The following is a 72,089-nucleotide window of genomic DNA, read 5'->3' as shown; positions in this document are numbered from 1 at the left end:
CCCCCACTGGCACACCAACGATGGGGCAGGATTCCTCCCCCCACTGGCACACCAACGATGGGGCAGGATTCCTCCCCCCACTGGCACACCAACGATGGGGCAGGATTCCTCCCCCCACTGGCACACCAACGACGGGGCACGATTCCTCCCCCCACTGGCACACCAACGACGGGGCACGATTCCTCCCCCCACTGGCACACCAACGACGGGGCACGATTCCTCCCCCCACTGAAAATGTTTTTTTTTCAAGATTTACGTGTTTTTGTTTTTTGATAGCGCCAAAAATAAAAAGCGCACAGGTGATCAAATAAAGGACGTAAATTTTGTTTGGGTACAGCATTGCATGACCGCGCAATTATCATTTGAATTAGTGCAGCGCCAAACAGCAAAAAAAGGCCTGGTCATTAAGGGGGGTAAATCCTCTGGAGCTCAAGTGGTTAAAAGGAAAGTATGGCCAAAGGCTTTTTGCTGAGGAGGCACTTGTGAGGTTGTGCTCCTGAGCCAGGTCGTGTGCATCCATAGACACACAGTGCAGCTCGGCCATGCTTCTCCTCTTCTCTGAGTACCCCCCCTCAGCAAGTCAGCTGCCAAGGGGGCACTCATGTGGTCTGGCTCCTGAAACAGGCTGTGTGTGTCCGTAGACACATGCAGCGTAACATAGCCACGCTCTTTCTCTTCTTCAAGCACCCGCTCAGCAAGTCAGCTGCCAAGGGGGGCACTCGTGTGGTCTGGCTCCTGAAACAGGCTGTGTGTGTCCGTAGACACATGCAGCGTAACATAGCCACGCTCTTTCTCTTCTTCAAGCACCCGCTCAGCAAGTCAGCTGCCAAGGGGGGCACTCGTGTGGTCTGGCTCCTGAAACAGGCTGTGTGTGTCCGTAGACACATGCAGTGTAACATAGCCACGCTCCTTCTCTTCTCCAAGCACCCGCTCAGCAAGTCCGATGTGCCAAGGGGGGCACTCATGTGGTCTGGCTCCTGAAACAGGCTGTGTGTGTCTGTAGACACATGCAGTGTAACATAGCCACGCTCCTTCTCTTCTCCAAGCACCCGCTCAGCAAGTCAGATGCCAAGGGGGCACTCGTGTGGTCTGGCTCCTGAAACAGGCTGTGTGTGTCCGTAGACACATGCAGTGTAACATAGCCACGCTCCTTCTCTTCTTCAAGCACCCGCTCAGCAATCTGGCTGTTGAGGGGGCACTCGTGAGGTCGTAGTCTCTGCGTTCATATTCAGTTTGTCAGTGACTTCAGGACGACCTACTTCTGAAGCCACCTCTTCTTTTTTTTCTCCTCCTTGTCAGTTGTTGACTTTGGACGCACCAGTTTAAGAAACCAGCACCTCCTCTTCTTTTTCTTCTCGTCCCTCTCATCATCTGTGGGGGACTTTAGGCAGAACAATTTGTATAGCCAGTTCTTCTTCGCTTTCTTCTTCTTTGATACAGTCTCTAGGTGTTGGAGATTCTGCCTTGCTGTTTCCAGGGGTAGATGGTTATCAAGCTCCAGGGGATCTAGTATGTTTCCAGACTTTTGAATGGCACAGACAAATGCATTTTCTATGCCAAGTAAAGCCTTATAATGCTGTCGGGTCAGCATGCCCCTGACAAAAGCTTGAATCTTTATAATGGCTTGCAGTTTGGCCCTGTACCGCTTACGGGCCAGCTTACCCCTGATGAGAGACTGTATTAGCACAATGGCTTTCTCTTCTGACTCCACAACTTTAGGTGTTTCAACTGTGCAAGACATAGGTGAAGTTCTAAAATAGATAAAAAAAAGAAATTGTTAGGATAACATGAATTAACAAAAGTAGAGTTTGAGGCTTGGAAAGAAGGATGTTTATGTCCCTTTTTTCCCTCCTCTTTCTTTTAATTTTTTGGGGTATTTTTACTTGAGGGACAGATACCACATATAAATGGGCTCAGCTGTATTGTATTAATGTCTATACAGTATAACCTGGCATGCTTTGCTGATGATCTGTATTGTTGCTATGTAAGATGTGATATGATATAGCATTTCTATACTGTATTTTAAGGGGTCTGTTTATATAAAAAAAACCTCTATGAATTTCTCAGCATTTGTCCAATAATAAACATAATGGGGCAGATTTACTAAAACTGGAGCAATCAATCTGGTGCAGTTCTGCATGGTAGCCAATCAGCTTCTAACTTCAGCTTGTTCAGTTAAGCTTTGGCAATAGAACCTGAAAGCTGATTGGAGCTTCCCCTCCATCTGCACCAGATTTTGCACCCTCCAGTTTTAGTAAATAACCCCTCCCCCACTGTGTTGAATATCTATATCCTCTCATTGTTAGCTCCATCTAACGGTCATAACACAGCATTTTTCTAAACGACCTCAATCAGGGGAATAATGCATAATGACCACTAGATGAAGCTGATAACATACATATTAGACACATTACAGGGATTACATGCAGCGACTATGCAAATGTGTTTTTATAAATAGATTTTTAAGTGTCTAGGAAACGGAAAGGGTTGTGGTATAAAGAAGACAAAAACGGAATATGGAGAGACTATGCTTGTATGTACGTATTGTGCACTATTGTCTCTGTATGAAGCCGTGCCTAATCTTTGGTTCTGTGATAACTATATCGGAATATTTCAATTAAAAAAAATATCTGTAAGACAAAATAGGTGAAGGGGAACTTACTTTTTGTAGAAGAGCAGATAGGCCTCCTGTTTTAGGACTTTTTGAATGTTGCTTAGGGATACCTCGTTGTCATTCATCTTATACCACAGATTATCACCAGCCTTTACATAGGCATAGTAATGTCCATATGTGCAAGAGCGTCCTCTGTGCACAATCACAGCATATAGGTTGTAGATGACATGCTCATTAGGCCTCGAGGTGTATGCCCCAATGTCAAGGGTCTCCGGATATTGAATTTTCTGTAAAACAAAAAGAAAAGCATATATTAGGCAATGTAACAGTTTTTAAAAAAAAAATCCAAATATGCCACACAAAGGACCTTACAATATAAAATCCGTAATTCAATCAACTTACTTTTGTCAGCTTTGATCCAGTGAACATGTTGAACCTCATCATATTAATGGTGAGGATGTTCGGCGCGTCATGGATGGTACTTCTCATTTCAGCTGATACAAACCGATGACACCTAAAGAAACAAGAAAATTGATGTTAGAATATAGTTCTTGGGTTTCGTTCTCCATTAAGGCCCCTTTCACAGGGGGTGGACACTGCATGCTCAGTGGGGGTTCTGTCCGCTGATCCCTCACTAAGCAGACACAGCCTGCTCTGCTCTATAGGCAGTTAGATGTAAACAGGCTGGCTGTCCATTTATACCCGACTTCCTGCTGATCCGATCATATGATCCCCTTCCGTTTGTTTTTAGCTGATCTGATTGAAGGTAGGTGGGTGTAAACAGACACAAGTCTCTTTACATCCGCCGCTCCGTACAGGAGAATGTTGGGTCCAGCTAACAAACAGACAGGTGGACCCTATCGGACCACTTGTGTGAAAGGGGACTAAAAGTTCTGCTCAGATACTGTCTGTCACTAGGACTGGAGTTGCCACTGGATATATAATGAAATGGATTGCCCACTTTCACTGAACCAAGATGGTGTACACCGGAACTCCCCCCTCCACTGTTATAGGCAGGTATCTTCTACAGAGAGATTTTTATACATATATCTATATCTGAATGGTTATCAAAAACTTACCCATTGCATCGGTATGCGTTGTTTCCCTCCAATCTATCCACTTGGGTGAATTTTTCCAGAGATTGTAGAATCGTATTTGATGACTAAAAAAAACAAACAAAAAGCATTATTTATAGCAAGTGATAAAAACACATAAATATAGTTCCCTAACATTCCTCAACTTTTGCTCTTTATAAGAAAAACATCTTTACTGCAATATCCACCCTACGTAAGAAATGGGGAAATGTCAGCATCTCTATCAACCAAGCTGCAAAATCATTTCATTTTCTACTGAAAAATGAAATGATTGTCTATAAAGTGTGCTGACTTTTCAAGGATACGTTCACCTTTGGGAACATGTTACATGTTCCACCTGTTTGTAGGGTGAAACATGTAACATGTTCCCACTCCTGCAGCTCTCCCCCCCCCTCCTTGTAATAGCAGGCCAGGAATCCTCTCCCCACATCTGCTGTCACAACTTGACAAGAGCGCAGCTGCATCATTCGTTCATTCTTTCAGAGTTCTGTAAATGAGAGAACATTGCAGCTGACGGCTTGTAGTTCTCAATGAACTATGAGGGCGCTGGTAGTCCATTGATTCTTCCTGCTCTCCTGCTATGTGAAGACTTTGCAGGAGGCTGAGATTGCGCATGCGATCTGCTGATTGCACGTGCAATGATCTGCAGGCTATTTCGAAAAAATAAATGACATTTTTTTATCTGCAAAAAAATGTGCATTACTTTACTTTATTTTTTCAAAAGGTGAAGTTGTCCTTTAAACAAAATATAACTTAATATTAAATTTAAAGTATAACTAGGCAAAACTTTTGTTGTGGATAGAGTGGAGATGGGTAAGAACACCTGTTAGTTTTTATTGCTGTCTGATTCACCCTCTCCATTTGTCCCATTTACCATTATCAAAAAGTAAAGGAAAATCCCAGAACAGTAAGAGCTGAGATATCATCCTACGAGTAGACTAGTTTTGGTGACCAATGGATTCCCTTAAAATTTGCAGGGATTTCCTCTCCCTTCCTGTTTTTGACTATGGCACAGGAAATGATGGGAAATCTCCCCAATGGGACACAGATAGCAAAAAAAACCCTTCCTTATTCTATTCTGAAAAAAAAAACGTTTTGCCTTTAGTTCTACTTTAATATTTTATGCTCCAATCTAATATTAAAATAAATAGCCTGGTGTGATGGCCTGGTTGGTGCTGGGAGATGGAGGACAGTTTTTTTTTTTACATGAGTCCTCCTAGAGCAGCAATTGCCGGCAGATACCCCTGCAGAGTAACAACTATACTTTAGTGGTGGGTCACAAGCTGCTGCATTTGCCCGGTGCACATTCATCCTATTGTGAAGAGGGTGATTGTGACTGAGGAATGCAAGGTGAATGCTGTGAAATTTCCCATAGGTGCATTTCAGTAAAAATATTCACTGGTCCAATATCCTGGTGAATCTTTAAAAAATAGACACCTTTCCAAAAATAAATCAAACAAATAATCAGTTAGCTACTCTCATAGGTGTGCCATGGACCAATGAAGTTGCTAAACTGCAGCTTGACTGCCAATGTACAGAGAAAAGTAAAAATTCTAACGTTAACCCATGTTATAGTATAAAATGTATATGATATTTACGTTTATATCCAGAGGGATGTTCAGGAATTCCTCAAATCTGCTGGATGTGTAATGACAACTCTGACAAACCACTGCAACAGAAAAAAAATCAAGTTAGATTCATATTAATGAACAAAAATTAAATGTAAAATCTTCATACACAAAGGATTATCTAAATAAAGCAATGTGATGAGATTTAGTGACGCACAAACTTACCTTGTGTTTGCAAAGTGCCATAAAATATACGGTCAATAAGACTGATGTTGTTGTCCTCGTTCTGGGCAGAATCAAAGATAGATGAATTCCGCAGGTGACCAATCAGATACATCAGAAATTCATGGGCGTCTTCTTGTTGCCCAAGCTCAAAATGCGGTGCAATAACTAAAAGGAAAAAAAGAAAACAGGGAGATATGTTAGAATTAAATCACATCATAACATACTAATATATGACTACGCACACTTGAAGTGGTTGTAAACCCTTACCTATACCCAATGAAGTGACTAGCCTCAGTTGATACACAGAAAAAAAATCATCCCACATCGGTTGTACCAGATTATCTGCAGCTGTTTGTCCTGTACATCCTTGTAAAACTCAGAAGAAAAGGAGTTTTCACAGACGCACAAAGCAGGGGGTGGGGAGCTGCAGTTACACACTGTACAAGAGCTCTGAGAGCTGATTGGAGGAAAGGGACACCCCCCCCCCCCCTCTACACAGCACACAGGAACAACATTGAGGCTGTCAAATCTGCTGGAGCTCCCTCCCCTGTCACTTTTATAGCTCTTGGTGTCAGGAAGACTTGTCAGAAATGACACATGCAAATGACAGGATCAGGACAGCAGAGAGAAATGACAATTCATGCTTTGGAGAGAGGCAAGTAAACACAATAGAAATATGTGCTTTGTTCAGATTTCATGTCTGAGGTTTACAACCACTTTAAAGAGAACAGTTCAATTTTCCAACTTCATTCCTCTCCCCCACCACTTTGTTCTCCCATTGGAAATACCCGGTGGTTCTGAGTATGGGGAAGCATGTCACTGTATTCCCTTCGTTCCAGGATGCTGGGCCCAGACCTAATCAGCCAGTTACCAGGCCCAAACACCATCAGGTACTGGAGGGAAGCAGGTCCTTAAAGGATATGTTCACATTTTGAAACAAAAAAATAATAAATGCTTAACTTTTTTACAGGTAAAAAAAAAGCATTTATTATTTATTTTCTAAGGCGCCTGCAGAGCATTGCGCCTGTGATCAGCATATGGTGTGTGCAATCTCAGGCTCCTGCAAACTCTCAGCATAGCTGTCTGCCTGCACCTCATATGGGCAGGCAGTTACTTGAGAGCAGGAAGATCAATGAACTATGAGAGCGCTCACCAGCTCCCTGATAGTTCATTGAGAGCTATAAGCCATCAGTCACAATGGCTGACAGTACATGTAGGCATTCATTCACAGCAAACTGCATGAATGACTTGGCCTGGTGGGCACAGCTCTGTACGGCTGTGCTGGCTTCAAATTGTAAGAGTGGGTGCAGGGAGAGAATCAGCCGCCCGCTGTCACAGAAAGGGGGAAATCAGGAGGGCGGATGGGGTGGAGAGGCTGCAGTTGCTGGAACATGTTAAATGTTCCACTCATTTTTAGGGTCAAACATGTAACATGTTCCAAAGGTGAACTTATCCTTTAACCCTGTATAAGCTCCAGGTCAAATGTAAAAAAGGTGTGTTGGGGAGTCCGGCAAGGGGATGCCACATTTTCCCTGAATGTGCAAAGTTAGGGATTCTTTTAGAGCCCATTAACATATTGCTGTTTTTGTGCATTGTGTTGGTATGCATTTTGTCATGTGTCGATATGCATTGCATTAAGGCACCCCATTAATCTTTAATTTGCTTCTTGACAGGTACCTGCCAATGCCTTAGAGGTACACAGCAAGTAGCTAACCTAGACATTTCCCCTAATCTTCAGTGAGAATGGATCATAGTTATGAATCTGAGTGCATAGGCATTCAAGGTGTATAGTGTATCAGAGAAAATACTTACATGTTAGGTTGTCCGTCACTAATTCGGGGCTGATGACATTACCCGATTCCGCAAAAGCAATGGATGTGTGCAACTCCATTACACACATCATGCACAATCCTTCTGTACAGCCTAAAATTAAAACAGAAAAAGAAAACCATTAAACACAAGTAACAAAACACACAAATATAAGTTATAGAAAAAGCAGCGTCAGGATCTTTGTGCTCCATTGTCGTCTACGGGAGACCATGCAATCAGATTGTAACCTGCGTGGCCAGCATGCTTGACTGCTTCAGTCCATCAGGTTCCACACAAAACTTTTACCAAAATATTAGGGGTACATGAACAAAGAAGCAGTATGGTCACACCACTGCCATACTGCTGCTTAAAGACATAGGTGTCCGTTTATGAACCAGCGGTAATAGATCGCTGCTCAGTTCTCCGGCATTCTCAGAGAACACAGTTCTCCTGTGAATGCAGTTTATGAAGCAGTTCTCTGAACGAAGGGAGGACGGTCTCCAAACGCTGGAGAACGGTCTACAAACGCTGGAAAACGACTAATTTTACTATAATCTCGTGAGATTACAGTAAAAGATCAGTTTACTAAGCAGAGGTAAATTATCTCTGCTTAGTTTTCGGTCCCTCTGATTCTCCAGCTCTGGGCTGGAGAATCTGGAGGGAGAACACAGATCTCCAGTGAAGGGCTGACATGATCTCCTGAGTGTCATAAACTGTGAATGACCAGAGAATAGCTGAGATCTGTTGAATCGCAGCTATTCTCTGTGTCATAAACGGACACCTAAGTCCACCATTTAAGTAAAAATCGTAAGTGCGCCCATATTGATAAAAGAAACAATGTGCATTTATTATTATATATTTTTTACATTGGAGCCTGCAGAGCATTGCAACTACTATTGCAGATGCATCACGCAGGCTCCTGCAGACTCTTGCTCTAACCCCGTGACCATACAGAGGTATGCACCTACCATTATGGGGCTTGAGGAAGTCATCAACGAGCTACAAGTGTGGCAATGTGTGCTTCATTGAGATCTACAAGTCCCTCTACCGTACAATATGGTCCACGGCGTGTATGGCTGAAAGAGAAGAGAGCGTTATCCATGATCTCTTATGAATAGCCCCTCATTTTCTATTTCTGATAACACCATCCATGATAGAAGTCAGCCTTTTGCTGGTCAGTCGGTGATCCTCATCATACCAATAGAAATCATGGACTCCTATAGCAGTTAAGAGTGACCATTAGTAAGTAAAGACTGAACAGCAGCAGGCTGTGTGTAAGGAATCTGCAAATCCCCGACAGCTAAGAGTGATATAAAGTTGTAATGATCACTTACATTTCTGGCAATGCGCTCCAGAGAGTAGATATTCCGCGAGTGGTGCAGTGTGGGTGAGACACTGCAGCACTGAGTTGGCAAAGCAGGTGTTACCAAGGTTCAGGAGCCCGGCTCCAACCATGGCCACAGTCTGCCTAGACATGATGTTATCCAACGAAGTCATTCTTCAATTGGTAAGTTTACCACGCTATAAAAAAAAAATATAATGTTAGTATTCTCATTCCTCAGTTTTAGTAATTTGATGATTAATATATACTATATAATGTTCGCTATCAACGCTCTATTATACCCTAAGACTCAATTCACACTGGCGGCGAATGGGGCGCTAAAAGCAGGCGGTAGATTTTGACCAAAATCCCACCTCCAAATTTACATGGCAGCAGAGGGGGGAGTCCGTATCTCCATTACTGTGGTACTTTGCTTCACGGTGCAGACAATTTACTTTGGCATTTTAATGTTGGACAGGAGGCACCACCCTAAGATTTGGAGGAGGCCCACACTGAGATTTCATGGGCTGATGTTATAGGAAAATGCACAGTTATGACATCTGAACCAGACCCCAGTGGGCACCCCAAAGTGATCTCATTTATTGCCACAAATTGCTGGAAATCAAGAAACCTGCCAGTATTGAGGGGTTCAACTAAATGAAGATGTGCTGAGTCTTATAAAATCACCCAACTGAAGCCAAGTGTAAAGCAGCCCATAGATTAAGCAATTTTCTTTCCTTGCAAAATCACTCGATTCCCCTATCAGTCAGTGTTGATGGGGAATCCCTCCTGCAGCGCTATTGTGTTCTGCCAGCAGGGGGGGTTTCCTGGCTGGCAGAACACAGTGATTACTTTTAGCTGCTATATCCATCGGCACTAATCGCATGTAAAAAACTCCAACAGGTTGGTTGTATCCCAAGCTGATTGATGGATCGAATTGGGTGCAACCAGCCTGCCCATAGATGGATTGAATATTGGTCAGTCCCTGCTGAGATTCAATCCATCTATGGCTGGATTAAATTGGAGGTCCAGTGTTTTCTGCACACTGTGAATGGTCCCACAGTATTCTGCAACCTGTCAGGTGTCCCCGAAGACTGAGGAGATGGGGGGACACATGACTGCATGACTACTATACTCCTGGTTAAAGCTCTGTGAATGCTAGCCTCACATTACAATAAACCAGAATTGGATTTCCAAAAACTACAAATCCCCCTGAAGCTACAGACTGAATTTATAGGTGTCACATGCCCCTTCCCTTACCCCCCCCCCCCCCCCGAAAATAGGGATAACAACCTCCATTAGTTACTCCTGCCACCTTTCCTGGTCACACACCTCCCCATTGAAATAAATGGAAAAACATGCTAAAAATACATCCAAAGTGCAACATGCTTGTGGCAAGTGCAGTCCAGTGATATGGGGGAAAAACCTATGTAAAAGCATCAAAAACGCAGTGTGCTGTGCCAAACATGCATATATGTTTTTTTCAGCAAAGCAGTGTGAAAGATCCTCTAATATCTGCCCCAATACAAACTGACAGCATTGGGGGTCAGTGAAATTTAACCCCCCCCCATTCCCTATTATTGGTGGCCCCTCCAAAATAATCTCACAACATGGTGGTCGGTGGCCCTTCGCAGATTAAACTTCTGTCAGCCTGGACTTCCCCTCCCCCGCATTATTTTTAAACAAATAACAGTTTTAGCTCAGGCATAAAATACCAGAAATGGCTGCAATGAAGATACATAAACTCCTGATAAATCCTGGCCTCACCTTACCAATGACTACAAAATATGGGAAAAATTATTTTTAGGCGGATGAGATTTCTACCTTTTATGTTCAGCGAGGTCTAGCACTGGTATGTAGATGAAAAGAAAAAGCTAATGAAAGCTCTTCTGATCACCTGAATACTCTGACTGTTCTGCAACGCTCCTCCACTCCTTCTCTCTCCGATGACTAACAGTATCTGAAGGTAGCACCCGGAGCTCTGCAATTCCCTTGTCTGGGATGTCACTAGGCTCCGCCCACTTAGTGATGTCACTAGGCTCCACCCACTTTCTGGCAGTTGGCGGCCATCTTGTGTGGGAAAAGCTGCCCATGCAGAACTGACAGTCATAGGGATTAAAGCGGTAGTAAGCGCTCCCAATTCTTTTCTGCTTTTAATATGTTTCCTTAAATCCAGTTATTAACAAATATTACACACTGGAATGCCGTCCAGAAGAGATTTTACTGGTTTGTGAAGTTTAAAATAATTTCTCCTGGGATTCAGTGGCAGCACCTTAGGTGTGGTTTCTGTGAGACCGCACTGCTTTGTATTTCCAACCTTTCTACAGCTCTTGCCGAAATATTGCTCATATATATATATATAAAATTCCCTGAAGGATTACATTGCTTTGCACTGAAACTGCATTGTATGCAATGGCTAGATATCATGGATAAAATCAAAACATGCTAAACCTCCTGAAACCAATCTCACAATTGGGTCAGCAGTAATTACCCCCCCCCCAAAAAAAAACAATCCCACAATTAATGGTGGTCGCTGGCATTTAACCCCCCCACCCTATGTTCCATCATTGATGGTCAGTGACTCTTTAGGGCCCTTTCACACTGATCAGTTGTTCTGTTAAAGTGGTTCTAAAGCCTTCAGGTTTTCGCCGTAATGCATTCTATACATATGACATGATTGTTATTGTAATAAACCAAAAACCCCAAAGCTTTAATGTTGCTTTAATAAAGCAGAAGAGAAATGCATGAAAAATGCATCCCTTTGAACCCTATGGAGCTCTTCACACTGGTCAGTTGTGTTTCTAAATGTCCTCCCTAATGCAAATTTGGTGCGGTAAAAAAAAAAATATAACGCACCTCCCTATTGTAATGAATGGAAGACGCTATAAAAACGCATCAAAAGTGCAACATGCCTGTGAAAAGGGCTTTAATCTAGTCCAGTCATATGGGGAAAACTCAATGCAAACGCATCAAAAACACAATGAACTGTGTGAATGAACCTCTATTACCTGCCCAATACAAACTGACAGCATTGGTGGTCAGGGGCATTTAACCCCCCCCATTCCCTATTATTGGTGGCCCCTCCAAAATAATCCCACAACAGACTAAACTTCTAACTGTCAGCCTGGACTTCCCCTCCCCCACATTGTTTTTATACAAATAACAGTTATTTTGAGCTCAGGCAGAAAATACCAGAAATGGCTGCAATGAAGATACATAAACTCCTGATAAATCCTGGCCTCACCTTACCAATGACTACAAAATATGGGAAAAATTATTTTTAGGCGGATGAGATTTCTACCTTTTATGTTCAGCGAGGTCTAGCACTGGTATGTAGATGAAAAGAAAAAGCTAATGAAAGCTCTTCTGATCACCTGAATACTCTGACTGTTCTGCAACGCTCCTCCACTCCTTCTCTCTCCGATGACTAACAGTATCTGAAGGTATCTCCCGGAGCTCTGCAATTCCCTTGTCTGGGATGTCACTAGGCTCCGCCCACTCAGTGATGTCACTAGGCCCCACCCACTTTCTGGCAGTTGGCGGCCATCTTGTGTGGGAAAAGCTGCCCATGCAGAACTGACAGTCATAGGGATTAAAGCGGTAGTAAGCGCTCCCAATTCTATTCTGCTTTTAATATGTTTCCTTAAATCCAGTTATTAACAAATATTACACACTGGAATGCCGTCCAGAAGAGATTTTACTGGTTTGTGAAGTTTAAAATAATTTCTCCTGGGATTCAGTGGCACCACCTTAGGTGTGGTTTCTGTGAGACCGCACTGCTTTGTATTTCCAACCTTTCTACAGCTCTTGCTGAAATATTGCTCATATATATATATATAAAATTCCCTGAAGGATTACATTGTTTTGCACTGAAATTGCATTGTATGCAATGGCTAGATATCATGGATAAAATCAAAACATGCTAAACCCCCTGAAACCAATCTCACAATTGGGTCAGCAGTAATTACCCCCCCCCAAAAAAAAAAACAATCCCACAATTAATGGTGGTCGCTGGCATTTAACCCCCCCCCCCCCCCACCCTATGTTCCATCATTGATGGTCAGTGACTCTTTAGGGCCCTTTCACACTGATCAGTTGTTCTGTTAAAGTGGTTCTAAAGCCTTCAGGTTTTCACCGTAATGCATTCTATACATATGACATGATTGTTATTGTAATAAACCAAAAACCCCAAAGCTTTAATGTTGCTTTAATAAAGCAGAAGAGAAATGCATGAAAAATGCATCCCTTTGAACCCTATGGAGCTCTTCACACTGGTCAGTTGTGTTTCTAAATGTCCTGCCTAATGCATATTTGGTGCGGTAAAAAAAAATAACGCACCTCCCTATTGTAATGAATGGAAGACACTATAAAAATGCATCAAAAGTGCAACATGCCTGTGAAAAGGGCTTTAATCTAGTCCAGTCATATGGGGAAAACTCAATGCAAACGCATCAAAAACACAATGAACTGTGTGAATGAACCTCTATTACCTGCCCAATACAAACTGACAGCATTGGGGGTCAGTGGCATTTAACCCCCCCCATTCCCTATTATTGGTGGCCCCTCCAAAATAATCCCACAACAGACTAAATTTCTAACTGTCAGCCTGGACTTCCCCTCCCCCACATTATTTTTGAACAAATAACAGTTATTTTTAGCTCAGGCAGAAAATACCAGAAATGGCTGCAATGAAGATACATAAACTCCTGATAAATCCTGGCCTCACCTTACCAATGACTACAAAATATGGGAAAAATTATTTTTAAGCGGATGAAATTTGTACCTTTATGTTCAGCGAGGTCTAGCACTGGTATGTAGATGAAAAGAAAAAGCTAATGAAAGCTCTTCTGATCACCTGAATACTCTGACTGTTCTGCAACGCTCCTCCACTCCTTCTCTCTCCGATGACTAACAGTATCTGAAGGTATCTCCCGGAGCTCTGCAATTCCCTTGTCTGGGATGTCACTAGGCTCCGCCCACTCAGTGATGTCACTCGGCCCCACCCACTTTCTGGCAGTTGGCGGCCATCTTGTGTGGGAAAAGCTGCCCATGCAGAACTGACAGTCATAGGGATTAAAGCGGTAGTAAGCGCTCCCAATTCTATTCTGCTTTTAATATGTTTCCTTAAATCCAGTTATTAACAAATATTACACACTGGAATGCCGTCCAGAAGAGATTTTACTGGTTTGTGAAGTTTAAAATAATTTCTCCTGGGATTCAGTGGCTCCACCTTAGGTGTTGTTTCTGTGAGACCGCACTGCTTTGTATTTCCAACCTTTCTACAGCTCTTGCTGAAATATTGCTCATATATATATATAAAATTCCCTGAAGGATTACATTGTATGCAATGGCTAGATCTCTTAGATAAAAATCAAAACATGCTAGCCCACGCGGAACTGACAATCACAAGTGTTAATGGGAAAAATGAGTCCAGCTTGCCCGAATGGTGTGACATTTATCTGACTGTTTTATAGAAAGGCCCTACAGTGTATGCTGATTTGTACAGGGCTGATACAAAGTGCAAAGCAGGTCGATCCAAAAAACAGCATAAATTGCACCATCTGTTAACTTTTCTTTACAAAAGGCTAGATTCACATTTGAGCGTGGCATCTTTAGGCGTTTTTTGTGCATTGTCCCGTGATTTCCTGTGAATTTATGCGCATTTCATACAGCGTTTTTCAGGCGTTGTTGAGCTTTGGTGTTTTTTTATTAGCCAATAGAGAAAAATATCATCTGTTGCATCATTTTCACCTTTTTAAGCTTTTCTAGCAGCTTTTATCTCTCCTTTATTATTATTAATTTATTATCTTTTTAAGGTGTTAAGAAAAATAATACTAATGAATAAATAAATGTAAAACAAAATAAATACACAAATAAATAAAAATAATCATAAATAAATAAAATAAATGAATAATATAGAATAATACATAAATAATAATTATCCCCTAACCTTAACCCCTTTTCTTAATAATAATCGTAAATAAACACCCAACCCTAAATAAACAAATAAATTGTTATTATTAATAATAATTATAATAATAATAATAAAAGTATATTTTTGTTATACTGTGTTGTGTAATATTAATATTATTCATAATGTATTTAATATATTTTTTGTTAGGGTTAGAGCAGGGGCGGACTGACCATTTGGAAACTCGGGAACTGCCCGAGGGCCCGGGGTTAGTAGGGGGCCTTATGAGATCCCCTGGTACCTTTTTCATAGACTTTTTTGAGTTTTGGCAAGGACACAGGGGCCCCATGATTCCCTATAGCCAGAGGGCCCCATGAGTTGTCAGTCCGCCCCTGGGTTAGAGGGTTAAGAGCCCAGTCACACTGGATGCGATTTACCATGCCATGCGAGTTTCAAATTGCATGGCAAGTCGCACCCTCTTGTCCGCAATTAAAGCGATATCAGTGCAATTCCGACTTGGAGTCGCACCGATTTCTAAGGTAGTACATGTACTACTTTAGGTGCAACTTGCATAGATATCTATGTCTTGCAAACCACAGATGTCTTGCAAGTAACACCGTAAGTCGGACTGACATCCTACATTGAAATCGTGCGACTTTACTGGAAGTCACACAAATATAAAGTCGGATCAGTGTGACCGGGGACTAAGGGTTAATTATTATTTATTATTACATATTATTATTTTATTTATTGTTTATGATTATTTATATTTATTTGTGTATTTATCTTTATTTTGCATTTATTTATTCATATATTAGTACGATTTTTTTAAAACATTTTTTAATTTGAAGAGAAAAAGATGCAAAAACGCGAGGCAAAACATGCAAAAACACGCAAATCTCGCGTTTCCATGAATTTTCTTTGCAAATACAAATGCTCAAAAACGCTCAAATCAGGCAGACACCACTACAGGCGTAAGGCAACTCGTTATGCAGATGTAAACCATCTCTACTGAGAATATTTGATTTTTTTCCCTCAAGCAGTGTGGAGCTTCAGGCTTCGAGCTACAAATCGTGTGAATGAGGCATAAACGCTTCATGAAGTGCAGCAAAGTCCATTGCACACATTTATTTTCCTAATTGGGACAACAATATTATTTGGAAGTGGAACTAAACTCTCTAAATTAACAATTTTTATCCTATTCTGCTAGCCTTAATAAATAGAGAGGGAAGTATATTATATTTGTTTTAATTATTTTTAATGCTTCTTCAGTGGTTCCTGGCTTCTGGCCTAGGCCATAATAATATCATACATCCCAGGAGACTTCATGGGCTTTTGGAGGAGGGGAGAGGGCTTTCTCAGCTAAGCACGCCTTCCTTCCAGCATGCCTGAGCTAAGGGCATATGGATTCCAGGAAGTAATTTTTGACATGAATAATCTGTCTTTACTCAAGATGGCTGCAGCTAGAAATACTAGTGGGGGTGTTTTTAAAGTGATATCTCAACATAATATAGCATGGAGACATTGCTGGATGGGGGAGTTTGATTTGAATGTTAAATATGAATTAAATAGTGTCTTCAGTTTGCGGTGCTAATTTTTTAGTAATTTTTTTAATTAAAGCTGATCTCCACCTTTTGATTTATCTTTACATAGTAAATTCACTTTACATACTATGTCCTTCACTAACCTGTGAGGCTGCTGGATGTGCGGTATAAAGCAGGGGCGGACTGATAACTCATGGGGCCCCCGGGCAATAGGGGATCATGGGGCCCCTGTGTCCTTGCCCAATTCAAAAAAGCCTATGAAAAAGGTACCAGGGGCATCTCATGGGGCCCCCTACTGACCCCGGGCTCTTGGGCAGTGCCCGAGTTTCCAAATGGTCAGTCCGCCCCTGGTATAAAGTGTATGTAGGTGCGGCTGTATATAGCATACCGCATTGTGTTCCGGGCTGGAGCCAAGACTTCCAGTTTCATTCCCAGAACACAGTAGAATCTATCACAGCAGTGCTCAGCCACTCAGAGTAAGCAACGTATTCTATCAATTAATTTAACGCTTCCTCTGATTGGCTGAGTCAGAGAGGTGGGCTGATGATGTCACAACCTCTGCTAGTAAAAGGCAGTTTTGTTTTCATTGATAGAATACATTGCTTACTCTGAATGGCTGAGTCAGAGAGGTGGGCTGATGATGTCACAACCTCTGCTAGTAAAAGGAAGCTTTGTTTTCATTGATAGAATACATTGCTTACTCTGAATGGCTGAGCGCTGCTGTGATAGACCCTTCTGTGTTCCAGGTATGAAACTGGAAGTCTCGGCTCCAGCCCGGAACACAGTGTGGTATGTTACATACAGCCACAGCTACATACAGTTGATACCACACATCCAGCAACCTCTCAGGTTAGTGAGGGAAATGGTTTGTTTGGGCCAAGCTTGCGCAAACAAACTAAAAAAAAAAGTATAATATAATAAAAGTAAAGTATATCAAAAGGTGGAGATCAGCTTTAAAATAACAAACATTTTATACCCACCTGCTCTATGTGATGGTTTTGCACAGGGGGGCTCCAAACCTCCCCCTTCTAGGGTCTCCCAGTGGTGCTCCTGGCTTCTCCTCTTCTTGATAGGCCCCCAGTGGAAACACTTTCCTATGGGGGCTCACCTGTTGGCTCGCTCCGGACTGTAGTTGGGAAGCTAAGGGTGAGAGGTACAGTGCTGAGCTATACTACACTGTCAGCAGTGTAAGGAAAAAACAGCAATGCGTTTCTGGGCATCTAGCCCCTTTCTCAGCCTCCATCCACTTAAATGGGTTGTGTTTGGTGGCGGTGCTGCCCTTCCAAACGCAACAGGGGGTTTAATTTTTGCCCTGCCCATGAAACAAAGCTCACAGCCGTGGAATGTGTACAGTCCTGAGTGGCTGCATGCCCTTTTTTAGATTTGTGGTCAGGGGGTGGTAGAATCATGGCAGAATTGTATGTTTGTACCACCTCCTGGCTGCATGTCTGAATGAGCCCTTATGGTGCCAGGAGTTCTGGGGCACATGATAATTGTTTGAATTACATGGCCGACCATGCGAAATGTCAAAACACTGGGATAAAGAAGTAAAAATGTCATTATATGTGGGTGGCAAAGGACCCCACCCCTGGATCAGATCAGTTTGGCCTCCTAAATACCATTAAAGTTCAATCAAACTCTCAGTTTAAAAGAGCTAAATACATTCCAGGTGCATCAAAACATTAAATATTTTACAGTTCGCTTTCTTGCAAACGTCCATCCCTTGCTAGCATGCTGAAGGCCTTTGCTTTACGAGGGGAAGCATTGATCTATCTGCAGAGGTTCACCACATGTTCTGCTAAATCAGAACCAGAGCTCTTCAATTAGCAGGAAGCAAGATGTTTGCTGAGTGCAGTGCTAAAGGTCTGATAACATTGGCCATGTAAGACTTCTGCAGTGAGACCACTGCTTCCACACACAGATCAAGGGTCCTTTTCTGCAATCTGCTGGCAAGACACAGGCTTTTCCACTCATATCTGCTGTAGAAAGAAAGCAAATTGTAAGATACTGAACATCTTTTGCTTTGGAAATGTATTTAGCTGATTTATACTGAAAGTTCAACTAGGCTTTAAATCAAAGTAGTATTAAATGGTGATACAACAATATATCAGCCGCCAAAATTTATCGGCCAAAAATAGGTTTATTGGGGTTTTGCCAATAGAAAAAAAAATAGATGCCAAATGATAATTGACGTCACTGAAAATCATGTCCCCTTGACTTGAAGGCAAAATCGCATTCCATTGACTTCAATGCAAAATCACGTCCCATTGACTACAATGCAAAATCACGTCCCGTAAGGAGCAAGCACCTTCTTCATTACTGCCCTCGGAATCAGGGAAACTTTAAAAGCAGCTGCTGTATCTCCATGTTTGGTGCCTCATTGCAGGATGAAATGGAAAAAAAAGAAGAAAATGAAATCATAATGTAACCTGGGGAAAAAGATCTTAACCGTAATAAAAGTCAGCTGACAACCTCAATTGCCTACATTCAGCTACTTTTTCGGAAGTAGTCACACAGCTCTAATGTGCTGAATATAGCAAAATATTTCTGGTGAGACAAGCAAAGTGGCTAATAAAGCTACATCCATACAGACACATGAGGGCAGCCAAGGGTGGCTGCTGGCGAGAATCGCTAGATTCTTGCCAGCGGTACTGAATGCCGCCTGCACACTCTGTTTGTCTATGGCTACTTTGTACATATCAATGGTCAGCGCAGTCACTATTCACGCGTAATTTTGCAGTTGCATGCAAATGGAGCCTCTGGCCAATGCTGGACGCAGCTGGTGTGTGTCCTGGCTCAGCATTTCTGTGGAGATTCGGCTACAGCTAATTGGCCAGTTTGTGGCTATAGCGCAGAGTGTTGCTGCATCCAGAGATGGTGTTTAGCCATCTCTCATTGCAACTGGCTCACCAGCTTTTTTATTTGTACCAGCACAGCAGAAAGCACTCTCCAGGACTGGCACCAATGGATGCAAATATGTACTCTCGGCAGGTCACAATGATGAATACGATACTAATCCTGTCCATTTCATGTCATGTCCATGTCTATTGGGTGGGTGGAGCTTAAAGTTGAACTCCAGGTATGATCTGTATAAGCTGCTTACCTTGGGCCAACTTGGCAAGATGTAAGTATGTATTTCACATACCTGAGGGAAGCTAGCAATCACTGTAATAGTTGGCACCACTGCAGTGATAGCTGAGAACTTCCAGTTCCTGCTCTGGATCCCCTCTGTTAACTCAGAAGAGGAGGTTACTCACTCAGCACCGCTACTATTCACACAACATCTTTTTATTAAATGAATACAAAGCATTCTTTGATTGGATAAGGTGGAGAGATGAATCAGTGGTCATGATCTCCACCTCATCCAATAGGAGAACAATTTGTATTCATCGACAAATATACAAGGCTTTCTTTGAATGGCAGCAGTGCCAAGCAAGTGACCCCCTCTTTGGCCAGTTTTGCAAAAAAAAGAAGCCACTTACACAAAACCTGAGCAGGGCCTGGAAGATTGCTGCGATCACTGTACTAGTGCCAACTACTGCAGTAACTACAGCTTTCCCAGGTGCCCATCAGGTATGAGATATGCATACGTACATTGCCCAAGTTGGACCAATGTAAGTGTTCAATAAAGATAATACTTAGAGTTCAGCTTTAATCATCAGGTAGGAAGCTATGGGGTGGGTTAAAGGGGGACTCTGGCAAAGCATGAAGATCAGTAAAACATGCACTGGGGGAGATTTACTAAAACTGGAGCATTTAGAATCTGGTGCAGCTGTGCATGGGAGCCAATCAGCTTCTAACTTCAGCTTGTTCAGTTAAACTTCGGCTATAAAACCTGGAAGCTGATTGGTTTCTATGTAGAGTTGCACCAGATTTTGCACTCTCCAGCTTTAGAAAATAACCCCCACTGTACTCAGTTTTAAAATTGTAGACTAGAAACTGTGTAGGAAAATGTCATCCCAAGAACTGACTCTTCATCTAACCCTCTAGTCCTTCTATATTGGGTGCACATACATACCAAAGGGAGGTAAAAAACGCGATGAATGATGTACATATTTTGTGGCAGAAGAGTGGATGGAGGGTTGGATCCTTTGTCAGGTTTTCATTGCTTTGGGACATTAGTATGTAAAGCTTTGGGTGTCCGCCAAAATAAATGTACACCTGCTAGAAAAATAGTAAAATTGCCTTTAATACATTTATCAAATCAAAAATAACTAAGCCGCAAAAATTAAAAAAAAAAAATGTAAAAGTTTATAATTTCCACCACATCTTCCAAAGAATGCCTGATATGATCTAATATTGGTTCTGTGTACTGTATGATCAGGAGCACCCATCAAAAACTGCCTTTTGTTCTCATATTTGGTGTTCTTGGCGCTGATGATACATTTCAGACATTATCATTTATTATATATGATTCACTCAAAAAAAATGAAGCAGAGCCAAACCCAACCAGATATTGAACTAAAATCGTTTTGTAAATCTAGATAAAATATTAAATAGCTGCCTCTTTAAGTGAAACAACACCTAACATAAATGTGCAAATAATAAAAGTTGGGGCTCACCTAAATCGTACAATCGTGATATTCATACACAATAATTATGAATCAACATAACATATATAATACCGTGTCACAAAAACAAAATGAAATCCAAAATCCCAAAAATCAATCAAATGTGACAGTCCAACTGGTGACTAATTCTTGCAGCTCCAAGTTGTGTTCCACCACCGTGTGTGGCTGAGATGGGAACTCACCAAATCAACTCGGCCAACAAAGTAGCTGCAAGCTTGTAAACCCAGATCCTGTATGCCTTACGTGTGATGCGCAATCCTGCAGAATCCTTCAACCTCTTCCAATCAAATGATATTAACCAATTCAATACCGGGCAATTTTACACCTTCCTGCCCAGGCCAGTTTTCAGGTTTCAGCGCTCTCACACTTTGAATGACAATTGCGCGGTCATACAACACTGTACCCAAACTAAAATTTTATCATTTTCTTCACACAACTAGAGCTTTCTTTTGGTGGTATTTAATCATCGCTGGGGTTTTTATTTTTTGCTAAATTAACAAAAAAAGACCAAAAAGTTTGAAAAAAACACGCGTTTTTCTTTGTTTCTGTTATAAAAGTTTGCAAATAAATAATTGTTCTTCATAAATTTAGGCCGAGATGTATTCTGCTACATGTCTTTGGGGAAAATAACCCAAATTAGGATGTATTTTTTAGTTTGTAGGAAAGTTATAGAGTTCACAAACTATGGTACAGATCTGAATATTGATCAATCCTGAAGTACTGACAGCTAATCTAATTTCTTGAGGTCCAAGAATGTCAGAACAGTACAGATATCCCCCAAATGACTCCTTTTTGCAGAGTAGACAGTCCGACGTACTTCATAAGAGGCATGGCGAGTTTTTTGAAGTTGTATTTTTTTTGTCATAATTTTTCGGAAAATTAAAAAATTAAAAAAATTAGTTTCACTATTTTTTTTTTAAAATATTGTCACCAATGCAGTACAGCGTCATCATATAACTGGCATGGCGGTGATCAGGGACACTGACTGGTGACAGTATGAAAAAAAAAATATATATATATTTTTTATTTTTTGTATTTTTTATTAATTTTTTTTTCTTTTTTTTAAGATTTTGTTTTCATATTTCACTATGACCAAAGTAGTACAATGTTACCTTAGTAACATTGTACTACTTTGGGGAAGTGATCAGTATTTTTTTTTTTTACACAATCTGCTTATAGTAAAGAATTACTTTGCTATAAGCAAGCATTTACCTGAATGACATCGATTCATTCAGGGTTTTTTTTTTTTTTGTGCTTAGCTGTGATTTGGCCACAGCTAATCACATGACATGTGCATGTGATTAGCTGTGACCATTTACAGCTAGACACTAGTATACAATGGATGGCATGAATGAAGCCATCCATTGTATACAACGGTCATGTGACCTGCTGTGATTGGTCACAGCAGGTCACATGGTACTGGCAACGGGGGCCGATACTCAGATCTGTCATCGGCCGTGTCCGAGGTACACGGCTGGTGACAGATTGCGCCGCTGCGCGGCTCTGCAGGAGCGCAATCTGCGCATGTGCGGGAGGACGCCATATGGCGTCCACCCGTAATGCTGATGACATTTGCTGGCCGCCATTCGGCCATAGGGCGGGCGGCAAATGGTTAAACCACCTTCTCCATTCTCAGTGTCTCAGAAAAAGGCCAAGAAGATAATCATAGTGCAGCAAGCTTAATTTATAAAAATGTGTATATAAAATATAATCCACTCACATGTTGTAGGTGCCACAGGGAGCACCAACCCAAACAGCTCACTAGGGGGATCTACCCCTCCACACCGCTGCAAGTCCTGCGGTCGGCATGCGTTCCAATGCCCAGAGGTGATGTCAGAGGAACCGGAAGTGACATGTGCGGCTCGAGCCTCAATGCATTTCGCACATAGCGCATCTTCAGGAAGAGGTTGGAGGAGGTTGAAGGATTCTGCAGGATTGCGCATCACACCTAAAGCATACAGGATCTGGGTTTACAAGCTTGCGGCTACTTTGTTGGCCGAGTTGATTTGGTGAGTTCCCATCTCAGCCATACACGGTGGTGGAACACAATTTGGAGCTGCAAGAATTAGTCACCAGTTGGACTGTCACATTTTATTGATTTTTGGTATTTTGGATTTCACGTTTTTTGTGACACGGTACTATATATGTTATGTTGATTTATAATTATTGTGTATGTTTAGCACGATTGCACAATTTTGGTGAGCGCCTACTTTTGTTAATTGCATATTATATATGATTATATATTCTATAATAACAGAATGGCTGCATGTCAGTCATTATGCCCAGAAGGCCGTCATTGCTGCCTAGGAATACAGTGCGGAAGAGATATGTGAGTTGGAGGTCTGGCTGAGGTTGCAGGAAAAAAAAATCCCATAATGTATGGCCTGCCTTAGACCCTGCACCTTGGGTGAGCCCACGTCATCCGCCAGGGTGACCAGCTTGTATGATTGACCAGCTGGTCAGAGGTAGCCTCTCTACTGCTATAGCTACAGGACTCGGAGCCTGACTCCAGACCATGGTACAAATTCTTCTTGTGCTCACTGGGACACACCCCTGAGGAATTCCTTTCTGGTCTGCAGCCTAACCCATGAAGCTGAAACTCAGTACATTGCTGCACAACTTACAAGTGAAACCACTAGAAAAAGTGGAGGACAATTACACAGGACTATGCCAATGTTTATCCAAGTTTTCATTAAAAAAAAAAAAGCAACTGTGGCAATAATAATCTAAAACTGCTGGTTTTAGAGCGAGACCTGAGTTGGCTGCATGCGACATCACATTCCCTGTAGACGTAGGCCTCATTACCAAGACATGGAAGTGGACATGGACATGGACCACAGAAGTGGATTGAACATATGTGGTACATGGTAATCGGTGCATTGCTTTCACAGGCATCACACAGATAATCAGACCCTAATGTGTTCGCTGTACAACACAACTGGCAGCTTTATAGGTTAGTTAAAGAGACAGGTTGACTTTAAAGCGGAACTCCAGCCTTCCTTTCAGCCTTGCCCGCCCCATTTTTTGGCTGGAAGACGTCCATCATTGTCCCCCCCTTTTATTCATTGGAATTCAGTTCTTTCAATCATGGAAGCTCAGCATCACCTGTGGTTATTACTTAGGGTGGTCTTCATGCAACAGTCTGCCTAGGAACACCCACTCCTCCAGACTGACCTCCGGGCATTAAGGTATTTTGATATTGGCATAATATCTCCCAAAAGCCATGATACTGACCCAGGGTGATGCAATGTTTTTTAAAAAACTGTGTACAGCAACACTGGCCCCCCTACCTGTCATGGGCTTCATGCATTGCACAGAGAAGCACAGAGACCCAGTGATGACATAAGGTATGTAAAAAAAGAGAGATGCTTAATTTGTTTAATTTTATGTCATTACATGTTGATGAGGTGGGAGGGAAGAAGCAGGAAAGGCAAATATAAGCAAATTAAACTTCATCTTTAATGTCATATATCGTGTGTCTGACCTGGAATATAACATTTGCAATATTACTCCACAACTTGGGACATTAACATAACACATCTGCTTTATTCAAGTCCATGATTTTACATATCTGAAGAAATGGCACATTGGGTTGCAAACTGTTTAATTCATAAATGTTGTGTATACAAATGTCCCATGCAAATGCAGGTCTCTTGTGTCTTAAAAAACACTGTGCAAAACTTGAAAAGCAAATCTGCAAAAATTCAGTACTGGATGGAGTAGTTAGAACCTCTGTCAGGTATGTATTGATGTCAGTGACCCTGTTGGGGAGATTTATTCCCTGATTATCCTGGAGAACATTGTTACCAGAATAGGAAGTGAGGAGAAAGAAAATGTTGGAAGTGAAGGTAAACCTTCCATTGTGGACACCTGTTCTGGTGACCACTATCCAGAGCTGGCCATAGATTAATTGAAATTTGGCTGGTTCAGCAGACAATGGCTGATTTTTCGATCAGTGGCTGTAGCCACTGATCACTGTATTATTACAATGTTAGGTTCTGCTGTCAGAATACAATGTACTGGCGGGGGGAATTTCTCCAACCAGTTGGCTGAACGAAAAAAAAAAAAAAAACATGTCTGGCCAACTTTAGATTGGAATTTCATAGAGATCTCTGAAGGATGGGAAGCCAGAGAATATCTCCCCAATGGGATACAGATATAAAACCTGCCAGGGTCTTTTAACTATTCCCTAATCTATCCTGAATTAAAAAAAAAAAAAAACCCTTTGGCTTTAGATGCACTTTAAATGTGAGCCATTAAAGATCCCTTTTAGAACTGTGCATGCTGGGTAATCTTTATGTAAACTGTAAATGTTAAACTGTAAAATGTAAAACCTATTTTAATGAAGAGAACAATGGAAAACTATCTGAATATTTCCAAATTTCCAGCTTGATGAATTTTGTTGTGTTTCAAATGCAACAATTAGGAGCTTTGACAGCTGCCGGTATTCTCAGACAAGAAATCTGGAATCAGAGAGAATTCCCTGACTTTTTCTTGGTGGTCATTTTGAAAGAAGGATTTCTAAAAATTATTTTAATTTGTTTGGCAGGTTTGATGTTCACATCCTTTTCTCGCTGTCTCCATTAAACATGATAACCTACATTGTCTGACCTTCCCATGTTATGTTCATGCTCTGCAGATCACGGCTCAACCTCTATTTTAGGATTGGTCTTTTATTGCGCTCATCTGAACATTTCCTCTACTAATGCAGATAATGCACTGCTTATACAGGCACACCATGCGGTTCTGCATCAGTTTAAATGCCATGCAGATAATGGCCATGCCAACCACTGTATACAAGGACAGTAACAGGAAATAGTTTGGGTGCTCAGGAAAGACGTCACCGAAACCGATTGTGGTTAGCGTTACAAAGCAGAAATAAAAGGCTTCCAGCCTGTCCCACCTCTCCCATAGTGGAAGGATGAATGCACCAAGCATGATGTAAGCGACCACAATGAAGATGATGAGCAGGACTGGAACATCCAGCTGGTCAACCTGCTCCCCCAGATTGTCGAAGTTGAAGAAGACAGAGTTGGACGTTGGCTTAGTGTCCAGGTCGGGGCAAGAGTGACATCTCTTCAAGGGGCTTCTCAAAGGCAGCTCGCTCTGATTCTCTTTGATGATGATCAGCTCAAAGATGTCTATATTTCGCATTTGCATGTAGCGCCTCTTCACCGTGGTCTGACTTTTCAGCACGTCCGTCAGGTTTAAGGGTTCCTTAATGGACAGATGACTGTCCAGGGTGGACTGTGTGCTTGAATTGTTGGAATGGCTTGAGAAGGTAGGGAACTTGTTGGGCACTTTGGATTGGCGCTCAGAACATCTTTGGCAGACGTCAAGGAAATATTTATAAGTCTTTGACAAAAAAACGGCCAGAATGCTGCCTAAGTCTGCTAACACCAGTAACATGAGTGGTATGCCAATTGCTGCGTACACCATGCATACGACCCTTCCAGGTACAGTGATTGGAGTCAGGTTCCCGTAACCTAGACAGGAAAGAGAAAATCGATTAACAGGAGAAAACGATGGACGCCAAGAACCACTGATGTAAAACAGAAGACACAGGAAAGTAAAGTTCCCAATAAAACAGTCTCATTATTATTATTATTATTATTATTATTATTATTATTATTATTATTATTATTAATAATAATAATAATAATATTATTAAAAACAGGGGGTTGAGCCACGGTTTTTCATCCACCAACCACCAACCTAAAGTCTACAGTACAGCTGGAGGGGGTGTTTGCATGCCAAATTTAATGCAGCATATCAACATGGCAGAGCCATCTTGACAGCACCATCTGTTAAACTCAGGCATTCAAGTCAATTGGTCTACAACGCAACCGCGAGTCAAACGCTTGGTTCGCAGTTGTCACATTAGTCCCATTATGGGGCCTCATTCACAGAGGATCTTCACCCTGTAAACATAAATTTGAAAGTCAGCAGCTACAAACTGTACAGCCGGCTGCCCACTGCGGAACGCGAGCTGCGCTGCACCCTATGAATGGTCCCACGGTCTCCTGGGATCTGTGAGATATCCCAAGAGGCTGCAGGGAAGGAGGGGGAGTCAACTTCCAGATCGACTAAGTGGTTGAAGTGGAAGTAGGGGAGGGTACCAGGTCAATATCAAGTACCCGGTCCCCCACAAAAAAACCCCAAAACATTCCAAATATGAGGGAGGAGGAAAAGCAGAGCGTCACTTTTTGGGTGAACATCCATGCGAAGGGCTGTGTTTGTCCGACAGGCCCGAATCTAGGGGAGTGCTGGGGTGGGCTGTGCCCCCCTAGATTTTAGCTGTGCCCATCCTTGCATCTCTAAGAGTGCATCCACTGATCTATGAGGCACTCTGATTGGGACAATTAATGTAAAGGGGCACTCTAATCAGGACAGTTGATGTAAGAAGGTACTCTTCTGCAAGGGGGCACCTATAGTAAGTGGGAACTCTGATAGGGACATTTAATATAAGGAGGCACAGGTTCTATTTAGTCATCCAAATCTAATGACAGCCTAGTACATACCAGTGTTCCCTGTCTACTCTTGCACTGCCTCTGCATTATCTGTCAGATGTTATTTACAGTGAGGACACAGCAGTGACATGGAGTTCAGCAGGAGGAATCAGGAAGTGTTATGGGGGACAGCGAAGAGCGACAGTCCCGGACGTATGGGATTGCCTGGAACCAGGGGCGGACTGACAACTCATGGGGCTCCCGGGCAATAGGGGATCATGGGGCCCCTGTGTCCTTGCCCAAACTCAAAAAAAACTATGAAAAAGGTACCAGGGGCATCTCATGGGGCCCCCTACTGACCCCGGGCCCACGGGCAGTGCCCGAGTTTCCAAATGGTCAGTCCGCCCCTGCCTGGGACTTCCAGAGACATTAGGAACAGATAAGAGTTTGATGGCATAGGTGGCCGCAGAGGTTACTATTTACCAGGGGCGGACTGACCATTCAAGCACTCGGGCACTGCCCAAGGGCCCGGGTCAGTAGGAGGCCCCATGAAATGCCCCTGGTACCCTTTATAGGCTTTTTTTGAGTGTGGGCAAAGACACAGGGGCCCCACAATCCCCTATTGCCTGGGGGCCCCATGAGTTGTCAGTCCACCCCTGCTATTTACACTCTTATTTTACAGAGAGAGTTTGCCCAGAGAAGTTTTGTGAAGCGACTTGGTCATTTTATTGATGTTTTGAATCTCTACAAGTTGTATTCAGCAGGTCAGCTGTCAACTACTTCTCACAGCCAATCAGGTTAATCTGATCTCTCTTACCCTTCCACATTTATGCCCCATGAAGAGAGGTGGTTGGATTATTAGTACAGCTTCTCATTCAGTTTCCTATATTTACTTGTCATTGACATGGCAGCATGACCGGAATGCAGCGTGTGATGTGTCACTTACCGACGGTGGTGATGACGGTGCAACAGAAGAACAGGGAGTTCAGGAAGGTCCACTTCTTTTCAATCTTCACATATGGAGTAATGAGAGGTCTGGAGAGGTTCTTAAAATGTTCTTCATCTGGAGAGAGAATGGAAGAGAGGAGCTTTGCTTGTACTAGACCAGGGGTCTTTGTACTGCAGCCCAGGGGCCAAATGCGGCCCTTTGCATACTTTTATCCAGCCCTTGGGGCACTATTTCTCCCACTGATCTGAGGCACTGGTCCCCCCACTGATACCAAAGATGGGGTTCTATTCCTGATGGAGCACTATTCTCCCACCGACACCAATTATGGGGCAATAATATTTCCTATAATGCCAAAGATGGCAAATTATTTACTCCCAATGATGCTGGGGCATTTTCTACTCCCATGGGCAACGTTCTGGCCCCCCTTAAGTCTGAAGTAAAATGGCCCCTTGTTTAGAAAGTTTGGAGACCCCTGTACTAGACAATAAGAAAACACACTGCTGGGGATGAGAGAACAAAAGGGACATCAACAGAGTCAAAGGAGGGATTTTTTTCAAGGACAACTCCACTAAGAACTGATATTTTGTGAATATAAGAAGTCCGATGGCAGAGTTTGCCCCCCAGATGCCCTTTTAGAAGGAAATGTAAAACAGTCTCCATCACCCTGAATAACCAATGAGATTGCAGCTTTGATTTTACCACTACAGATGAGAGAATGAAAACTAAAAGATGATTGGTTGCTGTGAACAGCCACTAATTCCCTTTCCTGTGTACAACAGCAGGTTGTGGACAGCGCGGTAACCAATGAATGATTGGAGGCAACTTCTGTAGATTATAAACTCTTTTTATCAGTTTTATCACATTGATCCTTTTACATTTTGTGGTTTCTATAGTCTGTGAAGGGATGCAGATTACAGATTTTGCTGTATGTCTATAGATTGTAATATTAATGTAACCGCGGGGACCTAAGAATCCAAACTACATGATAAAGAGGACCTGTCACGGAACAAATATCTGTGCAAGAAGTAAAAATAAGAGACCTAAGTCTGTAAATTTAGATCTCCTGACTATCTGTGCAAACATTTTTCCCATCTGTAGACAAATCTAATCACCTGGATCTGAATAACTTACATTAAAAAAAAAAAATGTATCAATTTGCCTGATTTGTAAATGGATTATCTGAAGTGAAAAGCTTCAGATAAAAACAGCCCTCCTCTGCCACCTGTGTATTGTATGAGTGACAGGGCTTCATTGTGTGGGATATTGCTGCTGCTGGTACACAGCCCAAGAGAGTAACAGCTTTATTCTGAGGCTTTTCACACAGGTGTTTCGCTTTGTGATAGCTTTCCTTTAGCATGGCAGGTACAGACCCATTGGCAGGTACAGACCCATTGGCAGGTACAGACCCATTGGCAGGTACAGACCCATTGGCAGGTACAGACCCATTGGCAGGTACAGACCCATTGACTGTTACAGCTGCCATTGTGAATGTTATCATCTGTAGCTTTTATTGGGATGCTGAATTACCCCTCCCTTTGGGTCAATAGAATGATGGTAAGAAACTGAAGAAGGTGCAGAGAGCAGGAAGACATACTTCTTGGTGGTTTTTACACACTGTGACTGGGCATAGTGCCAGAGGACTACAAGTCCCAGCATGCAGTGCAATTTGCCCCTGTAAGGACAGGACAATACTCAAGTGAGCAATAGTCACGATTACAAGCACAAGTGTACATTTTCTATATGATGGGGCAGGTATGGGGTTTGTAGACACATGTAGGAGCAAGGGAAATTTAGAGTTTTATTTTCCAGAAACTTCAGCAAAAATTGGGAGATTTCGGGGCTAAATTTCACCATTTTGGTTCAATACGTTGAAGTCTTTAGGGAAGGCGAAATGTATGGGGTCTATTCATAAAAATCAAGATTCACACAACCTTTACCCCAGGTTCGCACATTTTTCAAATGGAATCAAGACACATAAATCCTGGGTGAACATTGTGTGAGTCCTGGGTGAACATTGTGTGAATCCTGGGTGAAAACATATTTTTATAATAGACCCCTGTGTGTTTTTGGTGGTGTTCAATGGGCTTTAAATGTCTCCTGTAAATTATGGAAAATCTATTTTCCTACCCTAGATCTGTTCCCTTATGATATGTTTCCTTATTATTCTCACTAAGGCTGGCCATACATTATACAATTTTCCTCTTGATTTACCAAAACCATATAATATGAGGCCTAAACACTTTCACTTGCACTACTTAGCTGAGCGTAAATCTAAAGGGAATTGAATAACAAAATTGTATAATGTTTTGCCAGCTTTAGGCTTCTTTCACAAGGGTTACCGGGGGGGGGGGGGGTGGGGGGGGTGGTTGGGCAGTAAAAACAGGCAGTTGATTCACGTTTTCACTGCCACCAGATGACCCACCTTCAAGCAGACATGGTGCTGCTTGAGTGAGTACACATTGCCATGCTATTTTATTGCTACGTGCCATCACTGCAGTCATCACTGCCTGCAAATCTCCTTTCACTATCCTCTGGAAAGCCCTCCACTGCAGATCACTTTTCAGGGGCACTATAGTTAGTGTGAAAGGAGCCTTAGAAATTGGCACTTCTGAACAGTGAACTACGCTGAGATAGCTTTTCAGAGGCATTTGACAGGCAGTGAGGAGGCAATACAACACCCCTCAGCTCCTATATTAACCCCCTAAATGCCACAGGTGGTTGCAGGGCAGTTGTAGTGTGGCCCCACTCCCTTCAATGGATAACATTCCGAGGGCGGTAATGCCAAACATGACAGGAGGTTTATTACCAGCCATGGCTGCAGCATGCGTACACCCCTGGCCACTGCCTTTGCAGCTTAAGGGGGACCGGTTGGGGATTTTAAATGAATCTTATGTGGAGAAAAGGGTGAAAATAAAAAATTTCTTCTGCAGCAATCAATACTTTTATGATGAAATTAATTTTGTGCAAATCACTCCACTCAATCCTACCCACAGGTGTCCATTATCTGATGGCTACCAGTCCAGAAGACATCTGTCTCTCTGTGGCCACACTAAATCACAATTCCGCTCCATGAAAATTAAATTGGTTTCTATGGGTTACGACACACTGCTCAGTGTCATGGCAGACAGCGGTATCCAATAACAACCAATCAGGAACCATCTTTGCCTCCTGTGTAATCTGGTTGCTATGGGTGACTCCACATCATCATAGTATCAGAACAGGAAGTTGTGTTGTCACTGACAGCTACCAGGCAAATTTCATCTGCACAAACGGGATGCTGTGACATACATTGCTATGGATACCACTGAAGCTTTGGGTTCCAGTTTTTATAAATGAATGGCAGCGTGACCAACAACACCAACCTGGTTAGGGCCCCTCAGCTGTTTGCTCCCCCAAAGAAGGTAAAGAGTACCTGTAGTGTGATCATGGCAGCCACCTGGCTGGTATAGTACCGGTCAGGCTGGCGTATATGGGACGTGTTGGCCATGTTACTAATAGGATAGAGATATCACAAGTGGGATTTGGTGCTAAGGCTGACCACACACTATACAATTTTCTGTCCAATTTCTGACCAATTTCCTTTAGATTTACCTTCAACTATGCAGTGCAAAGGCCTGGCTAATTGGATACAATTGAAAGTGTTGTTTAGGTTTGACCTCATATATTATATAGTTTTTGGTAAATCTAAAGCAAAATTCCCAAGAAAATTGTATATTCAAAGAGACACACAGGGGCCACCATTGGTAAAAATACTGGTTCCCTGGCTGTCTCTGGCTTCAATACTTCCCCAGTCAGAGCTCACATGTAAAATATAAATATATATGGTATATAAGGTGGGCTCACCTGCGCTGGCGTTCCTGTACACTGATCGCGAGGCGTTCCAGAGCTTCTCCAGCAAGACGTCACCTTCAGATTGGTTGCCCTCATTGGAGCCCTCCAGCCATTGGAATAAGGGGGCCCCGGCGATGCTGTACAGCACCAGGCAGGTGACCAGGCAGAGGTGAGGGAAGAGGGACCAGAAGAGGTGGTCACATCTCCGCCGGCAGCGGCTCTTCTGGGACATGATGCAGCGGAGAGGAGCCGGAGAGGAATGATGGTTGAGGATAAGAGGAGATCATCAGCCAGAACAACCCCCCCCCCCCTTCCTCCGCTGCTCATCCACTCTGCACAGTGCAGCTCCCAGTGGGGACACACTAGTGTTAGCAGCTCCATTACTGTCTATTGATCTGTACAATGGAAAGAGCACCAGCGGTGAAGGGAAGGGGGGGGCAACCTTAGTGACTAAAGTTCACTTTTTTCCTGTGTTGTGCCACCCAAATAAATAGTTGCTATGGGATTCCACAGTCTGCATATGAAACGTTTCATCCAATCTGTCAATGTTGGTTGTGCTGTGCGCTGTGTTATGTCAGCCGTTTATTTGAACGGGATTGCTTAACACAAAACCACACCAAAAAGGGCTGGTTCATTTATGCACGTTCCAGTTTTGACAACCCATTAATTTCAATGGGCTATTAATCACACAGAAACGCACAAAAAGTAGTGCAGGCGCTACTTTCGCCAACTGCGCCGCATCAAGCAGTACCATGTGGTTTGGTGGCTGCAAACGTTCTGCATTTGCTAGATGCGATAACTATTAATGGCACCCATGTGCGTCTAGTAAGAGAAGTGCGTTCCCATGCGTTGGGTGAAATTTTCTTCTGTACAATCATTCTGTTAGATAAATGCTGCTCAATCAGCACCACTGACTAGAGCTGTCGGTGCTGATCGGTGTATTCTGATGGTGGGAAGCCTCACCCATCCAGTGTGTGGATGAGGGGAATCTGATAATTGTTTTTTTTTTCAACCCACTGGTTATTATTATTATTATACAGTATTTATAAAGCGCCAATAGTTCGCTCAGTGCTGTACATTACAAAGGGGGACAAAACATGTGACAGAACAATACCAATACAATGCAAAACATGAGGGGATTGAGGGCCCTGCTCTTTCGAGCTTACAATCTAGGAGGGAGGGGATGGTGGCACAGGAGGAGATAGCTGTGGGGGATGGGGTGGTAGGAAGAGTGGAGGAGGTCGGCAGGTTAGCAGGGGGTGTGGTAGGCTTCCCTGAAGAGATGGGTTTTCAGGGTGCGCCTAAAGGAGAGGAGCGTAGGTGATAATCTGATGGGTTGGGGCAGGGAGTTCCAGAGGATGGGTGACACCCTGGAGAAGTCCTGGAGGCGGGCATGGGAGGAGGAGACCAGGGAACTAGAGAGAAGGAGGTCTTGTGAGGAGCGGAGTGTGCGTGTTGGGTGGTACTTGGATATTAGGTCAGTGATGTAGTTCGGGGCAGTATGGTGGACAACTTTGTACATCAGTGTTAGGATTTTGAATTTGATCCGTTGCGCAATCGGAAGCCAGTGGAGGGATTGGCAGAGGGGGGTGGCGGAAACGGAGAGGTTGGAAAGGTGAATGAGTCTGGCAGCCGTATTCAGGATCGACTGAAGCGGGGATAACCAGCGGCGAGGCAGGCCAGTGAGGAGGGAGTTGCAGTATATTATGTTATGGTTATATGAAGAAAAATGATTATCTATGGACTGCTTTTGTTTTGTTGGACAGGATAGAGGCTCTGTATGGTTTTCAAGGTGGTCTGTGTCTCCGTGGGGAAATTCCCCCTTACTTCCTGTAGGGGCACAGACTGCAGCTAAATGCTTTATTTCCAGTAATATAGGGAAGGGTTAGAGCCTCTGTCAGGCTATTTTTACCTCATTTGTTTTCCTATCCTGGTAATAATAGGACCCACAATTTTTGTCCTGCTGTCAGAGGACAGGAAGTGAAGTAAAATCTCCCAAGTGGCGTTATGCAATAAACAATTAACAGAACTATTTACTGTTCCTTGTATCCAAAACTGACCCCACGTCCTCCCCCACCAAAAATGTAAAGCTGAATTTTATTTTTCTTATATGTTCTCTTCCCTGATCCCATATCATTACCATGCTAATGATATTTTTAAATAAAACCTGTTTTCAGTACAGTGTCATCACTGGGTCTCTGTGCTTCTCTGTATAATGCAGGTAGATCATGGTTGATGGGAAGGGTCAGCAGGGTGCTGTACAGAGCTTCCTGAAAACATCACAGCACCCTGCCTCAGGACTGCTCTCAAGAGCCCTCCACCCTGATGCAAGTTGGGAGGAGTTATACAAAGATCAAAATGCCTTGATGGGGTGATGTCAGTCTGGAGGAGTGGCGTGCCTAGGCAGGTAGTATTTGCATGCAGACCACCCATGTGATGCTGAGCCTCTGTGATTAAAAGGACTGAAATCCAACAAATGAAAGGGGCAGCCAGGCTGGGGAGGAAAGCACTACGAGGTGGCAAACCTATGGCACATGTGCCGCAGTAGGCACACAGAGCCCTCTCTGTCAGCACGTGAGCCAAGTCACCTCAGCATTGCCCCAGCAGCTGAGCATCGGATAACAGCGCATATAGGGGCCATGCGCATGCTCGGAAAGTAGCAGCGCCAGGCGATTACGTCATGAGCTACAACTCATTAGCTGCGAATCGTCTGAGCATTTGCATGGCCGGTCAGTGAGTTGCCAAGGATATATATATATTGGACTGGCTGTGAGTTTTAATACATCGTTTTTATAAACAAAAGATTTTAGCTTGTGCTGGTGATCATTGCAACTTTGCCCCCTTGTGCTGGTGGTCAGTGGAACTTTGCCCCCTTTTGCTGGTGGTCAGTGGAACTTTGCCCCTTGTGCTGGTGGTCAGAGGAACTTTGCCCCCTTGCTGGTGGTCAGTGGAACTTTGCCCCCTTGTGCTGGTGGCCAGTGGAACTTTGCTCCCTTGTGCTGGTGGTCAGTGGAACTTTTTCCCCTTGTGCTGGTGGTCATTGGAACTTTGCCCCCTTGTGCTGGTGGTCAGTGGAACTTTGCCCCCTTGCTGGTGGTCAGTGGAACTTTGCCCCCTTGTGCTGGTGGCCAGTGGAACTTTGCTCCCTTGTGCTGGTGGTCAGTGGAACTTTGCCCCTTGTGCTGGTGGCCAGTGGAACTTTGCCCCCTTGTGCTGGTGGTCAGTGGAACTTTGCCCCCTTGTGCTGGTGGTCAGTGGAACTTTGCCCCCTTGTGCTGGTGGTCAGTGGAACTTTGCCCCCTTGTGCTGGTGGTCAGTGGAACTTTGCCCCCTTGTGCTGGTGGTCAGAGGAACTTTGTCCCCTTGTGCTGGTGGTCAGTGGAACTTTACCCCTTTGTGCTGGTGGTCAGAGGAACTTTACTCCCTTGTGGTGGTGGTCAGTGGAAATTTTCCCCCTTGTGCTGGTGGTCAGTGGAACATGTGGCCCCTTGTGCTGATGGTCAGCGGAACTTTGCCCCCTTGTGCTGGTTGTCAGAGGAACTTTACTCCCTTGTGCTGGTGGTCAGTGGAACTTTGCCCCCTTGTGCTGGTGGTCAGTGGAACTTTGCCCCCTTGTGCTGGTGGTCAGTGGAACTTTGCCCCCTTGTGCTGGTGGTCAGTGGAACTTTACTCCCTTGTGCTGGTGGTTAAAGGAACTTTGCTCCCTTGTGCTGGTGGTCAGTGGAACTTTTTCCCCTTGTGCTGGTGGTCATTGGAACTTTGCCCCCTTGTGCTGGTGGTCAGTGGAACTTTGCCCCCTTGCTGGTGGTCAGTGGAACTTTGCCCCCTTGTGCTGGTGGCCAGTGGAACTTTGCTCCCTTGTGCTGGTGGTCAGTGGAACTTTGCCCCTTGTGCTGGTGGCCAGTGGAACTTTGCCCCCTTGTGCTGGTGGTCAGTGGAACTTTGCCCCCTTGTGCTGGTGGTCAGTGGAACTTTGCCCCCTTGTGCTGGTGGTCAGTGGAACTTTGCCCCCTTGTGCTGGTGGTCAGTGGAACTTTGCCCCCTTGTGCTGGTGGTCAGAGGAACTTTGTCCCCTTGTGCTGGTGGTCAGTGGAACTTTACCCCTTTGTGCTGGTGGTCAGAGGAACTTTACTCCCTTGTGCTGGTGGTCAGTGGAAATTTTCCCCCTTGTGCTGGTGGTCAGTGGAACATGTGGCCCCTTGTGCTGATGGTCAGCGGAACTTTGCCCCCTTGTGCTGGTTGTCAGAGGAACTTTACTCCCTTGTGCTGGTGGTCAGTGGAACTTTGCCCCCTTGTGCTGGTGGTCAGTGGAACTTTGCCCCCTTGTGCTGGTGGTCAGTGGAACTTTGCCCCCTTGTGCTGGTGGTCAGTGGAACTTTACTCCCTTGTGCTGGTGGTTAAAGGAACTTTGCCCCCTTGTGCTGGTGGTCAGAGGGACTTTACTCCCTTGTGCTGGCGGTCAGTGGAACTTTGCCCCCTTGTGCTGGCGGTCAGTGGAATTTTGCTCCCTTGTGCTGGCGGTCAGAGGAACTTTGCTCTCTTGTGCTGGTGGTCAGTGGAAGCTCTGTTGTTGTGTTTTTCTTTTAAGACAAAAGATGTTAATGTATTGGTTGTTTTTTCTAAACCAAAACCTCAATATTCAGATTTAATTGCAGTGTTGGCACTTTGCGATAAATAAGTTAGTTAGTTATACTTTAAGTGCAGCGTGCTCAGTGATGTGTCAGTGATACATCCAGGTATTATTACCTTTCACAGAGATCACAATACCCCCCTTCATCTGCTTATCCCTTCAGAAGTACTGCACCATCTTTGTTCAGACATCATCTAAGGTAATCCTCTCCTGCACTGAGATGCTAGCTCAGAGATGACACCGTCATATAAATCCTGTTGTATATACGGTTCTTGGCTGTATTCACAAATGTCTGACACAGATCAGCCCCTGCTGCAGCCTCTCGCTATCCGATCTGCTACAAAGTTACCATATTGCAGTCTGATCACTGGAGGAGAGGAGACTGAGGGAATGCTTCCTCATGCCTGCAGCAGACTGATTACATCATCTCAGCCTAGACTGAAGCTCAAGGATAGTTTTGAGCTGGAGCTAAACCTGACAAGTTAGTGTAAATGCCATCTCCACTAACTTCCAGGTCCCATGCTGAGCGGCTACCCTGCCGGATAGTAAATGCAGGAGGTTGCTTGCTTGGTACAGGAGCCATTCAGAACATTTGTTCCCAATTAATGCAGTGTTTTCTAATTTTCACATCACTGCCTCGCCACCTCATCCAATCAGAGAACACTGCATTCATTGAGAAAATGTAAAGTATTCCTTGGATGGCACCCGTACCGAGCGGGTGACCTCCTGTGTTTGGTAAGCAGCAGGGCAACCACTCAGCATGGCACCTAGAAGCTACTGCTGGTCACTGTAGTAGTGGTACTAGCCATAGTGATTTCCAGCTTCCCTGGGGTTCCCACAGGTATGACACATACATAATTACACTAATATATGCAAATATTTCCATACCTGGTACACAGAAAGTGCTGCCTGTACCTATGAAGAGGTTGCATCGTACTTTGTCAGTGCTGAGCCCCGGAGTGTGGTGTGGGGGGGATGTTGTAGAGTGCAGTCTGGAGAGGAGCCATCTCTTATCTCATCGTCAATAATGCATTATCTGTGAATGGGAGATCCAGGAAATGCTTTGTACACAAATATATAACTTTACTGGATAATATATCTCCAACCATTATGGAAAGAGTATACAGTTAGGTCCATATATATTTGGACACAGGCACAATTTTAGTTTTCTTCAGGTATTTACCAAAACATATTGAAGCTATAGTTATATAATGGATATGGGCTGCAAGTGCACACTCTCAGGTTTAATTTGAGGGTATGTACATCCAAATTGGAGGAAGGGTTTAGGAATTACAGCTCTTAAGAGTAGCCATCCCCCTTTTTCAAGGGATCAAAAGTAATTGGACAATTTAATATAATCATAAATAAAATGTTGATTTGTAATATTTTGTTAAATCCTTTACTGGCAATGACTTCCGGAAGTCTGGAACCCATGGATATTACCAAAGACTGGGTTTCCTCCTTTCTGATGCTTTGCCAGGCTCTAACTGCAGCTGTCTTCAGTTGTTCTTTGTTGGTGGGTCTTTCTGCCTTTAGTTTTGCCTTCAACAAGTGAAATGTATGCTCAATGGGGTAAGATCAGGTGAAGGACTCGGCTATTGCAGAATATTTCACTTCTTTTCCTTCAAAAGCTCCTGGGTTGCTTTTGCAGTGTGTTTTGGATCATTGTCCATCTGTACTGTGAAGCGGCGTCCAATCAACTTTGCTGCATTTTGCTGAATCTGGGCTGATAGTATATCTCTAAACACTGCAGAATTCATTCGGCTGCTTCTGTCACATCATCAATAAATACCAATGACCCAGTGCCACTGGAAGCCATGCATGCCCATGCCATCACACTGCCTCCACCATGTTTTACAGATGACGTTGTGTGCTTTGGATCATGAGCTTTTCCAAGCCTTCTCCACACTTTTTTCTTCTTGTCATTCTGGTACAGATTCATCTTAGTTTCATCCGTCCAAAGAATGCTTTTCCAGAACTGGTACGGCTTTTTTAGATTTGTTTTAGGCAAAGTCTAATCTGGCTTTTCTATTCTTCAGGCTTATGAATGGTTTTCACCTTGTAGTGAACCTTCTGTATTTGCTCTCGTGAAGTCTTCTCTTGATCGTAGACTTTGACAATAATATGCCCATCTCCTGGAGAGTGTCCTTCACTTGTCTGGATGTTGTGAATGGGTTTTTCTTTACCATAGAGAGGATCCTGCAATCATCCACCACTGTTGTCTCCCATGGACGTCCATGCCTTTTTATGTTGCTGAGCTCACCAGTGCGTTCTTCTTTCCTCAGAATGTACCGAACTGTTGATTTGGCCACTCCTAATGTTGCTGCTATCTCTCTGATGGGTTTATTCCATTTTTGAAGCCTTACAATGGCCTGTTTCACTTGCATGGACAGCTCCTTTTGAGCGCATCATGTAGGTTCTCCGCAATAGTTTCCAAATGCAAATACCACACTTAGAATCAACTCCAGACCTTTTACCTGCTTAATTTATGAAGAAATAACGAAGGAGTAGCCCACACCTGGCCATGAAACAGCTTTTGATTCAATTGTCCAATTACTTTTGGTCCCTTGAAAAAAGGGGGATGGCTAATCTTAAGAGCCGTAATTCCTGAACAATTCCTCCAATTTGGATGTACATACCCTCAAATTAAACCTGAGAGTGTGCACTTTCAGCCCATATCCATTATATAACTATAGCTTAAATAAGTTTTGGTAAATACCTGAAAAAAACTAAAATTGTGCCTGTGTCCAAATATATATGGACACATCCAAAGCCCGCCCCCTTCTAAAATGTTGGCTATTTTTATATTAAAGGCTTACTTCAGGCAATTTTTTGTCTTTTAGTTTTAGATAGAGGGGAGTTACAGTACAACTTTAGGATAAACTTTTTTTTCCCATTTTGGATAAAGTAAAGGAGGATTCTGACCCCCTGTCAGTTTTTTGTTTGCTATCAGTAGCCTATTGGGGGGATCTCCCTTCACTTCCTGTCCCATAGCCAAAATAGGAAGTGAGAGAAAATCCATGCAAATGAAGGGAATCTCTTGGTCCCCCAGGTCACCAGAGCTAGTGTCCCCATTGGAAGATTTCCCCTCTGTTACTTTTCTGGGGACAACACAAAATTTGGGATTTTCTTTTAGTTTCACTTTCAATGATGGTAAACAGGACAAACAGAGAAGGTGAATCTCCATAACAGGGCCATGGGTAGCAATAAAACTGACAGGGGTTCTAATCCCTCTCCACGTGATCCAAAACTAAAAAAAAAAAAAAAGTGTTACCTTTAGTTATACTTTAAAGTTTATTTCAGGTTTGGATAACATGGAGAGGCATTAGAACATCTGTCAGGTTTTAATTTCTGTCTGGGCTCCTGTTAGTGAGATTCGCCCTCTCTGTTTGTCCTGTTTGTCGTCATTGAAAAAAACCTTAAATTTTGGGCTGCCCCAGAAAAGCAATAGAGGGAAAAATTTCCAACGGGGACACTAGTTCTGCTGACCTGAGAGTCCCCAAGGAATTACCTGAAATTGCAGAGATTTACCTTCACTGCCTGCCTTGGCCATGGAACAGGAAGTGAAGGTAAATCTCCCCAATGGGACACATATTAACAGACAGGGATTATAATCTTCCCTTATTCTGTCCAAGATGAAAGAAAAATAAAGTTTTTTTGTTGGGTTTGCTATTGCTGTAATGTTCCTTCTTCCTGTCCTTGTGACACCCAGGTAAGTATAATCACTAAACAGTTCTATTGCAATTAACCAATGTTGTCAATAGAAATGTATATAAAGGAATCGTATAAATCGGGTCTCCAAGCTACATCTTGCCCATCACAAGATTGACCGCAGCTTGAGTCAGTGGCTTATACTCAGTGTGCATAGATTGAGGATTCAGGTCAGCACAGGCTGCCTATGGTCCCTGCCCTGGGGACCCTGATGTAAGGAAGGACTTTGATGGGGTCTCTGATGTAAGGGAGACTAATGTGCGGAGGAACTCTGATGGGGATCATGATAAAAGGGATGACTCTGATGTAAGGGGGACTCTTATGAGAACTCTAAAATAAGGGGGGACTTTGGTGGAAATTCTAAAGGGGGTGCTCTGATGGAGATCCTGATATAAAGGGGACTCTCATGAGAACTCTAAAGTTAGGAGAGACTCTGATAGGTCTCTGATGTAAGGGGGACTATTATAGGAACTCTTTTCTAAGGGGGGGGGGGGCTCTAATGGGAACTCTGATGTAAGGGGGGGACTCTAATGGGGATCCTGATGTAAGGGGGACTATTATGGGAACCACAAAGTAAGAGGGGACTCTGATGGGAATTCTTAAGTTGGGGGACTCTAATGGAGATCCTGATGTAAAGGGAATGCTGATGAGAACTCTAAAGTTAGGAGAGACTGTGATGAGGGTCATGATGTAAGGGGGACTCTAATGTAGGAGGGACTCTGATGGAAACTCTGATGTACGGGGGACTCTGATGGGGACCCTGATGTTAGGGGGGCTCTAATTGGAACTCTGATGTAAGGGGTACTTTGATGGTAACTCTGATGTAAAGGGGACTCTGATGGGGATCCTGATGTAAGGTGGACTCTGATGGGGACCCTGATGTTAGGGGGGATCTAATGGGAACTCTGATGTAAGGGGCAATTTGATGGGAACTCTGATGTAAGGAGGATTCTGATGGGGACCCTGATGTTAGGGGGGCTCTAATGGGAACTCTGATGTAAGGGGGACTATTATGGGAACCACAAAGTAAGAGGGGACTCTGATGGGAATTCTTAAGTTGGGGGACTCTAATGGAGATCCTGATGTAAAGGGAATGCTGATGAGAACTCTAAAGTTAGGAGAGACTGTGATGAGGGTCATGATGTAAGGGGACTCTAATGGAGGTTCTAATGTAGGAGGGACTCTGATGGAAACGCTGATGTACGGGGGACTCTGATGGGAACCCTGGTGTTAGGGGGGATCTAATCGGAACTCTGATGTAAGAGGCACTTTGATGGGAACTCTGATGTAAAGGGGACTCTGATGGAAACTCTAAAGTAAGGGGGACTCTGATGGGAATTCTAAAGTAAGAAGGGGCTCTGTTGGGGATCCTGATTCAAAAGGGACTCTGAAGGGAACTCTAAAGTTAGGAGAGACTCTGATGGGCATCCTAATGTAAAGGGGACTCTGATGGAAACTCTGATGTAATGGGCAAGCTAATATGGACTCTGATGTAAGGGGGACTCTGATGGTGACTATTACTAAAGTTCTTTCTCCTTTGTTCTCTCATATACACCATGCTGATTACAAAAAGATCCAAATAAAATGTATTCATTCATTTAGGGTGCACTCACATTCAGGCCGATATAACTGAACTGCGCTGAGTTGGATTCCCCCCTCCCCCCAATCACTGGTCACACTCACACTGGATTGTAAGGAAGCTCCCCCCCCCCCGCACACCCCCCTGCTAACCAGACCAGCGGTCCCTGATTCCCTGCAAAGGCATCTATGGAGAGCACTGTGCTCCTGCATGGTTTGCACTCACACTGAAGCAAACTATACTGAATCACAAGTGGGGTCACCCGACCCAAGTGGTCCTGGGCGCGGTACGCTTCACTGGTCCTGGATGCAGTTCGGAGCACTCAAACTACACAAATGGACCAGCCCAAAGAGCTGAACTGCACCCAGAACTGGTTCAGACGAGAAATTTCACTAGTACATTTGGATCTCCACGATGGGTCCAAAGCTTTATTCTGCACACATCATCACATCATAGTTACAGAATCATCATTTCTGAGTCTTGCAGGATGAAGCATGCTTGATGAAGGGGTCCTGTGAGACTTTGAAATGTCACTTCTGTAACTATGATGTGATCACAGAATAAAGCGTTGGACCCGTCATGGAGATCCTGGTGTGATGGTGACATTTCTCGTTTGAAAGTCCAGCCGTTGGTCACTGCAGCACCTACTTACATTTATTTATTACAGGTACTTATATAGCGCCATCAATTTACTTATCTATCTATGGTATCTATCTATCTATCTATCTATCTATCTATCTATATGTAGCACTGCCCCTTGGGACAAGCTGGAATATATTATGGGTCCTGCGCTCAATAGATCCAACCCTAAGCAAACCCAATCCCTCTGGCACAACTGGTAATGAATAGCAAATACCCCGCCAAGAAATTTGCTGACACAGGGTTAAATGAAACAAGAACAATTTTATGGAGAATGAAATGCAGTGTAGAGGGGTGGGGTTCCCCTTTAAACTTCAAAACTTACTTTTCTTCTTTTATGCAATGCAGTAAATTTGGTCTGCCACTAGAGGGCTTCACAGCCAAGAGTCTCCGGATGGCAGAGCCGCACTTTAAGCAGAATACAACTGATATCAAACAAATAAACGTACTTATACTCTATCAATGAAATGTATTACCCACACCGGTGTATGATTCTGCTTCTGAGGGGCGTTAGCCAAAAATCACCTCAGAGTCAGAACAGAATGCAATAAAGAGGTACCTCTAATAAGGCTACTAAGCCAGATTCCCCCACTTCAGTCCTTGTAACGGTGGCGCTCTAGTTGGTGCACGTTTAGTCCTTACAATGAAGTAAATAGCAGCTGAAGGCTTCTTTGGAGTTTCAGCTGGTGTGGGTTACATCAGATTTCACTAGGTTTCTGGGCTGAGAGGGTCCAACCTCAGTGTCTAAAGGCAACACAAAGCACCCCAAGACCAGGGGCAGTCGCAGGATGCAATCTCCCAGTATGTGTCAGTCCCCGGGGCAGACAGTCTCAATTACACTGGTGGTGAGGGTAAAAGCAGGCAGAGGGATCTGTGGCTTGCACAGGGCCCCGGATGGGTGAGATCCCAGCAGTGGGGTGCGGATGTCCCAGTCTATATGCAAAGTGTAAATGGTGTGTCTTACTCTCTCCAGTGGAACAGCTCACCAGACTCTGAACACACAGCAGGGTCCCTCTATCCGCGCTGAGTGCTGTAGTGCCTCCTCCTCTGCTTGGACGGGCTCCACATGTCCCTGTCTTTTCTCCAGCCTCGTGTCCCTCTCTTCTCCCCTTCACTTCCTGCTTCCTCCCCTTCCCAGCGTTCTTTGCTGTGTAGTGGATGAGTCATGAACTTGGCAGAATGCCCAGGTTTTACAAATAGGAGAGAGAGAGAAAGGACTGACTGCTGAACATGTGATTCCTTCTGAATCCTCTTGTACAAGGAGCCTGTTACATATATATATAGATATATATATTGTACATTTGCATCAGTCCCTAACCCTCAAGGGGCTTACAATCTAAGGTCCCTAACTTATATTCAAATACACATACTAGGGCCAATTAAACTACCAGCATGTCTTTGGAGTGTGGGAGGAAATCCACACAAGCCTAGGGAGAACATGCAAACTCCAGGTAGGTGGTGCCATGGTTGGGATTCGAACCGACGACCTTGGTGCTAGACAGAAGTGCTAGCCATTTAGCCATTGTGCTGCCCATTTACAGCCATTCTCTGGCTGTTGAGAATGTGTTGAGAATATTGTGCTTGGACTTCAGCACCAGTTTAGAGTGCTAATGTGATTGCACCCTTACTTTTTATTCATTTATAAAGCTGATTTTTTTAGCAATACTTGTAACATACAGTTGTGTTTAAAATAATAGCAGTGTGTTGAAAAAAGTGAATAAAGCTCAAAATCCTTCTAATAGCTTTTATTTCCATACACACAAATGCATTGGGAACACTACACATTCTATTCCAAATCAAAACATGAAGAAAAATATCTCAAATTTGTGTTGTTCCTCTAAAAAAAATGGAAGAAAAGAGAATATTAGACTGTTCAAAAAAAATAGCAGTGTTTGTATTCTTCTTTACAAACTCAAACATTCACTATATAAACTGAAAAATGTTTGAAGATTTTGCTTTCCTTGGAATCACTTAATGAATATTTGGTTGTAGTCGCACTGTTTCTGAGAACTGCTGTACATCTGTGTTGCATGGAGTCACCCAACTTCTGGCCCCTGTGATCAGGTATTCCAGCCCAGGATGATTGGACTACATTCCACAGTTCTTCTCTATTTCTTGGTTTTGCCTCAGAAACTGCATTTTTGATGTCACCCCACAAGTTTTCTATTGGATTAAGATCCGGGGATTGGGTTGGCCACTCCATAACGTCAATCTTGTTGGTCTGGAACCAAGATGTTGCACGTTTACTGGTGTGTTTGGGGTCGTTGTCTTGTTGGAACACCCATTTCAAGGGCATTTCCTCTTCAGCATAAGGCAGCATGACCTCTTCAAGTATTCTGATGTATTCAAACTGATCCATGATCCCTGGTATGCGATAAATAGGCCCAACACCGTAGTATGAGAAACATCCCCATATCATGATGCTTGCACCACCATGCTTCACGGTCTTCACAGTGTACTGTGGCTTGAATTCAGTGTTTGGGGGTCGTCTGACAAACTGTCTCCGGCCACTAGACCCAAAAAGAACAATCTTACTTTCATCAGTCCACAAAATGTTGCGCCATTTCTCTTTAGGCCAGTCAATGTGCTCTTTGGCAAATTGTAACCTCTTCAGCACGTCTTTTTTTCAACAGTGGGACTTTGCGGGGGCTTCTTGCAGATAGCTTGGCTTCACATAGGCGTCTTCTAATTGTGATTGTGATTCAATTACACAGAATCAGCAGCATGCATGTCATGACTGTTGGATCTGTTGGATTTCTATTACTCTACTACACCTGCTAGTAAATTATTTGCCATGTAGAAATATCATTTCTACCAAAAACAGTGATTGATCAGGTTAGTGATGTCTGACTATTATTTTGAACACAACTGTACATACGAAGAGCATTCAAGTCAAATTTTACAGGTATAAAAAGGGATGCTAGCATGGTGGTACTACACACAGTAGTAAGTGACAAGTGTGTCCTAGTACTGATAGGCGGCGCACATGTCGCAGGCCAGTCCAGGGACCGTTAATCAAGATGGCTAATCAGTGTTAGTGCGTGCATGGAACGTGTGGTGATGAAGTTTCTTGTGAATGAAGGATAACCCGCGGATATCTGCAGAAGACTTCAAACACAGTATGGTGATGAGACGCTCAGCCGCAGTAAGACATCTGAATGGTGTAAACGTTTCAAAGATGGCCGTACATCCGTCAGTGATGATCCTGGCCATGGTGGTTCCCAGCCCACAGCAGTCATTTCTGTGAACATTCAGCACATGGAACACCTGATCCTGTATAATCGATGCATAACCTGTCCTGAAATTGCACAAGAGACGAATCTTCTGCGAGGATTGTGAACACAATGATGTGAGGTGAAGCAGGCTGTCCTAGGATGGTTCAGGTGTACTGACAAATCTTTCTATGCTGAACCTTTCTAGGCATTAGTTAAATGCTGGGATAAGTGTATAAATCTAGCAGGGGAGTATGTTGAAAAATAAATGCATTTTCCACTCTTTGAAATTTGTTCTTTTATTGTATAAATGTAAAAGTCCTGGTTTGACTGGAATGCCCCTCGTACAATGTGGCCTTCATACTGAAACGTTTGTAGATCCCTGATATGAATGAATCCTCCTAGCCATAGGTGACAAATATTCATCCATTTCTCTCACCCCTAAAAAGGAGTGATTCCCAGATCCTTTCCTTATTACGGCAGACTGAACACTGGGAAAGGTAATGCTTTCCTCCATGTTCACATGGCTGGAGGTACAATAATATCCATTGAAGAAACCTAAAACAATCGCCCCTCTTCCACTGTCCACACTGCTCCTGGCCCAAGTAGTCGCCTGACCACATCTGTGATGCAGCGAAGGAAATAAGTATTTGATCCTTTGCTGATTTTGAATGTTTGCCCACTCACAAAGAAATGATCAGTCTAAAAATAGAACGGTAGGTGTATTGTAACACTGAGAGACAGAATAGCAACAACAAATTTAAAAGAAATGCATGTCTAACAAATGATGCACTGATTTGCATGTTCATGAGGGAAATAAGTATTTGATCCCCTTCACAAAACATGACTTAGTACTTGGTGGCAAATCCCTTGTTGGCAATCGCAGAGGTCAGACGTTTCCTGTAGTTGGCCACCAGGTTTGCACACATCTCAGGAGTGATTTTGGCCCACTCCTCTTGACAGATCCTCTCCAAGTCATTAAGGTTTAGTGGCTGACATTTGGAAACTCGAACTTTCAGCTCCCTCCACAGATTTTCAATTGGATTACGGTCTGGAGACTGGCTAGGCCACTCCAGGACCTTGATGTGCTTCCTCTTGGACCACACCTTTGTCGCCTTGGCCGTGTGTTTTGGATCATTGTCATGCTGGAACACCCATCCACGACCCATTTTCAATGCCCTGGCTGAGGAAAGAAGGTTCTCACCCAAGATTTGATAGTACATTGCCTGATCCATCGTCCCTTTGATGCAGTGCAGTTGTCCTGTCCCCTTGGCAGAAAAACACCCCCAAAGCAGAATGTTTCCACCACCATGTTTGACAGCTGGGATGGTGTTGTTTCGGCCATTCCTCCTCCTCCAAACACGATGAGTTGAGTTGATGCCAAAGAGCTCGATTTTGGTCTCATCTGACCACAACACTTTCAACAAGTCCTCCTCTGCATCATTCAGATGTTCAGTGGCAAACTTCAGACGGGGCTGGACATGTGCTTTCTTGAGCAGAGGGACCTTGCGGGCACTGCAGGATTTCAATCCTTGTCGGCAAAGTGTGTTACCAATTGTTTTCTTGGTGACTGTGGTCCCAGCTGCCTGGAGATCATTAACAAGATCCTCACGTTTAGTTCTGGGATGATTCCTCACTGTTCTCATGATCATTGATACTCCACGAGGTGAGATCTTGCATGGTGCACCAGACCTAGGGAGACTGACAGTTGTTTTCTTCCATTTGTGAATGATTGCACCAACTGTTGTCACCTTCTCACCAAGCTGCTTGGCGATAGTTTGGTAGCCCAGTCCAGCCTTGTGTAGGTCTACAATCTTGTCCCTGACATCCTTGGACAGCTCTTTAGTCTTTGCCATGGTGGAGAGTTTGGAATCTGATTGTTTGATTGCTCCTGTGGACAGATGTCTTTTATACACATAACAAAATGAGATTAGCAGCACTCCCTTTAAGAGACTGCTTCTAATCTCAGCTTGTTACCTGTCTGAAAGACACCTGGTAGCCAGAAATCCTGCTGAATGATAGGGGATCAAATACTTATTTCCCTCATGAACATGCAAATCAGTCATCATTTGTTAGACGTATATATAAAAATAATAATATTTACCGATACCATCACTATTGCCATGTTGCATGTGTTTTTGTGTTGTTTGAGGCACTTATTGATGGACAATTACATTTGTTTGGAGTTTTAAGTTTTTTCGTGTGTGATCACATTTTGTCACATTTTATTTATCCCCTGATGTAGGGTCTTGTTTGGTTTATATTTATATATGAGTTATAGTCACCTATTATGAAAATATTTATGACACCAAGTCAGTACAATGGTTGTTAGGGCACAAGGGTGACTACAGGTCACTTGTTTGTTTGAGCACTTGATGCACGTTTTTTTATAGGTTGGTATATTATTATTTTTATATATACTTTTGGAGGATTACTGTAGGGTAAGAGCGCTGCACTATTTTTGGATATATTGTTATACACTGTTAAGGTATCAGTTTTAAGTGTTGGCTGCTAATTTGTAGGCCATTTCCATTTGTATTTGTAAGACATGCATTTCTTTTGAATTTTTTGCTGCTATTCTGTCTCTCAGTGTTACAATACACCTACCATTCGATTTTTAGACTGATAATTTCTTTGAGAGTGGGACAACATTCAAAATCAGCAGGGGATCAAATACCTATTTCCTTCACTGTATATACAGTCTTATGCATCATAATATTACCTTTTGTACCACCAGCCCTCCCTCTTAGATTGTAAGCTCCCAGGATCAGGGCCCTCCTAAACCCCTTGTATTGAACTGTATTGTTGCTGTATTGTCTCCCTCTATGTTGTAAAGCGCTGAGCAAACTGTTGGCATGATATAAATCCTGTATAATTATAATAATAATATACCAGTTAATATTTAAAGAAGCAGCAGTTTCCACATCACTACATTAAGGTCCACGGTACATCATGGCGGTCACACCCCTATCTGTGTGAATAATTCATTTCCATTGATTTCATGAACTAGTCCACTTAGATGCGCTTTAGAAAAAAGCTTAAGAGCTCACAATAATGGCTCGTTAATATAACACTTTACTGTATATTTATTTCCTCTATTTGTATATCATCAACATAACAGGAATTCTTTACTAAGTACATAAAACCAGCCTTCCCAAAGCTGCTCATGGTCCGACTTTACCCCCTCCCCCCCCCATACACACTCACACACACTGTAGGGGCAATATAGTCAGATGTCAGCCAAACTTGCCATATATTATACAATCTCTTTAGGCAAGTCATATATTATGCAGTTTTCTTTCCTGCAACCACAGGCTGAAGAAGAGAAAATTGATCGATTCCCCCATCAACACAGTCAGATTTATTGGGGGAATCCCTCCTGGGGAGCCATTGCATTCTGACAGCAGGAGGTTTCCCCACCATCAGATTACACTGCTCACTGCTGGGGAGTGATGACACCAAAAAAACCTGACAGACTGGTTGTACTGAAGTCAATCGATAGACTGACTTCAATACAACCAGCCTGCCCATAGCAGGAAGAGGCCGAATTTCGATCCGTCTGTGGTCGGCTCAAGACTTGCCAAAGCTATGTAGCACAGGCCTAAACAATTCATTGCATTTGTATCAAATCAAGCAGGTTCCAGCACTACATTACTGATAGTAGATCTAAAGGAGATCAGATTGTATAGTGTGTGGTCACCTTAAGAGCCTACTCCAAGTGACATCTCAAACCAGAACCTCAGTGCTGCAAGACAGAAATCCTCACTTCATAGTCCACATTGTACCGATTTTACCGCAGAAACTTCCACAGACTGCAGCCTAGAATGCAAAATACATTCGTTTTCATTAAACCCAGACAGTGTAGGCAAAGCGCTCAGCTGCTCTTGGCAGAGAGAGATCCTAATTCCTTAGTGTTTTCTGTACAACATTACTGAATATGTTAGAGCTATATAAATGTACAATAGTGTGTGACTGTGATAGGACATTAGAGTGTAAGCTCCTCTGGTACAGAGACTGGCTCAGTGTTCTCTGTACAGCACTACTGTATATGTCAAAGATATATCAATGAATATTATTATTAATAATAATAATAGTTTGTGGCTGTTGGTGGGACATTAGAGTGTAAGCTCCTCTGGTGAAGAGACAGATGTAACTGGCTGAGTGTTCTCTGTACAGCACTGCGGAATATGTCAGAGCTATATACAGCAAATGTATAATAATAATAATAATAGTGTGTGCCTTGGGGGGGGGGGGGTGAGAGTGTAAGCTCCCCTGGTGCTGAGACTGATGTGGCTGTTGGCTAACCGCATCATGCTGCATTAGTGGCCAGCAGCAGTGTTATTTAACCCCTCTACACACCACCACACAGTTACATAGTTAGTCTGGCTGACAGAGAGACAAAAGTCCATCCAGTTCAACCATAAAAAAAAGTTATAATCCTACACCCACAGTTGATCCAGAGGAAGGCAAAAACCCAGCAAAGCATGACCCAGTTTGCTCCTGCAGGGAAAAAATTCCTTCCTGATCCCCTGAGAGGCAATTGGATATTCCCTGGATCAACTTTACCTATAAATGTTAGTATCCAGTTATATTCTGTGTATCTAGGAAAGAATCCAGGACTTTTTTAAAGCAATCCACTGAGCTGGCCAGAACCAACTCTTGAGGGAGTCTATTCCACATTCTCACAGCTCTCACTGTGAAGAAACCTTTCCGTGTTTGGAGATTACATTTCTTTTCCTCCAGATGTAAAGAGTGCCCCCTTGTCCTCTGTGATGACCTCAGGGGGAATAACTCGACACCGAGTTCACTATATGAACCACTGATGTATTTATACATGGAGATCATATCCCCCCTTATGTATTATACATGGAGATCATATCCCCCCCTATGTATTATACATGGAGATCATATCCCCCCTTATGTATTATACATGGAGATCATATCCCCCCTTATGTATTATACATGGAGATCGTATCCCCCCTTATGTATTATACATGGAGATCGTATCCCCCCTTATGTATTATACATGGAGATCGTATCCCCCCTTATGTATTATACATGGAGATCGTATCCCCCCTTATGTATTATACATGGAGATCGTATCCCCCCCTATGTATTATACATGGAGATCATATCCCCCCTTATGTATTATACATGGAGATCATATCCCCCCTTATGTATTATACATGGAGATCATATCCCCCCTTATGTATTATACATGGAGATCATATCCCCCCTTATGTATTATACATGGAGATCATATCCCCCCTTATGTATTATACATGGAGATCATATCCCGCTATAAGTTACTGACTGCCGCCATTACTAGTATAAAAAAATTTTTAAATAACAATTACATTCTATATACCGCCATTTGTAAACACTATAACTTTCATGTAAACCAATTAATTTACACGTATTGGGATATTTTTTTTAGCTAAGACATGAAGCAGAATACATTTTGGCCTAAATTTATGACAGAATAAAATTTTTTAAATGTTTTCACTGGATATGTTTTATAACAAAAAGTCATAGATGTAGTTTTTTTTTTTTTTTCAAAATTGTTGGTCTTTTTAGCGCACAAAATAAAAACCGCACAGGTGAACAAATACCAACGAAAGAAAGCTCCATTTGTGGGGAAAAAGGACATAAATTTAATTTGCGTGCAACGGTTTTGTTTGTTACACAGTGCGCCTTGCTCATTTTTGCAATGTGTATTTTGACAAAGAACAAAAAGGTGCAACTGACACCTGTGTTTGGGATGTCATTAAGAATGAATGTTACCACAAGTGCGATGTGGGGGTTCCCGGAACACAAAGATGTGAATGAATCCTTATATCCAACCCTATCCTATGCTGTGCTGCTCTCTGTTCCTGGATTGGGAATGACGTCAAGTCAGAGGAACGGCCAGGACAACCTTCACCTGGCAGGCAGAGATCACTCCACCTTACAGTAGTGCGGCTTCTTCTAGTGCCGGGTTCAGGAATGCAGGGAGAGCCCCAGAATTGAACACCCCATTGTCACTCTGCAAGCTGCTGTGCTGCTCTAGCATGCATTAGGTATCATCAGAGATGCCTGTAGCTGCACCACAATATCACTACACTCCTGATAGTCACACTGTACCTGAATAGATCCACAACATCAATTCTCCTACATGGAAGAGTGTGTCCAGAGGAGACAACTGGCTACAATCACATCCTTATTGGCTTGGATAGCACATGCCTTGCTGCCCTCATCAGACTGGGGGAGTCTAGGAACACTGAAACCATAAAACAAGACAGGGCGTGCCGGCCTAGTGCATTGTCCTTACAACATCTATTTATTTTTTAAAAAGTGTTAATTATTATATTCAAGGGTGTATTTATCACAAGGCAAACAAGGCACTTGCCTAGGGCGGCATTTTTCAGGGGGGCAGCACCTCCCCCAGAAGAAGGGATGAAAGAAGGGAAAAGCGCAGCATGGGAACCAGGTGGGATCGGAGAGAGGCTGTGGGCTGCTTGATGGTGTATGTAGAGCATTGCTTTTGTTCCTGGGGATGTCCAGAGCTGTGAAGATGAGTGTCTCTATCACCGGGGGGGGGGGGGGGGGGGGTTGCGGAGTAGTGGAAGGCTCTCCCAGGTGGGGGGCAATAGTGTCGTTGTTCAATGTCAGGCTCTCTCTGTGGCAGGGGGAAGGGGGGTTGTGTTAGTAGGTGTCCATGGGGGCAGATGATTTTTGTGTTGCCTAGGGCAGCACAAAACCTAAATACACCACTGATTATACTCACAAGACAGCAATTTTCACAAGCTCAGTCCAGTCCTCGATTCATCATGTCACCCGATAGGGAAGATAGGACCGCCAACAGGCTAACGCGTTTTGAGGACCCCTGAGGAAGAGGCTAGTCCTTGAAACGCATTAGCCTTTTTGGAGGTCCTATCTGCCCTATCGGGTGACATGATGATTCGAGGACTGGACTCAGCTGTTTTTGTACGATGAGGGATGGCTCTTCAGAGGGACGGTAAAGGATGTCACACCTGAGAAGGGACCCTTACAGGACTAAAAATCTTGTTCCCCAACTTGAAATATGAAGAACCTTTGTGCATTTCGTCGGTACTGTGGCAGGCGCAGCACCCTTTGGTGCCTTGTGCGCTGTGGCATTAGAAAAATTATGCAATTGCTGTTTCTTTGTTTGATTAGACTGACTTTACTCTGTAATTCCTCCAATGCCGCTCTATGGATGCAGTAGGTTTAAAGAGCACACCGAATACTTTAGTTAACTTCTTTAATAACTTCAATCTTCTTCATATAACTGCTTACAATGGCTTATTTCTTTCATATTACAATGGTTTAATTCGTATTACATTGGGTTGATTTGATAGATTGATAAAGTCGTTAGATTCGGTAAATTCGTTGGAACTACAAGTAAACACACACAACAGTTTTTACATACAGATCTACCTGCATTACTAAACAATAGAGGAACACACAAGTGCATTAAATACCTATTTGGCCTTCTCTGCTTCCATAAAGCTTCTCTGACTGGAACTGTCTGTTTCCTCTTCTGTCTGGTGAGCATGTGTCTCTAGAAAATCCTAGCAGGGAGTTTTACACAGGCACAAATGTGAAACTGGCTGGGATTGGTTAAGGCTCTGTACAGTGTGAGGCTGTCTGTGATTGGCTCACCTTTAACTAAATCTTAAAGGCATATTTTCCTTTTCTGCTTCTGCTAACACAATGAATATATAAATGTCATATAACAATCAAAGACATAAATCACAGCAATGATTCTGCTTTTGGCTTTAACATATGCCCATATACACTGTACTGAGGTTATTGGCAGATTTGGTATACACATATATGTGAACCATATTAACAACCTAGGACTGGTCTTAGCTGGCCAGCTACAGGTACTTTTGCTGATGCAGTGACTGTTTCTAATAGACAATGGCAGACAATTTGCAGTATACTAAAATGTGTATTAAATGTCTCATGTTGTGATTCTGCGAACATTTGTTGAGGTGTATGATGACCTCCTGTCCACCGTCGGTGATCTGCCCCCCCCAAAGTGCCCCCCTCTTCACTCAATGTTTGGTGAATAGATCTGAGCTGGATGGTGGCGGTGTAGTCAGGAAGACACATTGGGGCTGATTTACTAAAGGCAAGTAGATTGTACACTTTGCAAGTGCAGTTGCTCCAGATCTTAGTAAGTGAAGTAAAGCTTCACTTCACAAACATACCCAATCACGTGCAAGGAAGAAAAAAAAACAGCATTTTTGTCTGCACATGATTGGATGATGGACGTCAGCAGAACTTCCCCTCATTTACTAAGCTCTGGAGTAACTGCTCTTGCAAAGTGCACAGTCTATTTGCCTTTAGTAAATCAACCCCATAATCCGGGGTCACATTCTACTTTGCATGGTGATTGGATGAAGATATCAGTGCTCTCTGTGTGTGCTATCTGTGTGTATCTTCCTGGCACTCATTAGACTGCAAGTAGTTTGGATTAGCTATGCAATGTCAACATTCCAGAACAAGTCCAGTTCAATATGAAGAATACTACTAGATACACCATGGCCTGCATACTGAGAACCTTCCAACATTATCCACATGTGAGCTCTTCTGTCCACAGGTCAGATCCACCATGGACCAGTAGAGGGCGGCCAAGGCTTACATATGAGTCCTCAATATGATGGGACTTGTATCTCGACTTCTCGCCATATGCTGAAAGCTCACAGCGCAGTAAGAAACCCCAGAACACCAGAGCTGCTAACCAGCCGAGGGAGTCAAAACTCTTCTCTTAGGCTAGATTTATGCTAGCAGCATTGCTTGCCGACCCTCTGAAAAGTGATAAGCAGTGGATCACTTTTCTGAGGCCTTTGATAGACAGTTGAGGAGGCGTTTTTTGTTCATTAGACTTCAATGAAAATGCAGCAGAAATGCATAAAAAACTCAGTGCTTGTGTTTATGATGGCTTTCTGGGGGTACCTCCCGCAAGAGAACATACTTGTCCCAAAAATGCAAAACACATAAGAAACACACTAAAAAAAGCATCAAAAAAATGCATGAGGAAAAATGCAACATGCACTGGGAAAATGCATCAACCGCAACCTGCATGGGTGTGACCAAGGCCTTAGGCCAAGTGCAGTTGCTCCAGAGCATTGTAAATGAGGGGAAAATCTTCTGACTTCCACCATCCAATCACGAGCAAGCAAAAATGCAGTTTTTTTCATTTTCCTTGCATGTGATTGGGGATTCTTTGCAAAGTGAAACTTCATCTTATTTACTAAGCTCTGGAGAAACTGAACTTGCAGAGTGCGCAGTCTATTTGCCTTTAGTAAATGCACCCTATTCTGTCGCTGCCTAACTGCCTGTTTTAACCCTGTAAATGCTGAAACAGCATGCAGTACACAGGGTTGCGGGGCAGTTTTGGCATGGCCCTAAGGTCTGGTTCACACCCATGCAGGTTGCAGTTGATGCATTTTTTACACTTTTTAAGTGCGTTTCTTATGCATTTTGCACTTTTGGGATGTGTCTGTTGTCTTGCGGGAGAAACCAGCAGAACCACAGCAAAAACACAAGCACTGAGTTTTTATGCATTTCTGCTGCATTTTCATTGAAGTCTGTTGAAGGAAAAACGCAACCTGCTACGGGAAAAAAGTCCCTGACCCTTTCCAAAAAATGCACCCGTGTAAAACGCAGAGATGTGAACGTGACCCATAGGAAACCATGTTACAGAGACTGTAGTGCATGTCTGCAAAACTGAAAACACCCTGCAAAACGCATAGTTGTGAACCAAGCCTCATTCAGTTGAACGCGTTGTACTCCGTGGTGGTGCTGCTTCCCAAACATGACAGGAGGAATCATTTTTGCCGCAGTCCCAGCATATGTGTACACCCCCTTCCCTGGCTTTGCATCTTAAGTTGGGGAGCTGTAAGAGCAGACCTGTTTTTACCACCCCCCCAACCACAAGTGCAAATAAGCCCTAGCATTCTAAAACAGAGGTCTCTGCTGCTTACATTGACAATGATAGGTGGACATTTCAGGACTCCTCTGTATTTATTACACAGGATTTACATAGTGCCAACAGTATACGCAGCGCTTTACAACATGTACAGATTAGACCTCCAATAATCAACAGAGGTGCCAACATTGGGGCTTGTATCTCAATTACCGCAAACTGAACGTGTCGGAATGGCACAGTGGTGGGTGGAGCCAGGAACTCCAATGCAGAGATCTCATTGGCTAAGCTAAGAAAAGGTGTATGATGCTGGGAAGGATTCAAGGCATCACATGCGCAAAACTGAAATATCAGATTACTGTCCCTTTAATGGGAGGAGATCATTATTTCTTTACATCTTTTTCTTGTAGTGTATTAGACAGTTTTTGGTGATGATGATAACGGGACAATGAAGGATGAGGATAAGAATTATGATTATAATACAGACAGTAAAAGCTAAACTTACAGTGACCCTTTTTTTGAAGTAATATGAAACCCGAAACCAAAAATGTAATATATTGCAGCTTACCAATCCTTAGATGTGGTGGCTGCATTAGTTTTCTATTTTAGGCTTTTCCCCTCTGTTTTCACCTGGTGAACTGGCCAGTAGCACACCTCCTGCAATAGAGTGCCCCCGCTCTGGATGAAGGCGCACAGGGGGCACCTTTGGACAGCAGCGTTGTCCGTCTGTATTAGCAGATTTGGATACACTAACTGAACTCCAGCTAATACTTTTTAAGCAGTTACAGCAGTTTTTTTCCTCTTTGGATAAAGGTTTTACATAAATAAAAGCTGATCATTGTAAACACCCTTGCCAGTGTTAAATGGTTTGTCTCATCTCTGTAAACTGATACATCTGCAAGAGAGGTTGTTCATTTAAAAAAAAAAAAACAGACTTACTGGCTCGATCACCAAATGAAAATAGAAGAAAGACTAAAAAAGAAGACTAATACAGCCATCACACCTAAGAATTGGTAAGCTGCAATATAATAAATGTTTGCTTTTGTGTTTAATACCACTTTAAATCAGAGTAGTTTATTTAATTCAGTGTTCTTTGTGGTTTTTTTCCTTTTATATATATTTTTTTAATAATGTAAAATAATGAGACCACGCAGGGGTTGTTATGGCACAATAACAAGTCTGAAAAGAGCTTTTTCAACCCATAATAGATATTTAAATCCTGGTGTACCTTTAAAAATACCTTAATTTTAACTTGCCCATTGACTCCAATGCATTTTCCCAAAAGAGAGAAATGTCACCGAAATCTCCTTGTGGAGCTGGTTGAGCTGCTCCCACTATGCCATGTTGTAAGGAGGTAGACTCGCCAGGCTGTGGGCGGGGTCACTCGTCCCTGTACATGGGCTACCTTTGGGTGTGTGATTGCCCGGGACCAGGTGGGGCCACGTTCAGATGAAATCAACTTCCAACTTATAGATGTGCCCTAAACTGTGTGCATTAGTAAACATACAGAGTTCCTTGGGGGGTGTATTATCCTGTGTCCTTGCACACCATGCCATTGAGTGGTTGCATTTAGGAGGGACATCGCTAAGCCCATGCCCTCTCCACCTGTCCAGTGTACGTCTGCCACCTCACTCCCAGTGACAGAATGTGGCCCCGCCCTGCATATTATTATTATACAGTATTTATAAAGCGCCAATAGTTCGCTCAGCGCTGTACATTACAAAGGGGGACAGAACATGTGACAGAACAATACCAATACAATGCAAAACATGAGGGGATCGAGGGCCCTGCTCTTTCGAGCTTACAATCTAGGAGGGAGGGGGTGGTGGCACAGGAGGAGATAGCTGTGGGGGATGGAGTGGTAGGAAGAGTGGAGGAGGTCGGTCAAGTTAGCAGGGGGTGGGGTAGGCTTCCCTGAAGAGATGGGTTTTCAGGGTGCGCCTAAAGGAGAGGAGAGTAGGTGATAATCTGATGGGTTGGGGCAGGGAGTTCCAGAGGATGGGTGACACCCTGGAGAAGTCCTGGAGGCGGGCATGGGAGGAGGAGACCAGGGAACTAGAGAGAAGGAGGTCTTGTGAGGAGCGGAGTGTGCGTGCTGGGCGGTACATGGATATTAGGTCAGTGATGTAGTTCGGGGCAGTATGGTGGACAGCTTTGTACGTCAGTGTTAGGATTTTGAATTTGATCCGTTGCGCAATCGAAAGCCAGTGGAGGGATTGGCAGAGGGGGGTGGCGGAAATGGAGCGGTTGGAAAGGTGAATGAGTCTGGCAGCCGTATTCAGGATCAACTGAAGCGGGGATAGCCAGCGGCGAGGCAGGCCAGTGAGGAGGGAGTTGCAGTAGTCGAGTCGTGATATGATGAGGGAGTGGATGAGCTGTTTAGTGGTTTCTGGGGTTAGGAACGTGCGGATTTTGGCGATGTTGCGGAGGTGCAGTCTGCACGAGTTTGTTAAAGATTGGACTTGGGGCTGGAAGGATAGGTTGGAGTCCAGAATGACACCAAGTACTCTGGCCTGCGGGGCGGGTTTGATGGTGGCGTTGTTGGATGTGATAGAGGAGTCAATGGGGGGGGTGTCCGGGCTGGGGGGAAGACAAGAAACTCGGTTTTGGAGAGGTTCAGTTTAAGGAAGTGGAGCGACATCCAGTCTGATATGTTGCTCAGTAGGTGTGTGATTCGGGCGGAGACCGAGGGGGTGAGGTGGGGGGTTGAGAGATAGATTTGTGTGTCGTCGGCATATAGTGCGGACTCCATGTGTGCACCCACTTAACCCCTTCTGTTCTCTCATATCATGTGGACAGGCTGTGGGTCTCCATAACCTGGGTTCGGCCCCAGTACTTCTGGGGAACTGACCGCTAAGGGAAGAAATCAACGCACCGCCCCGCTCGCTACTGGAGGATCCCTCACCCACACCAGGTACCACACTAAGGCTAGGTTCACATCTGTGCGGGTGGTGCCACTGCGGATCAGCACGCAAATTCCTGCAGCCGCACCACCCGCACAGAGGAATGGGGACCACACTGGAAAACCTAACCGTACTGGGAAACGAGGTTCCCGTGCAGGCTGTGTTTTCAGAAGAAGTTCAAGGACTTCTTCCCTGTGTGTCATGGGGCAAGGGAGTCCATTCAAATGAATGGGCTCTCGTGCCCACGCAAAACGCTGCCCGCACAGCCGCATATATGTGAACCAGGGGCAATGACTGGCTGTTATACACTTTGCGCTAGTTCCGATTACCCTCAATAACTGCATTCCTTCTCATACTTTTCTTGCTGAGTTAACCTTCTGTAGTGGCCTTGCTTCATTCCCCAAATGTGCCTTATTGACCCAAGTCCTTTTTATACGCCATGAACCAACATGCACCCCTTTTTAAGAAACTTCAGACCAGGCTTTGGAACAGTTCAAAGAACTTTACTGGGACCTCTGCAATGATACAGAATAAAGTGCATCGCCTCCTGACTAACTACCCTTTGGCTGCCCAGGCATACATCATTAGGTGGAAGTCCATAACTGGCACAGTACATAAGTGGTGGACTGCAGGATCCGGTGTCTTCAGGGGCAGTACAGGGCGCAGCAGTCCCTCGCTGCAGCTCACGGAGTCACAACATCTTTACAAGGGCCCTTGTCCCTGGCCTTCCCCCCTAAAATACTGTATATGCCACAGAACGGGAAGGCTGGGTCCAGAAAACGAACCAAATTATTAACCCTTTCTCCAGCGAGGGCCAGTTGGCAATCTATCTATTGTAGGCGACCTTCCTACATCCTGACTTTGGTAGAAACATAGAAAAGCATCGTCAGAAAGTCAAAAAAGGCTGGAGTGGTCCATCGAGTTTGCCCGTTTTTTGTTTTTTTTTACGGGGGGGGGGGGGGGGGGAGGGGTTGTTTGGTTTTTTTTTGTTTTTGTTTGTTTTGGGTTTTTTTTCTATTAATTTTTTTTGTCTGAGTGTAGATCTATGCTTGTCCCACGCATCTCTTTACTGTTGACTGGCTCACTACCTCTGCTGGAGGTTTATTCCAAGCATCAACTACTCTTTAAGTAAAATAATACTTTCTGAGATTAGTTTTGAACTTTTCTGATATGAAAACTCTCAATTTTCGCTCACCCCTTTACTTCCATACAGCTTTGGCATTCAGCGTAACATTCTGAATAACTTGTAAGCTTTGAAACTGGTCGTGGTTCATCGAGTATCTGTGGCCCGGAGTCCAGGTGTATGCAGTTGGAAAGCAATTACAAAATTATGACAGGTTGACAGCGGCCTCAGCTGTTGGGATGTAATGGCACGTGGCGTGATTGCCTGCAGTTAGGAACAGATGATCAGCTCTGGACGTAAGCAGCTCTACAAGCTCATTGGTGGAATATTTTCCATGGAGAAGTCTCTGCAATTTATTAGTGAAAACTTCCTTTGATACAAATGGTGAAATACAGAATAATCCAGTCATCGTACAGTGATGTCACACAAAAGATGAAGAAATGGGAGATTTTCATGGAGAGAATTTGTTCATCGGGAAAAGCCACAGATCCATTTTTTTGTATTGGACCCCCCAGTAAGATATAATCATGGAACAATCTCTGGTGTGGCATCTTATATATGTGGCCAGCCTTAACTCCCACCTCTTCAGGAACAATTTCAATAAATAATAATTTTATCTTATTTATTGTGTCTTCTCCCCTCTTCTGTTTTCCAGGAAGAAATTTCCACATATTTAAAAATACTCCTTGGACACTCATTTCATTTTAGGCCCAATTCATACCTGTGTGCCCTGGCAAAGCATACAGAGATGCTTTGTGCTTTAAGCAAGACCATCTACCCCCCCCCCCCCATAATAAATAAATAAATACAATTTTTTTAAAACAGTAGAAAATATGAAATCAACAAAACATGAAACTGCTACATTTCTTTTAATTTGCAAAAATAAGTGCCATAAGATGCCACCAGCACCAATATTAAAGAAAAAAAAATCAGTGTCACGGCCAGACTGTAACTGTGGCTGGCAGTGGCAAGGTGACAGTTGCAGTGAGGGGAGGATGATGGATCCACACTCTGACAGATCCCAGTCTGGAATTTCCCAGACAATTGGGGGAGATAAAACACTGTGACAGCAGGCAGCCCAGCCCACACACAAACAGAGAACACCTGAACTGAGCGATCCCACACAGTGACAGATCCGACACAACACACCACCACCAACACTGACACTGATCAGCAGGCACTAGAAGAGCAGGCTTTGGGATCATGATGATGGCATCACTCACTGACACATTGCACATGTGATGGATGGCTGGCTGGGTCACACTCACACAGACACCAGACATCAGAGTCAGACATTCCCTTCCTTCGCAATCACAACTCCACCTCTGCTGATGAATGGGAACAGAAAGGCTGGAACTCCACAGTGATCAGCAGTCTCCAGCCAGTTTGCAGTACGGGACTGAGTCTGAGAGGAACACTGAAAGGAGCGGCAGCTCAGCTGCCGCACTGGTCCCAGACACCCGGCATCTTCTTCCCCTCTGCTGCCTCTCCCCTCAGTTGAAGGGCCATTCATGACATGCCAGGCTTCCACACAGATTGAGTGCTGGCCTGTGCTGCACCCAGGCACCCCCAGGCAGCAATGTGCCCTAGGGTGCTGTCTAGTTTGCCTAGTGGAAGCACCAGACCTGCTTGCAGTGCCATTATTTCTCAAAGGATAAGTTCACTTTTACAAAAAAATAATAAATGCACATTTTTTGCAGGTATTTTTTGCTAGGGACCTGTAAAGTATTGCACCCACTGTCAACAGACTATGGGTGTAATGCCATGATCCTGCAGACTGTCTGTGTATTTGTCTGCCCATACCTCCGATACGGGCAGGCAGTTACATTCTGGCAGGAAGCTCAATGAACTAATGTCCTAAAGCAATTAACAGTGTTCTGTCAAAAGCTGTCGGGACTTGTAGTTTTCCGATTTATAGAACTATGTGAATGAATGACCCTGCCGGGTGGATGGAGCCCTGCAAAGACGCATTTTTTACATTTTTGTGACAGCTAGCGGGGGGAAGACATCCCATGCTAGCTGTCAAAATGGGGGATCGGGGGCTGGCACATTTGTAACATGTTACATGTTACACTCTGAATATGTGGGTAACATGTTATAAAAGGTGAATTTATCCTTTAATTACAAACTAAACACAGCTAGCAGACACGGAGTCAAGCAACAAACCGCACCAAAAACACACCAAACTGCATTACACCAGCTACTGTGGTGCATTTGCCGTGTGTTGGGCAGCCCATTAAGTCAATGGGCTGTCCTATGCTGTCGCTTGACAAATATAAGCTTGTTGCGCAGGTGTGAATGGGGTCTAAGGGCTGCTTCACACCATGATTTGCACAGTAATGTGCTGTGCATCCCTGTGCGATTCACATGCAATCCAGGTTCACTGCGATATCAGCCCATTCAAAATACACTACTTTAGAAACACAGCAACTGGATCACATGGTACTACTTACCATGTGATCTGGTACAGGGAAAAACACTGCATTTGTGACCTGCATTTGTGGTGTCATTAAATTAACATTGACAATGTCTCCGATTGTAACTGCAGTGCGTTTTGAACGGAATGTGAGTTTGCCGCACTGTATTCTGCTGTAAACTGGCCCTTAGCGTGTCATGTTTAGTCCTCATGCACATTGGGCATTTAGAAAACACCAGTAGTGTTAGCTGTGTAAAGGCTTGTTAAAAACGTGAGTTTTTCCGCATTTTTTACCATTTTTGCATTAGCGTTTAGCCATGTTTAGCTGCGTTTCCATTTTTTATTGTTTTTTACACAAAAAAAATACCATTTTGGCTAAAAAAATGTCCAAATACACCAGTTTGCTGCGTTTTGCCGCGTTTACCAGTGTTAGAGCATTTTTACAGCTAAAAATCTCCTCTAGAAACCCACTAGTTTGGGGTTTTTCCAACCAAAAAACACCCCTGCCAAAAAAACACTGATTAAAGCTTATGTGTGCATGGACACATAGGATAACATGCTGGAGAGTTTACTGGCTGTAGAAAAAAAACAAAAACACCAAAAACAGCAGCTGTAGAAACGTCCAGGACTTATTGTTGTCAGTACAGGACCCTTTATTGTTATTAATAATATATATATTTTTATTATTAATGTTTATTTTAATAGAATTTCAACATTATTAGCATTACTCAATAACAAAAGTCTAAATAAACCCAATCATGAAAAACACATACAGTATAATCTATAACATAAAAATACCATTCTAAATCTGCAGCTATCTGTAACCCAGGAGCTGCCAGGGCCATTTTGCACGTTGAGAAAAATAATTTTAAGCCTGAAAATTAGTTAAAACCCCTAAAACATAATATATTTTCTGAAAGCAGAGAATAAAGTAATGGTGACAGTTCCATTTTTTTTTATAGTAGTAGAACGGTTTATCAGTCCCAAATTTTCTGTGAAATTATTTTATTTTATTATATTTTATAAACATACTTTTTGGGGATCACAAATGCAATATATTATCCAATGTTTTTGTAAATATAAAAGAGGAGGTTGTGATAAGTACACAGATACCCAACAAGTCAAGTCCTAATATTGTGTGCATCTATGAAACAGTGAAAAACTACATTTTCCATAAGCAATGCATTAAAAGCCACTACAACTCATCAGTTCAGATTTAACAATGAATATTAAGTATAGAATTATGACTCTCAGTCTGGCGTGCTCAGCAATATGTAACATGTGTGGCGCATGTGATACTTTCGACCATAGGTGCCCCCCAATGTGTGCGTTTACATGCTTATATGTGTGTACGTTGGGGCAGGGTGGGCTCAAGTGCTTGGGCGTAACTTTCATTTTTAGTTTTTTCTCTCTAAAACTTTATATCACATAGGGGATCTAAAGTTCCCTATGTGATATAATGTTGTTGTGAGAGGGTTAGGGGTCTTTTTATATCTCACCTGCCCTCCTTTGAAACTAATGGAGAGCAGATCCCATTCCATTTGCGTCTTCCCCAGCCACAGCAGCCAGGAACAGTGACAGCAGAATCCGGAAGTGACATCATACATGTAGCTTCTGGGTTCTTTTTAGGTATGGGAATCAGCAAATGGAAGTTCTCCCTCCCCTCTACCCTGCGATCAAACTGCTATAGAAAGCTGACAGTCGTCTTGTAAGAAATACCTACACATACTGCCATATGGCAGTTAAAGGGCTAAAGTGTATCTACAGCCAAAAATTTTTTTTTTTCTTTTGGTTTTGGATAGAGTGGTGAAGAATTGTCAGATTTTACTGCCATCAGAGTTCCTGTTGGAGAGATCCCTTCACATCCTATCACATCACGTCAGGTTAAAGGTTGTCCCAGAACATGAAGTGGGGGGGAAATCACTCTAAGGCAGTGATCTCCAAGCCGCAGCCCAGGGGCCAGATGCAGCCATTTGCTTGCCTTTTTCTGGCCATTGGAGCAGTATTTCTCACACTGACATTAACAATGGGGCATAATTCCTGCCACTGACACCAACAGTGGGGCACTATTCCTTCCACTGACACCAATGATGGGACACTATTCCTCCCACTGACACCAATGATGGGGCATAATTCCTGCCACTGACACCAACAGTGGGGCACTATTCCTTCCACTGACACCAATGATGGGGCACTATTCCTTCCACTGACATCAATGGGACGCTATACTTCCCAATTAAACCAATGATGGAACATTATAACTCCCACTGACACCAATGATGGGACACTATTCTTCCCACTAACACCAATCATGGGACACTATTCCTCCCACTGACACCAATGATGGGGCACTATTCCTCCCACTGACATCAATGATGGGACACTATTCCTCCCACTGACACCAATGATGGGACATTGTTACCAACACCAGGACATTTTCTACTCCCACTGGCTACAGTGCAGCCCTTCTGAAGTCTGAAGGATAGTAAACTGGTCCTTTTGTTTAGAAAGTGTGGAGACCCCTGCTCCCACTGACACCAATAATTGGACACTATTCCTAGCACTGACACCAATGATGGGACACTATCCCTCCCACTGACATCAATGATGGGACATTGTTACCAACACCAGGACATTTTCTGCTCCCACTGGCTACAGTGCAGCCCTTGTGAAGTCTGAAGGATAGTAAACTGGTCCTTTGTTTAGAAAGTGTGGAGACCCCTGCTCTAAGGGCTCATTCACACCCGTGGTTAGAGGGAAGTAAAACCCTGTGGTTGAACTGCACTTTTACTGCCACTCAACCACTAAGCCTTTAGCTGCAGAAGCAGCAGCTGGGGGTGTACACATGCCGCAGTCACAATGCTTTGCTTCACGAACATGGCAGGAATTATACTCTCTGTTGTCAAATGCGATCCAGCAAATGTTGCTGCTCTGCATCTTATTGCAATGCACAGATACACTTAATAACATAACTGAATTCCATGGGACTGTCACTACATAGACATGATCACCATTGGGGGACCCACCCTGAGAAATGCCATGCAGCCATCATAGACATGGCTGCAATGAGGCTGTAGGAGATCAGCAGTACTGGGACGTAAAAAACATTATGGCATAAAAAAAGTTGCTTGTTTATGATACGCAGTGCACAGAGCAATCTAAATGTCATCTAGTTAGGGCAGGCATGTCCAAAGTCCGGCCCGCGGGCCATTTACGGCCTGGGGGTCGGTTTAATACGGCCCTCCAACAGCCCTCCCTGCTCTGTGTAATGTGGCCCTCCCACGGCCCTCCCTTCTATGGCAGACAGTCTTCTGCTTGAGAGCAGTGCGCATGCCTGACTGCGGCGCGTTCTCCCTGGTCTGTGTAAATGCGGCTGTCGCACGGCCCTCCCTTCTGTGGCAGACAGTCTTCTGCTTGAGAGCAGTGCGCATGCGTGACTGCGCTGCGCTGGGAGCGACAGAGGGCGGTGACGTCAGGGCCGGGCTTCCAGCGTGAAGTGTGTTTCTCTTCCCCTCCCGGCTGCCGAGCAGAGACTTCAGCTCCAGCTACCTTTTTCACCCTTCACATTAGTGCAGGTAAGTTTTTTCTAAATTTATTTTCAATACATTGTGAAAACTCAGCTGTCAGTTGATCTTAATGTTATGAAATGAAAAGTTTGTCGTTTGCAATTAACTTGGCATAAAATAATTTATTTGCATTTAATTGTAATGGTTCAAAGAATATTCGGAAAAATGTTCGGCCCTCCACCATGTTCACTTCATCCAATCTGGCCCTCTTTGAAAAAAGTTTGGACACCCCTGAGTTAGGGGAACATCTTTACATAAAAGCAGAGTTTCAGACGTTTTGGTGTTTATTAAAAGTCAGCAGCTACAAAAACTGTATTTGCTGACTTTTAATAGACACGCACTTACCTGTCCTAGAGTCCAGCGATGTTCTCACCCACGCTGTCCCTTCTCCCCTTCTCTCCGCCATGGTGCCGGCATCTCAACTGTGGGCACCAGCTTGCGGCTTCACAGCCTGGAGGCCACTGCACATGTGCGAGTCACCCTGCGCCTCCTAATTGGTCCGGCAGTCTCCTGGGACCTGTGAAAGTTCCCAGGAGAGTGCGGGAGGGAGGAGGGGACCAAACTTCTGGCTCACTTCTCCGCAGCAAACTGAGCCAGACATGGGAGCGGGTACCTGTCAAAACAAGGTATCCGCTCCCCCACAAAAGGTGCAAATATGGCAGTGGAGGAGGGGAGGAAGCAAATAAGCAGAGAGCCCACTTTTGAGTAGAACTCTGCTTTACGGCGCATACACCGATTATACTTCTTGTACGAATCGTGACAAAAACATTATTATTATATTTCTGTATGTTATTATCCGTAGTACTACGATTGTGGCATGTCCTCAGGTTGTCAATGTCTGCACTGGGAGAATTTGATGCACAGTATGTCGTGTTGTCCGTATATAGAGGATATTCGGTAATGGGGTCCCTCCTGTCCTCCCTGAAAGTGAGGGAAGAAGGGAAAGTTCTGCCCCTCCAGGATTTGTCTGCAATGTAATTACAGCTCTATTCATAGTGTCACTATTTCTTTCTATTCAGGTTACACCCGGAGCCCCGGGCCCTCCAGTCCCAGGAAACTCTTTATTGTCCCAAGGATGCGGGGAGCCAGGCTGTGGAAATAATAATATAATGTATGGGGGGCTTCTATCCGGGGGAACACCGCTCCCCCTGACATGGCGGACAGCCGCTCCCATCCTTGGGTAAACATCTCACAGGGCCTTTTGTTTTAGGGGAAGAATGGGCCATTTAGTGTCTTCTGTCCTCCACACAGTTACAATGGCTGCAGTTTTCTCCCTCCAGTGAGGTGAATGAGCCCCCTGGGGGTCCCATTGCATTTTCCTGCTCTGTCAGCTTATCCCACCAGCAGCCTCTAATTAGCTCTAATTTTCTGCAAAATGCTTCATGCTTGGCAGGAGGACTCAGGTGCTTCTACAGGGAGGTCCAGGGATCTGGGATCACAGCCCCCAACAAAATGACCAATGAACTGAAACCTCCACCCTACCACCCAGGTCTTGCATCTGGGAAAATATATTTTTATATATATATATATATATATATATATATATATATATATATATAAACTCAAATCTGGAGCATAGCGATGTCACTCCTGTATAATATAACATATCTAGAGAGCACCAATGTCACCTCTGTATAATATAACTTATATCTAGAGAGCGGTGATGTCACTTCTGTATATCTTATATCTGGAAAGCGGTGATGTCACTCCTGTATAATATAACATATCTGGAGAGCGGTGATGTCACTCCTGTATAATATAACTTATATCTGGAGAGCGGTGATGTCACTCCTGTATAATATAACTTATATCTGGAGAGTGGTGATGTCACTTATGTCACATGCATCTCTGTATGATAAATAACACTTTCCTGCGGACCACCTTCTTCCTGTCCTGAGCGCAGTCTACAGTATACCCACTATGATTTAACACTCAATCTAATAGAAAACAAAATGTATTTTTATTGAGCAGAATGCCTAGAAAACACAGACTGCAGAAAAGACAATATTTGGGCTTAATACACAAGCATTATGTGTATAAATCAGACAAATTATTTGTGTTTCTTCTTCCTGTACAGAGAACATTGAGCCTTTCATATCAGTCCCTAAATCAGAAGAGCTTACACTCTAATGTCCCTTCGCAGTCACACACTAACATTATTATACATTTATATAGCTCTTACATATCCCATAGTGCTCTACAGAGAACGAGCCAGTCACATCAGCCAACAGAAGGTATTTTACTTTTTTCCTGGTGGGGTAGAAGAATAGAAGGAATCAGTGAACTAATTTTGTTATACATTTTTCTACTGTTTACCTTTACTTTTATTGTGTTTTTTTGTACTTTGTGGTTTGCCCTATTACACTTGATGGAGAGTCCTTCAAGCTCAGTTCACACTAGTGCAACTCCAAAGTCGCTCGATTTCCAGTGTGACTTTCATGCGACTTTCATGTACTTTACACTCTATGGCACTCAAGTCGCAAGAAAGTCACATCAAAGCAGTGCAGAAATCTTTTTTTAAGTTGCATAGATTGAAACGGGTGCCACTGAAATACATGGGCTGCGACTTGTCATGCGACTTTATGTGCCCAAAGTGGCATGACAAGTCGCACTAGTGTGAATGGAGCTGCAGATTCCAGTCTGCTCCCAGTACATCATTTAGGGCAGGGCTTGAAAAAGCCGTTCGCCCACTCGCCAAATGCGAGGAGAAATTCTCTTGCGGCGAGCACAGATGATGGAGCGGCTGCGCTCCAAGCCTCATTGTGAAGCCGAGTTCTGGTTTCCGAGTTCTGGTTTCCGGCTTCTTTGGCACCGCGGCTGAGGGGACAGATGCAGGAGAGGTCCCCTCTCCTCCGCTGAGAGGAGACACCCTCTCCACCACCGCGGGGGACTCAAGGAGTAAGTACTGTATACATGTCATATCACTATAATGGAGTACAGGGGAGGGGGATATACATTACTGTATACATGTCATATCACTATAATGGAGTACAGGGGAGGGGGATATACATTACTGTATACATGTCATATCACTATAATGGAGTACAGGGGAGGGGGATATACATTACTGTATACATGTCATATCACTATAATGGAGTACAGGGGAGGGGGGATATACATTACTGTATACACGTCATATCACTATAATGGAGTACAGGGGAGGGGGGATATACATTACTGTATACATGTCCTATCACTATAATGGGGTACAGGGGAGGGGGATATACATTACTGTATACACGTCATATCACTATAATGGAGTACAGGGGAGCAGGGATATACATTACTGTATACATGTCATATCACTATAATGGAGTACAGGGGAGCAGGGATATACATTACTGTGTACATGTCATATCACTATAATGGAGTACAGGGGAGGGGGGATATACATTACTGTATACATGTCATATCACTATAATGGAGTACAGGGGAGCAGGGATATACATTACTGTATACATGTCATATCACTATAATGGAGTACAGGGGAGGGGGATATACATTACTGTATACATGTCATATCACTATAATGGAGTACAGGGGAGGGGGGATATACATTACTGTATACATGTCCTATCACTATAATGGAGTACAGGGGAGGGGGATATACATTACTGTATACACGTCATATCACTATAATGGAGTACAGGGGAGGGGGATATACATTACTGTATACACGTCATATCACTATAATGGAGTACAGGGGAGGGGGATATACATTACTGTATACACGTCATATCACTATAATGGAGTACAGGGGAGGGGGATATACATTACTGTATACACGTCATATCACTATAATGGGGTACAGGGGAGGGGGGGATATACATTACTGTGTACACGTCATATCACTATAATGGAGTACAGGGGAGCTGGGATATAAATTACTGTATACAGTTTTATATTTTGGACTCTTTATTCTAAAGAAAAATTTTATTTCATAAGCTTTAAGGGGGCGTGGTTGGGGGTGGGCAGGGGTGGGGTTGGAGGCGGACCTGGGCAAGGTTGGGTGGGGCAACTGGTGGAGAGTAAGGTTTGTGCCTGGCTAGTAGGTCTAGACATGAAATTTTAAGCCCTAATTTAGGGGATTTGGCCAAAGTCTGTTGTCATATCGGTCACTTTAGGCCACTTCTTACCTGTTTGTTGTGTTTTAGGTGAGTTTTACATTGATTTTGCATGTATTATTATGTGTTACTAAGCAGAGGTGTGAAACAACAGTGCTGGACTCCCGTATAACCCTCCCCACCACCACCACCACCGGAGGAGAACAGAAGAATATCTGGCGAGTTGTATTTGATGCTACAACATAAACTTCTTTAATGGAGAAGAGTGAGACCCAGACATTGCGCGGTGACCAGGTGGTGGTAATTTTTTTGCTATTTTGGCAAATCGTGTTCTGGGGATTTGGACCTGATACAAAACTATTTCAGAGGCTTGCATTGGTGGTCATGGAGGGGGGGGGGGAATGTTCTTTACATTGGTGGTTAATGGGAAGAATGCTTCTTACATTAATGGCCAGAGGGAAGAATGCTCCTTACATTGGTGGCCAGAGGGAAGAATGCTCCTTACACTGGTGACCAGAGGGAAGAATTCTCCTTACACTGGTGACCAGAGGGAAGAATTCTCCTTACACTGGTGACCAGTGGAAAGAATGATTCTTACATTGGTGGCCAGTAGGAAGAATACTCTTTACATTGGTGGTCAATAGGAAGAATGCCCCTTGTATTGGTGGTCAATAGGAAGAATATCCCTTGTATTGGTGGTCATTGGGGAGAATGCTACTTACATTGGTGGTCAGTGAGAAGAATACACTTTACATTGGTAGCCAGTGGGAAGAATGCTCCTTACATTGGTGGCCAGAGGGAAGAATGCTCCTTACATTGGTGGCCAGAGGGAAGAATGCTCCTTACATTGGTGGTCAGTGGGAAGAATGCACCTTACATTGGTGGCCAGAGGGAAGAATGCTCCTTACATTGGTGGCCAGAGGGAAGAATGCTCCTTACATTGGTGGACAGAGGGAAGAATGCTCCTTACATTGGTGGCCGGAGGGAAGATTGCTTCTTACATTGGTGGCCAGTAGGAAGAATACTCTTTACATTGGTGGTCAATAGGAAGAATGCCCCTTGTATTGGTGGTCAATAGGAAGAATATCCCTTGTATTGGTGGTCATTGGGGAGAATGATACTTACATTGGTGGTCAGTGAGAAGAATACACTTTACATTGGTAGCCAGAGGGAAGAATGCTCCTTACATTGGTAGCCAGAGGGAAGAATGCTCCTTACATTGGTGGCCAGAGGGAAGAATCCCCCTCTTACAGATAGGTAAAAAGATAATTTATGACAGTAGTTACTTATCTGAGAGGCAGAAATAGTTTATTTCTCAAGGAATTCCCTGGAGGAGCCTTGGGGTCCCACAGATCTCTGGTTGAGAAATGATCAGAGCTGTCTGATAAGGGTGGAGTCTCTGCTAAAGCCTAGTTTAATGATGAGAATATTGAATGAATGATCATCATTTTTTTTGCATGCTAGTCTTGTTTGTTCTGGTATTGTACAAGAAAAATTATAGCACAAGTAATTTTTCACGAACTGTCATGACTGGCTCTCGAGAGCTGTGTACTAATGATCAGATTATCAGATAATCGCTCTGAAAATTGTATTTTTCATCCAATTTTTTCATCATGTGTACTAGTCTTTAGATGACTCATTCAACTTTACCTATTGATCTCTGTACAGGCTTACTGAATTATCCTCCATTGAATATCTAACTACACTATTGGAGAATGTGTGATACATCATCCTGTCTGAAATACCACAAAAAAATGATCAAGGGAATAACTTATCACTTTAGGGGGATCAGGAAGGATTTTTTCCTTGTGAGAATAAATTGGATCTTGTTTGTAAGGTTTTTTTTCCAATCCTCTGGTTTAACTGTGGGTATGGGGTTTTGTATATAGAGGTCTTCTATTACTATTTATTATTGGTTGAACTCGATGAACTCAATGTCTCTTTTCAGTTTAACTAAGTGTGGATAGAGTCCTGGTGATCTGATTCATAAGTTATGGCAATGTCCTAAATTATTTAGATATTTGAGGGAGGTGTAATGATGACAGCTTACCAGGTACACATGGCCCTAGACCAGGGGTGGGCAAACTTTTTGACTTGAGGGCCGCAATGGGTTCATATATTGGACCCGGGGGCCGGACCAAGAGTAGATGAATGATGTGTATGTGTCATCCATAGTAAGTATAGTAATATTCCCCCATAGTAAGCATAGTAATTAATCCCCATATAGTAATTCATCCCCCATATAGTAATTCATCCCCCATATAGTAATTCATCCCCCATAGTAATTCATCCCCCATATAGTAATTCATCCCCCATAGTAATTCATCCCCCATATAGTAATTCATCCCCCATATAGTAATTCATCCCCCATAGTAATTCATCCCCCATATAGTAATTCATCCCCCCTATAGTAATTCATCCCC

The 72,089-nt window shown here is 43.5% G+C and overlaps 1 protein-coding gene across 1 annotated transcript; it reads right to left on the bottom strand.

Moving 5' to 3' along the window:
* Positions 1–24,092: 24,092 nt before the first annotated feature.
* Positions 24,093–32,127, bottom strand: KCNK18 (potassium two pore domain channel subfamily K member 18). The gene is made up of 3 exons (XM_089658809.1): positions 31,899–32,127; positions 28,053–28,169; positions 24,093–26,143 (listed from the first exon to the last, which is right to left on the bottom strand). Exons 1-3 carry the CDS (start codon positions 32,116–32,118, stop codon positions 25,317–25,319), a joined length of 1,164 nt encoding a protein of 387 aa, XP_089514935.1. The 5' UTR covers positions 32,119–32,127; the 3' UTR covers positions 24,093–25,316.
* Positions 32,128–72,089: the final 39,962 nt, after the last annotated feature.

The sequence above is a fragment of the Staurois parvus genome, unplaced genomic scaffold, assembly GCF_062004578.1.
Source record: "Staurois parvus isolate SC_StPar_1 unplaced genomic scaffold, SC_StPar_1.0 ptg001095l, whole genome shotgun sequence".
Lineage (NCBI taxonomy): Eukaryota > Metazoa > Chordata > Amphibia > Anura > Ranidae > Staurois > Staurois parvus.
This window is presented reverse-complemented; position numbering and strand designations above follow the sequence as displayed.

Coding starts and splice junctions, on each gene's coding strand:
- KCNK18 (XM_089658809.1), bottom strand. CDS start 32,118: ATGTCCCAGAAGAGCCGCTGCCGGCGGAGATGTGACCACCTCTTCTGG. Junction 28,170..31,898: donor GTACAGGAACGCCAGCGCAG/GTGAGCCCACCT, acceptor TTCTCTCTCCAG/ATGAAGAACATTTTAAGAAC. Junction 26,144..28,052: donor CACCGTCATCACCACCGTCG/GTAAGTGACACA, acceptor TTTCCTGTCTAG/GTTACGGGAACCTGACTCCA.